Here is a 72,089-nt window from a genome sequence, read left to right as displayed (position 1 = left end):
ATAAGCTCATGACAATTTCATCAGATTCTGAGTTTTTAGGTTTTTTAATGCTGTTTCTTTCAGGCTTATATTAGAGTCAACAAAACTATCAGCAACTGAAGAACATCAAACAAATTTCCTTGGTTTAACCAACAAGAAGATGGCACTAACTTCCTTTTCCTTTTCTACTGCTCCTCAAGCAAGCATATGAAAGACAAGTGCCTGTTAGACATTTTTAAAGTGCAGCACTTTTGCTTCGAAATGGGAATAATGTAATAAAAAAATAAGGTTTTGGGGAATCTATTCAACTGCAAAATGTGCTGGCAAATGAGACTTGGAATGCAAAGTAGCTAGAGGTGCCCAGCTCCTGGCTGTCCAGCTATAATAGGGGAAAGTGAGAGGTTATGTAAACCCTCCATATCCTGTCACCCTGCAGTACATGGAGCAGCTGAATGGGAGTAAGGTAGGAACATGGGACTGAACAGCACCAGCTGGGACATCAGACCTAATCCCCAGAAATCAAGCATAGATGCACAGCTTGGAGAGGTCCACAAAATGTCTCTTCCCTTTCTATCCCTTTGACACATGCTGTAGGTCACAAAACACTTCCCAGCTTCCCCCAGTAAACTTCAGATCTACCGTAAAAGTCCAAAAGCCCCAGTTGTAAAATATGACAGGAAGAGCACAGGAGAGATCAAGGGCATTGCAAGTATAATGGTCTTTGAACATCCTCTGTCTGTTACACCCACATGGGTCAGCTCTAGCTCAGTCCTGGAGACAGTACAGATCAAACGTGATTTTTATTATATGCATCTGCTGTATTGCTGTTAGTGTTCTAGAATAGCACATGTATAATTTCTCTATAGTAGGTAAATCTACCATATAGGTTTTCAGTTTTGGAGTGTTTACTCAATTGATGTTTTCATAGTGCAGGTAACTGATATTAGCTATATCTATTGAACTAGCTTTATAGTAAGGACACAGTCATTAGAAATCATAGAAACTATATCTGCTATCTATGAAGCTTCTGACAAGACTGCAGTCTTCTGGTCTATATGCAAGCAGTGCAGGTGTAATGAATTTTTTGCTGTGACTGAAAGCATTTTGCAAAGTCACAATCCAATGACATGCTTTTTACCACATTTTAAATCTGAAAAGGGATGTGGTGTTAAGTATAATGCAAGGATACACATTAGGAAATTACATGCACACACATACATATATATGTGTATATACATACCTTTTCTTACAAGAAAAAAGTGATTGTTCATCGATGAAAGTGGCTGGCATGACTGCTGAACCAGTTATTTTATTTTGTCTGGTATTACTAGTGAAGATACCACTTTCATTTTTGCCAGCATTTGTAGTGTAAATGAGGAGCAACCTATCGTAAAATGATGCTACTGAGATCAAAGGAAGCAATCCTTACTACCAAGCTAAAATCATTCTGGGGAAATGTTTTTGATTATGGTTAATGATGTAATCAAGACAGTAAACTGCCTAGAAGTTGAAGTTGCAGCAGGCGTACAGCCTGCCCATTACAAAGCACCTAATTGACAATAATACAGAGGAAAAAAAAGGTGTGATGTAGCAAACAAGATGCCAGTTAAATGTTTACTCTAATGGCACACAAAACTGGACAGATTTGATTAGAATACTTATGCTTATCTTCTTAAGAGGAGAATACTGAATGGCTGAGGGTTTAGCACAGAAAAAAACCCAAAAGCGGAGAGAAAAGGACCAAAACAGGTCATTTTTTAACATCTTTGATTTCATTCTTAAAGACCAATTACTTTCCTGTCCCCTGTGGGAGAAAAACATTCGTCTTCTTAATAGCAGAATCATTCTAAGACTTCTCTGATTCATTTTATATTTAGCAGATTACAGTTTTGGAGTCATCAGTAGGAGAGAACCCAGCAAACTGACAGACCTGAAATCATGTCCTTTGATTGTAATTGACAGGGAAAGCGTTTAAGGTAAAGAAAAAAAATATTTTATTCATCTTTGATTACACTGTGATGTGATTTGGTGACATAATACAGCTGTGAACTGAGGCAAGAAAGGCAATAATTCCTACTTGAGGCTTTGACATGATGTAGCCCTTTAGTCTTCTTCAAACCAATGCCTCCAGCTACAATAGTCCCCTTGATGGAGTCTAGACAAATAGATATACAGACTGTTACAATTTAAAAGGCAAACAGCTTTAAAATAACATTTCTCTAGGCCATGTATTTTCCTATTAAATGGCTAAGCTGATACACATTTTTCTTTATCAAAATTAAATCCAGATAATCTATTTAAAAAAAAATCACACATTGGATAAAAATGATTCACTTCAGAAGGGTCTTAAAAGTCATATGAAAAGAAACTATTTTTCACACCTACAAAACAATTGAATCGAAAACACCTACTAGAAGTGAAAGGTGCATTTAGCTAATTCCCATGCAGAAGCTTATTTTAAGTCCTATATGTGTCTTGTGGATATCTTAACTTTTTTACTTTTTTCTTTGTATTTCATTCTCAAAATATCACTTTAATATTTCTAACAATTTCTTGTGTCAGGATCTTCAAAAATACTTAAGAACACCTGTTTACAAAACCCTTGGGCATCTCAGAGTTCAAAATTTCTGTAAGTAACAATATCAAGAAAAATATCAATAAAAAGAAAGTCAGTACAATAAAAATCATATCACCAAATTTTAGCTACCATAGGTGTGTCATTTCAGATAGCCTCGCTGTTTTGCTCCTGGAGGGTGAGTCTGGCTTACATCAGTCAGCTAACTTGGACTCACCTAGACAGGAACCTACCTTGGTGGGCTTAGACTGGGTGTCCAAAGTGAAGTATGAGAAGTCCCATGCACACAGTTATGCTCAAGTTTTTCACAATGCAATTCCAGGAGGTTTAAAATGTCTTACTCATTACTGAAATGTTTCCTTACAACTACAAGATGTGGGGAATAAATAAGTCATCATCCATTTCATCATTACAAAATGTGTTGCTCAATTCCAAAAGGAAAGTGCACTTTCATGATCATGATCAATTCTTGCTAATGATTGGGTTCCTGCTAGCACATTGGGTTTTTAGACATCAGCAGTTAATCTAAGGCAATAAAGAAAATGTTAGAAAGTTCTGTCATATCTTCAGGATGTGTGTTACAGACATTTGAAAAACAAGTGATTTGGTCGTCTTCACAAATACTTTGTGATGAAACTGCAAATTCAGTAGCCACTTCACAATTGTTTTTTAAAAGCTATCTTTCTAAAATACTTTGCAAAAGCCTTTCTGTTTTCTAATTTGAGCTACTATATGTGGTTATGAAAACAAGGTATCAGAAAGCATATATTCAACAGAATGGTTGCTCATTAGTAAAAAAACCAACGTTCATCATCAAAGTTAATAATAATCTTAATTTATTTTGAATGCATAAAGGACTGTTCTGTATCACTGTTCTTTTCCTTTTTGTAGTTATTATATGCAGAAAAAGCAATGCAGCAATAGCAGTTGCATAGACTGAGGTTCCCATTGCATGGAAGAGCTTCATCACACAGCAGCACCAGCTGAGCTGTCTTCCCCTTTTTTCTCCTTTTCATAATTGTCACTATGTCTAAACCACAGTGACCAGTTCTAGCAATAAAACCGTTCAGACTCCCTACTCTATCTACAGAGATTGCCAAAAATATTTGTTAGTTCAAATAGTGATGATGAAACTGAACAAGTACCACTAACTTAGACTTGATCCATCAAAAAGAAGCTGGATACTGTTAGGCATTGTAGCTAGATATCAATGGTTCCATGTCTGATGACCCAGTTATACAAAATACTGACATTTTTCCATGTATATTTTTCTATGACATGAGGGGCTCAGAACTTCACATACGTGATGTTAAGGCACCTAAAAAATAAAGAAAAAAGCAACAAACCCAATTAGAAAGCTTCAGGTGAGCTGAAAACAGTCATCATAACTACAAACATGTAATGATCCACCCAATTTAATCACAGTATTTAAGAATTACTAAAAGCAGGGTAATATCTGCATTGTGGAATTAACCCCTCAATGATTCCAGGTCTAGAAAAGGCAAAATAGTATAGAGGTTTGAATCTCTACTCAGCTATTTTATATCCCAAGTTAGAACTACCCATCCACTAGGATGATTGTCTGTGAGGGTACGCTGCTTTAGTTTATCCTAGTCTTGAATAATTCCCAGTGCACCATAGGAATGACATTCATGGCCTGCAAAACATTAGGAGGACAGGAAACTCTTCATCTGTCTAGTTGTACAAATCAAGTAAGAATTGGGGTTTTTTTTGTTTGTTTGTTTGTTGTTTTGTTTTTTTTTTCTCCCCTGTTTGGTCATTGATATTACAGTTTCAAAATTCTGAACCAAATCCCTGTGAGAGTGGACTTCAGGCTGAATACAAATATTAAGACAAAAAATTTTAATATCTAATAATAACAACATTTAATGACTACTACAGGTTTTATATTCACACAGAGCTGGGTGCTAATATTTTTTGCAATGCTACACTCTACCTATTTCTATGAATAGGCTTGGAGATTTCAGTTAGCACTCATGAAGGAAATTCCACTCAAAATGAGGTATCTCACTTTACTAACACTGTTGCAACATTTGGCAATTATATGTAAAAGTAAGAAATACTGATTAAACTACATCAACATATTTATTATCTGTTGCATTTTTCACAGTCCATTTTCTGTTTTCTTTGCAGTACCAAGTAAAGGAAAAAACCCCTAAAAATAAATTTCACATGAAATTTATAAAGTTATAGTTAAAGAAACATTATCCCTAAAATTACCATTTGAATGATAAGCAATTTTGGGAGTAATTATAGTGCACACTCTACATTCAATGCATTCTGATATATGGATAATTACTCCTGGTAATATGCGTTAGTTAGATTTTATAACAACAATAACAATTTATTGCAAAATTAATTCCTTGGCACAATTTAACATTTATTGATGTGAAGTCAAAGTGAATTGATTTTATTGCAGACCACTTGTGCTACGCTTTCCCTATGCTCCTGCCCTAATTGGTTATTATAGGTCATTTTGGTATTTAGTTTTAAAAATAAATTAATTTGGTACCAAGGTGCATTTAGTAAAATGGCAAGATATTTACAGCTCATGTGGTTTTATTTAAATAAAAAATGGTAAGGTAATGCAATCATCTTTGGTTATAAAGTGATGGATGAATTGAAAACATTTCTGAATCAGGTCAATGGTAGTGATGATTAGTGCATTGTTAATCAAGTTGCTGAGATTGCTATCAAAAGCTTTATCTCTTTCACTCAGACTGGTGAGAGGATCATGAATATTAAAGAGATTCAAATAGATCTGCACTCATGTAATATGGAGCACTACAAATGAAAAGGCTAAATGAACCCAGACTGTGACTTTATGCACTGATATATCTCTTAACTAAAGAGGAATGTCTAATCCATTTCTATACTTGTATTAGGCTACATACATTGCAAGCATACAAAGACAAAGTATTTCATGTACCATATTCATTTTATGGGCTAAGTACTTATTTACTGCCCTATCAATGTGAAGAAAAAATAGCTGTGGAGAAGGTTTTTTTCAAGATAGAAACAATAGCTACTATAGGGCAGATTTCAATTTCTACACCACCAGTAAAAATCCAAAGTAGTGCACTTGAAATCAGCAGCCTCATCTCAATTACATTGCTCTTATTTTGTGCTGACTTACCTGAAATTAGAATTTAGTCCAGTGTATAGTTTAATTATATGTCTGGAATGCACACTCACTTTAAATCTTAGAGGAAATATAACAAATAATGTATGTAATCACAAATGGATGGTGCAAATATGTGGACAGTGGTGGCCTGAAATCTGCAAACTGTGTGCTCCTGAGAAACTCCATGGATGTTCTACTGGATTAATCAGGGAGACAAGGCTAAGCAGGTTCAATTTTGAGGTTCAAGGCCTTCACTAAAACCAGTTCTTCATAATCAGATATAAAGAACATAAATCCCAGATGAACAAAACAGAATGAACCAAAATCTAATTTCATGCTTATGTCTATTTGACAATTAATATTTTAGAAAGCAGTCAAAATGGTTCAGATGCCAGCAGCTGTCCTGTCAGGGCAAGATACTGATTCTAGACTGAGTTCTTTTAAACCTGGTTTAAATAAATGTAGACACTACTTAATTTTATGTGTGTGTAGAGCTTGTAGAGGTACCTTTGCGCTACAGCAGTCTGTAGCGTAAACACACCTCAATTTGTCTCAGATGTGCTGCTTTTCCATGAGCAATGGAGTAGGAATTCAAACCTACTCATGACTGCTAACTATGAGAGGTAAATTCTTACAAAATTACCACTTTACAGAAAAAACATGGAACTAAGGCAGGAAATATCAGATCACAGCTTCTGAATCTGAAAACTTATCTTTTATCTGAGAGAGACAAAGAATGAAAAACTTCACTAGCCAAAGCCAGTCCTGCTAATTTGTGTAGACCACCCTGAGCACAGTGCAAGATGGAGACCACCAAAGTAATTTGTTACAGTTAAACTACAGTGAGACACAGTCCTTCATCCCTCTGTGCCTCACTCCTGTTTAGTCTTTTCCCAGCACAGAAGCATGCCATTAATGACCTCCCTGCCTGCTGAAGCAGTTTTGCCATGCTCCAATGTTGTGCTGTGTGAACACATTCCAGACTCTAAAAGTAAACACATTAAAAAGCCCCATAGCTCTCTCATCACCTCCTTGACATCAGGATTTTTTATCTTTTATTCTGAGGGAAGTCCATGTTAAGGGGTGGATTTTATACTTTGGTCTGAAAATACTGGGATTCCCAGAAGAGCTCATCTCTTCTGTGGGTGAGTGTTCAGGAGAGGTCTGTCTTCCATAGTCCTAACTTCAGTTTTTATCTTTGACTTTAGAGAGCTCAGTGGACTGGAGATCTCTTGGGAGGTCATCCATAGTAGCTTAGGCTTTGAAGATGAGAAGTAAGACCCTTAATATAACCAGATATTCAATGAAGAGGCAGGCAGACATTGTGGTAGCTTGTCTTATTAAGTGAGCTTCTGCATTTTAAGTAACAGAAACTCTTCAGGTAACTTCTTTACTGGCAAATCTGGTGTAACAACAGAGCCTTCAATGAATTTGCCCTTATGTTTACCAGGACTGGATGTAGCCCAAAGCACATGAGTTTTCTTTCCAGACATTTGAATTCTAGATCTGCTGACGTGCCCACCCCATCCAGTGTGGCCTTGCTTACCTGTATCACTTCCCTGTCATCTAGCAGACTCAGTTGTAATTGTGGCAAAGTTGTGTCACCATGCACCTGAACCTTGAAAACAACCAAAGACACTTAAAAATGAATCAATAAAAAGATGAAAAAAAATGCAGCAAGTTTTCTACACATAAGATGCATTTCAGAGAGTGATACAAATGCATTACACAACAAAAAGCAGACACAAGTGCAGGCTTTATCATTTTAAACTCCTGGGCTCAAACACTTTCCATCCTTACTGGTGGCATTTAGCTAGCTGTCCACTCACTAAAGTCAGACAATCCCTCAATCTTGTGTCATCTTTGTTTATGGAAAATACCACAACCATCCATGTAATTGGACATGAGGAACTAGCACTTAGCACTACTATATATAAAATAAATTGCTATCTTTTCACCTGATTTATCCTGGTGCCTCACTTAGGCTCTTATTCAGCAATTTAAATCAAGGTGAATTCTGCTAAAGTTGGCAGAATTAAAGCAGTGTAAAACTGATGTACATAAATGGGAGGAATTGTGTCCCAAGTCTAGAACACGCTAAATTAACATTTATGTGCTATTCTGCCTGAAGAACACTTCCGGCTCCTAAGTGCTAAGGTGTTTGAAGTCTTATTGCAAATCTGCAGAGCAAGAGATGGCTTACATTTAATCAAAGAGTGAAAATATTTAGTGACTACAGAAGCAGCAGTATGTAAGGGGAAAAGGGAAGGAAGGAGTCTGTATGATAGTTCCTCAAGGCAGCCATGACCATCTTGGGTGTTTCTGGTTAGAGCTGTGTTTTAGTGTATCATTATTTTAAATCAGCATGTTTCATATATTTGACTATGAAAAAGCTGAAAAAACCCTCTGTGTCCTGCAGAGGGATCCTTAAAAGATGAACAAAACACTCACAAATCTAACCTGAGAAGAAGGATTATTAGTAGATGCAGGAAGTTGATATTGTCAGTCACATTACAGCCCTATAGACATTCCAGGATGGCTTTGAAATCACTACATTCATAGAAAAATGAGAGTATCTTCATGTTGATAGTGCTGGATCAGCTCTGTATGTATTCAGTAATACATGCAACTGTTGGAAATTTGTAAAAAAATATAAATTATGTAATTGTACTTAGTCTATAGACCATTAAACTAAAGATATTTGCAGGAAAAGTGTTTCCTTTGCCAGTGACATTCCCTCCTTCTACAGAAAAGAAAAAGAGCTTTAAAAAAAAAGTCTAAGTCCAGCAGCAAGGTCATAGAATTAAAAACAACTATTCTACCACTCTCAAAGCAATGCCAATGTTGTTTAACAAAGTATTTCACAAGATGTATAATTATCATTGTATCTTACAAACTATCATTAAGCAACTTTTGACTAGAGGTATAAATTGGCATAAAATAACAAAACTCTATGGAAGGAATGGAACTTAACTGTTTGATACTGAGAACTGTAGTTATATATTTACTTTCTCGAATTGCATATCGCTTCAATAAACCAAATTCATTCAGCTTCTCAAGGATCAAGTTCTAGTCACTGTCGTTTTCCACAAAGAAACAAATGGCATAAATAAAGAAACTAACAGCATAACTAAGGAAATTAGTTAAGTCTTCTAAAGAGACTACAATTCTACAAATATACTGCTCTTGAATTTCAGAGGAGCACTTTCAGAGGAATTGGCTTCATGAAGGTGAAACTACCAAACTGCAGGAGTACATGCTTTTTTATGACATTATTATTCAAAAGACAAAAAACACATGTGAAAACCCTCAAATTCAGTGGCATATGCTAGTGGATCTTACTGAAAAGAGGTGTATCCAGCAGTGCAGCAAGACAAATAATTTTTGATAGTTCCTTTGGATAGAAATGTCAAAAGATTATTGCAGATAATGTAGTTCTCAAACACTGCTTAAAAATAGGCATTTAATAAGTTCAGGGCTTTATATAACCTATGATTTGGCCAAGTCATTGTCCTCTGAGAAAATGAATGACAGTTTTATTCTAGTTCAATATAAATGCTTTTCTAGTTGCACCAAAAGGAAGGAATTTGCTTAATTTGAAAGGAATTTTCAAAGAATAATCTTAAGAATGACACAATGTCAAAGGAAGTATGTTATTTTATTGTCCAGTGTTCAAAGGTTAGCAAGACCATAAAAGTTGTTTTTATCTGGTGTTCAGGCCCACAGTTTGTGAGTCAGCTTCAAGGCTGCCAGAGTTGTGGGTCGCAGCCATCTTAATCATTAATAGATCCCCCTGCCCCACCCCAAATTTTGTCATTTAGCAATAAAGCAGCATTTGCTGAAATTCCATTACTTGGCTTGCTTTGAGCACCACCATTTTATTACTAATTTCTATTTTTGAACATGTTCCTTATTTGTTCATCATTATCTGTATTTATAAACATCACATTGTGCTCTTGTTCCACTGATCCATGTACAGCTTTTTTTTTTTTCAATACTTCTAGTATGCTCTTCAGAGGAGCTAGTGTAAGTACATCTTTAATGGAAGTCTTAGTGACGTGGTAGTTGCAAAATAACTACTTGTGCCCTTGACTTGATCTCACTTCTACCTGTGCAATCTTGCAGAGGAGAAGCAGTCATACTATTTTGCCTCTTCAATTCCAAGCTGCCATGACATGCAGTGCCCAAAAGCTGTACAATAGCTCTTTTTGACAACTGCTTCACTGATTAAATTTTCAGCTCTGTGTTTCCATTAACTCTGCTGTTGCTGGCATTTCTAGTGATGCTGTGTGTGGCTGGCCCATAATGGTGGTCCCATGCAGCCTCCAGGCCTATGACCCAGGACACTATTTCAGTCCTCCCAGAGCCATCTGTCCTGGCCCCAGTGACACCGCAGCAGGGCTGGCCTCCAGCTCCCCACAGCCAGTCCCCCAGGGCTGACGATACTGGGGGCTGGGGCTGTCCCTGGTGCTCCCTGGCTAGGCCTGTGGGACAGACCCTGGCTGCAAGGCCCAGCCCTGGTTGTGAGGCCCTGCCCTGCCTCCCTGGGGACCCCCCAGCTGCTCCCAGCCCCTGGGGACTCCCGGACCTGCAGCACCTTGAGTGATTTGAATTTCAGGTCTTAAAGGAAAGCAGGATTTAGTCCCCAAACTTCACTCTTTCCAAGGTGTGAGATGTACTAGGAGTGAACAAAGTACCTACTAGTGTATGTAACTGAACAGTCGAAAATGCCACTGGTAGGTGGTGGATTTGCAGTAAAACACACTGGGATTGAAGGAAATAACATAACTCCTGCCGTCTCCAAGTCTGAGATCTAGAGTTAGGACTGTGTTAGTGGACACCTCTGCTCTGGCACTTCCAGGGCAGTGTTTGGAGAAGGCCTTCCAAGGCCTGTCTGCCTGTTGCAACTTTGTGAAGGAGGTCAGGAGCTCTTAAGGAGATTCTTTTCTTTGATTCTAAAACTATTTTTTCCTGTATGTTTTTTATGTATGTATGTTTTGTATGTATGTGTCCATTGCCTTCACTATTCTGTTGGCTCCAGAACAATAAAATACAGAAGTAGACAACAGTAGATAGATGAAAAGTATATGTACTTCCAAAGGATCCTTTGTGGATCTCCAAACAGGACAGCTAATGCTGACAAGGAGTTTTGTAAGCAGCAAACAGCAGCATTCCCCTCTGACTCCCAGCTATGCTGCAACTTTGCTATGGAGCAGACAGTAGAGAATTTTCATTCTTAAAGACAGACAAATAATCTTTACAGAGCATTTTGTTCCTTGCCAATCTTGTTTTGCACTGAGAAACCAGACAGACTGTAGATGAACAAGAACTGGAGGCAGCAGCCAGGAAACAGCAGTGTGACATAAGGGAAAGCATAATCTCCCAGTATGGACAATGCAGGTGTAATGGCATTGCTGACAAATAAAAAAACACTGTGATAGCTATCCCCAGCACTAAACCAGCTAATAATAAATGAGCAAAGAAGAAAATTTGAGCCTGTATTGAAATTCTGTGGAACACCACAGTGAAATTATTCCTCTGGGATCCAATTCCACTTGTGAAAGCAGTCAGGCCCCACAGAAAGAGTGTTCTTATTTGCAAGCAAGGACTATGACATTTCCTTGATCATGAAAATCCATTGCTGTTCTTTGTTTTTTGATTTTGTCTTTTTTTTTTTGGTCAAAACATGATTATTCCATATATTTTATGCAAAACCAGGGTTAAGCCTTTCAGCAATTATTTTCTTCAGCAGATGATGTCATCTAATCAATAGATATTTGTTGAGCATCAACAAGGTGAATAGTTTACAAAAGCTGGATTTCTTAGTTTAAAAACGTGTAAAACTGAGGGCTTTTTTTCCCCACAGCACTGGTGATACTTTAAAAAGTCTGTTTAATCCATTCTGTCAGCAGTCTCATGAGCTGATGTCTCTGCTTTAGGCTTGTGTTGATTCTTTGGCCAAACCTTAAAGCTTCATGTTTTTTGATACAGCACTGAAACAGAAGCTTTGGTGCTTGTGAATGATGACTGCATGAAGTAAATAATGTGAGGGGGGTTTAAACTTCTTCATTTTTTATTAAGCCTTCCAATCACATATAAAATTGAAGGCAAAGAAAAGTCACATGAAAAGGAAATAAAATCGTATAAACTGAGAATATACTTAATGTTTCTAATCCCCCTATCACACATCCAGAGTCTGTTTTCACTCCATGGGAATAGTTATCCTGACGTTCATACCTCACTATTTCTAAAAAATAAAATAATTCTGTGGCAATCAGTCTGCTGATATGGGGATACACATTCACCTTTTATTAGCAGATAGACATTGCAAAAGCTGAATACTTAGTTTATGGAAAGGGAAGAAAAAACATGGTGCTCATACTTCATGGAAAAACCAAGAGCTCCAAATTCAGTTTGGGAGGACTTGATATTTTAGGAAAGCTTAGTGTTCCTCTGCATCACAAAAGGTATATTTTTGCCTTACTGCATGTAGTTTACATGTGGAACTCACTGTCAAAGGACATAACTGAAGATGAAATTCAAAGTGGGATGGAGTATTTGGAGAGGAACAAGACTATCATGACATACAATGACAAAAATGTTTAAAAAACACATGAGAAACCTTATGCTTCACAAGTTGTTCTGACTACTGAGATCTCATAGGAGCAGCCTCCATGTCTTCAGACTGTATTCTCGGTCTTTGGTGTAATACTGGCAATTTCACAATTACTTTACCCAAAAAGACTCTGATGCACCCTAGCACCCTTCTGCCAATAAACACCTGGCAGAAACTCCACAAAGGATGTCTGATGGCTGTGTTATCAGGCTTTGGCCTTGGTCCTTCTGAGCCTAGGACGTTATCAACAAATAGCAAAAAGCAGCATCATGAACAAATCTTGGATAGCTTGTCTGGTAAGTACAAGAGTAAAAAAGTAGCCCTAACTTTTCCTGATAGGGAGTTAAAGATAGAAAGACTTAGAGACTCTCTGCCTTTGTAGAAAATGACTCAGATGGAACTTTGAGGGAGGAAAAGTAGAACATATTAAACAAACAAACAAAAAGGACATGTAGTAGTAGCCCTAACAATGGCAAAGGAGTCACCATATCTCTAGGGGTTTGAGAAGATGATGGTGATGACTGTTATAGACTATCTAGTAGTGCCTTCCCAAGTGAAGAGAATAGAAATGATGTTTTAAATATTTTTTGGTTTCTCTGCTTTCTTTTTTTAATTACCTCATCCATTTTTTTTTTTCCCCTGAAGGTTAAGGGTTTATTAGGAGGAGTGAATTGCAGAAAATAATTTGTTCATACGTAACTCTAGCTCTTGTTTTGGGTGCATAGGAGAAAATGATGGTTTTCCTGTGATGGACCATTTCTTTTCCTCCAGGTCTCTCAGAAAGCTGGAATTTTGTTTAACTAACAGTCTCTGCAGCTGGTGGTTCTGTTCTGACACATCTTTCTATTTCCACAGGCCTTTTCCAACAGTCCAAGGGGATAATAGAAATCTATTAAATGCCTTTAAAATACATTTCACGTGTTGTTGTGGCTGTTTCCTGGTGTGAATCTCTTATTATTTTACTGAACCTTTTAGACATCAGCTGCTCCCCTTGTACTGAGTGTTTGTAATCCCTCTGATTTGCCTGTGTCACTGGCACAGCAGTAAGAGTACTGAACCTTTGGGTTTGTGTCTGGTTTTATACATGACTTAAAAATTCCAGAAGTTAAATATTGCTGCTGGACCAAAATGGGTCTGATCTTGCTTTTGCTGGTGGCCAAGACCCATTCCCTGCAGTGACAGGAGACTCAAGAAGGAAGAAGAGAGTGTGGGTTCGCAGAGCTGGCATCCAGAGCTGATTGCTCAACAGAGGTGATTCACTAAAAATGTTTTTCTTATTTTATTTTGATTCCAGTTATTTTCTTTAGTTTATTTGCTTGAGGCTGTGTTCCCTTCTCTACACAACTACTCTTTCATGCCCTCTAATGGCATTCTGCTGAACTTCACAATGAATGTTAACTTTATTAAAGTAGACATATGCTTTGTATTGTTTCTCATTCACATGGAAAATAACATGCACACCAGTATACTATATTTTTACTTGATACAGATCTTAAAATATATTCTGAGAATCTTCTTCTGGCTAACACTTCATGGCTCTGATACAGCCTGGCTTTTGTCTGTTCTTTATGCATGGTCTGCATATCACAACAGGCACAAGGATTGTTTCACTTTGGTGGATGCTTAGGAGACAAAGTCATAGACCTTTAGGATGAAATGATACTTAGGATGTATGAAAGGGACAGGATGTAACCTATTAAGAGTAAGAAAACCAATATTTCTGACATGGAAGGCTCAAAGGTGTTTTCTACTGCTTTTTGGATGTCTCCATATTGCCCTGTTTCTGAGTTGAAGATATTAGATGTAATTTAACCTAAATCCCACTGTAAAATATATAGTTCGATACCTTCAGTGTACTTGGAAAAATTAAGTTTGAAAGCTTTCAGGTTTTTTGTGCTCAAGTCTCAGTTTATATGCCAGGTCAGGAAGAAAGCTTTAGGAACAGAATTTATTGTTTATTTGTTTGTTTTAAATCAGTAAATTACAGTAGTAACATTGGGAGGAAAGAGAAATAAAAGGGGCTGACAGCTGAGTGACCACATGGCCACTGAAATAGTAAAGGGTCCCAGGTCTGTCAGAGCACATCGCACCATGGAAAGTCAGGTGACATGATGGTTTCTGAGTGGTCAGGATATTCTGCTCCAGATGATCACAAAAGGTTTAACAAGCTATCTGAGTACCTTTGTTTACCATATTTCCATTGTTTTATTATTTTTGTTCTCTAGGTAGTTAGCACTGGAACCTGGGGCTTCTGTGTTATCATGGGAGAGAGAAAAGAAATACTCATTTCCACAGATTTTTTGATCAAACCCTTGCTCTCAATTAATTATTCTGCATCAGTGTAGCTCTAGAAAAGCTTCTACTCACTTTTTTGAGGGCAAGACAGTGTAGAAATACACAAATACTGTACACATAGACTGTAAGACTCTACTCACTAAAAATATACCGTTTCATTTATGCGTTGGTCCAGGTGTCTCAATTACACTCCGGAAGCCATAAAGTTTAGTGCCCTCAATACAGTTAGGCACTGTTTTTCTTATGGAGTTAGTGCTGCATAAACAAACAGCTTGCAAGGAGGGGCAAAAATACTCAGCCCATGTATCTTAATACATGTCTTTAGATAGCCCTGCTAAGCTTTGCAAATGCAAAAGGGCAATCTTACAAATAGGACATCCTGTAAAACAGTCATGTTGACTCCTCCTGTGCCCCCAGAATTCTTCATTCCTAGACACCTTGTCATAAGTTGATACTACTGTGCCACTGTGAGATGAATGCTGTAGCTCATTGTCTAGTTCCTCAAACATATGCTACAAATATACGGGTAATGTAAATAGTTTGATCACAGTGTTTTTTCTGCTATTACCACCTCTGTTTGCAGAACATCAAGATGTGGAGGACAAACTCAGCAGGTGTTTTGTCATTGACCTTAGTGGGGAAAAGATCTCACCCAGAGCATTTCACTCTCTTTTAGTCTATCTAAAGGATTCTGAGTGTGAGCTTGAGCTTCTGAGGCTAGACTGTGCTTTTCTGCTCCTCATGTTGTCTGTGGCTTTTACAGAGGGAATGCATCTGCTCTCTTTCCTGCATTTGAACAAGGTTTTCTTTACTTGTACTTTGCTCAAGAAAAAGGATGGTTAATTTTCTACCAGGGCAAAGGTCAAGATAGTCCGTCTTCTCCAATATCTGCAGAAGACTGGTACTTTCGTAAGGTTCCTAATCCTGATTATTCAAAGCATTTTCCTGATCTTAGTGCACTACTTTTAACAAGTTTTCTAAAGAGTATATTGTGCTGAGTAAGCAAGTTGCCTATAGTGTAACTTTTCCTCTATAGATACCACACTGCTTTATCTGATGCTTCCAACTTTTGCTGTCACATTTTCTGACTTTTAAAATAAGGAGGTAAGAGTTTAAAGCAGTAATTTTGTGTTCCAATTGCAAGGAGCAAACCAAAACATTTCACTAGAACCATGTTACTTTCAAGTTCAGCCTGTCTGAACCCATTAAATGAACAATATTTTGCACTGGAGGATGCACAGGAATAACACAGCAGTCCTCTTGTCCTGGCAGCCCCAGACTAAGTAGGATTTTGTAGTAAGGAAGGGAAATGTGTGTTCCTGGATCTGTCATGTGGTGGGAGGGGATGAAAGATGTCAATTCAACAAACTTTTCTGATTGCCAGGATATGCCAGATGGCCCAGTGACAATCACACCACTTTCCTAACTAACAGAGCATCTCAGTCTATGTTGACTGGTCAAAGTGCTGTCTTCGTATGCAAGTCTGAAGAGGTTGAACAGGAAACCTAAATGTCTGTATGTTTCACATACAACCCCAGACTTTCTACATGTTTATCTGTGCTACTGTCTTTCCAAAAACATAAGGACTCTCTTGATTTCCAGGACAACTCAGAGTCACAGAGAAGATAACATGTCAAATGTGGCTTTCCAAATTTAGCTGTAGACACCCCCACTCATTTCCACCATTTGTTTTGGTGTTTGTGTCCATGTGACCAGGACCACCTTCTAGTAGTTATTCCCTCCCAGTCATGCCTGAGCCATTGCTTGCCAATGTTCACTTAAAAAATCAACAAAAAGAAGCAGTAGTTGAACATGCCAACCTAATTTGGTGCCTCAAGGGAGCACTTTCGACCTTGTGGTAATTTAGATAGCATAGTGTGGGATGATGGTAGCAGAGAAGATGTCATATATAGCCAATCTTAAGTATGTTTGTGAGAGCAGAAGGAACATTCTTTCTCTCGTTAACTTTTCTTTGACTTTATAAATGAAGACTTGATAAAAAAATATTTTGACATGCAGTAGGCTCTTCAATTAAAGTCTGACAGAATCAATTGCTATTCTGTGCTAGAGTAATGAAAACAGGATTTTTATTTGAAATTCCTGATAAGGATGTGAAGGCACTGTTCTGAGTTTTTTCCCTGAAAGCCTTATTTTAGAAAACAATTAATAAAATCAAAGTCTGTCTTTTCCTTCAAATCCACTGAGGTTAAAATAGATTAGCATTCACTTAGTTCTCATTGTATACCAGAAAGCTGAAACACATTCTCTCTCAAACAGCAGGGGAAAAGTGAAGAAAACACAATTTAATTACAGTGTTAGTGTTAAACCCAAACTAGTTAGGAATGAATAAGTATTTCTGTTGAAATTGTCTGGGTTCAGAGATTTATAACTTGGTGATAAGATTCTCCTAGGACAGAATCCTGCTGCACAAACATAGCTTGGTAACAAAAGATAGATATTTTTCAGAAACGGAGATGTAATAACTGCTAAAAAAGCAAACGAAAATCATATTTATTTTATTACACTTTCATGATTTCAAATCCATTTTATTATCAGAGCAGGAATTTTAATTTCTCTACAGGCTTTCTGTGGCACTCAGTATTGACTCAGCTGCTGTAAATTGTATTGCTCCACTGAAGTCAGTAGACCAATAGTGTTCAAGTTGTAAATTTAATACAGATTTTCAGAGGTATCCCACTCCCAGAACTTCAACTGGCTTCTGAAAATCCCAGATATTGTAATCACCTACTGATGATGTGGCCTTCATATTTTGTCAAACAAGAACTCATTCGTGAGGATTCTTCAATGTGGAATTTCTCAAAAAGAGAAAGTTGTTTTCTCTTTTTTTTTTTTTTTTTTTTTTTTCCTCCCTGGGGCAGGGAGGACAACCTCAAACCCTACGTAGAATATCCTTGTTGCTGAGGAGACCTATCTAGCATGTGAAGGGTTTGACTACCCCCCAGCACAGGAGGGAGTGGAACACATTTATTACACTACTTTAGGAAGAGCTCAAGCCAGCCAAGCAATGTTTTTTGGGGTAATATCTTTCTCACTTTAGAAGCCAGATTCTGAAATAACATTTAGACAGAGAAGCAGTTAAACTGCATAGACTCTGAAATAGACAGGTCACTATTAACATTTATGTGTTCAAGTAAGTATAACATCAGATGCATACATGTGCTATTTTTGAATGGTGGGTCTATCCATTTCTCAAAACTTGCAAATTTTCAGTTTTGAATTATGTAAGTACCAAAACACCAGCATAAACCAAATGGCAGGATCCTTTGTTTGAGACATTATGGTTCTTCTACATAGGAAAGACATTTTTAAGCAGTCCTAATGCACTGTTACTCTGTGCCACTTTTGCATTCCCTAGCTAAATAAATAAATAAATAACCTGGAATAAATGAAATAAGTTTGGGCTCCCTGGACTCATCTAGTTGAGCTGTAGTGCAGAGAAATAAAGATTAGATGATTAGACTCTTATTATTTTAAGAGTTATTAACATTTTAAATAGTAACATCAGCATGGGTCATCAGGAGCTGATGAGCTAATTTTGGCTCTGGCAACTGCAGAGATAGAGCCAAAAGAAACAAGCCAAAGACTGTTCCCTTCAGCACCACAGTCTCTTTATCTAAGGGGGGCAGAAGGAGAAAGGGTAACCCATCACACCAATAAATTAATTCTACAGTCTCCTTCTTATCCAGGTAATTTTTGTGCAAAACTCTGCAAACTTTAAGAAGGCAGGGTAGGAAAGCAGTGACCTAAACAAGGTTCCCTCCTTTTAGGCTCCTGGAGAAGACTGGAAACCCTCCAAATAACTTTTAAGAGATTTGTTTCCTTCCTTGGAGGGCTGAGTGGGAGGGATGACACCCATTCCACTGTAAAATCAACTAGACTTGTCATTCCCTAACAAGTCTATTTAGGCTTGTCAGAAGTTGATGAGCTAATTATGGCTCATTAAATGCAGAGGAGACTATATTTAAGCACATTTGGGGTTGAGATGGGAAAGTTAATAACAGTTGGAAGTAGAGGGAAACTGCTAAGGCTGCAGAGGATCTCTTCCTAAATTCTGTGAGATTTCCAGGTGCTCCCTGAAACAGAGTAGGAATGCAAAATAAGGTGAACTTTCAGCAGAAAACTGGGAAAAAATGGTGTCACTTCCTCACAGAATCAGAATCACAGAATCATCTAGATTGGAAAAGACCCTGAAGATCATCAAGTCCAACCATTAACCTAGCACTGACAGTTCCCAACTACACCATATCCCTCAGCGCTATGTCAACTCGACTCTTAAACACCTCCAGGGATGGGGACTCCACCATTGCCCTGGGCAGCCCATTCCAACGCCTAATAACCCGTTCTGTAAAGAAATGCTTCCTAACACCCAGTCTAAATTCCTCAGTTCCCCCCTTTCCAGTACTTATGTGAGCAACAGTCTAGTAAAGGAGGACTCAAAGAGCATAGAACTAAGGCCATCCTCAGAACATATAATGCCAGTTATGTTTGGATTCACTTCAGGCTGGGGGAAAATGAGTAGGTCCTCTCAGAAACACCACGGTTATTAGAACTCTTCAGAGCTACAACAAAAACCCTCCCATTCAAAATACCAATATTCTGGGTTAGAAAAGCTTGAAGAAAATTAGAGGCTTGTATTACTGTATAACTTCACAGACATTTCATCTTATCAGTACCTACAACGAAAACAGTATTTTCATGTTTTACTTATAAAAGGGGTTGTGCTGAGTTTGGCCTTTTATGGTCTTTCCTCTTCCACGGAAAAAAACTCTCTCCTTTCTAATTTCCATACCAGGCCAGTTGTCTATTGAGCCAACCACATAACTATTTGATCTTGTGTTATTCTCAGAGTGTTCAGCATGTCTGCATTGCAAGTTCTCAACGCTTTTCTTAGAGCCACAGTCTTTGAGTTTTTAACAAAGACATCCCTCCTCCAAAATGCTCACTAAACATTAGCATTTAATAAGTATTATCAAAGACAAAGTGAAACAAAACTAAGACTAAGAAGTGATCTGGCTAAGCACTAGCATATCACACTATTTCTGAGTTGGTTGTAGTGGTTGAAACACAGGTCAATTCACTCAAGTAGTCAGGATGAGTTAATTTAAGAAGGGCCGTGATGATCTTCATTCTTTCAGAGTCCTTGTGCACCTAACCCATGGTACCCACTGCACCACCCCTCCAGGCTCCTCCACACAATGCTCAGAAACAGCATGCAGTTCCATTTTACCTCATCTTACAGAACGACTTCATACGATGCTACATCGACTGCACAAATGACAAAATCTGGAAAATTTAAAATAAGAATCTGGCCTTAATTTACACCGTATTCTTTTGTGTCCTTCTAGGGGTGTCTGAGTGTTAGCTCCTGAGTCGTTTTCATTTCAAGATGAATCATTTCAACAGATATATTTTATCAATTGATTCTTGAGTGAGATAGAACATCCTATAAGTACAACATATGTATAGACATTTGTGCTTCTGCTTTCCCCTGAGTACTGCACATTTAGGGGCTTTTTCTTTTTTTAGCAGCTCTGTTTTGACGATAACTGCTATACCACTGTATTTGATGATGTCCTCGAACAGATTCATTTAAACTGGTAGAAGTCTATAAGCATGAAAAGCAATATTACTTCATGAGTAATAATGCCACTGTGTCAGGGTTATTGCATCATTTCTGGTGGAATTGTTTTTCTTAATGCACAAGTTAAGAGAGTGCACTGTAGATGATTGTTGTTGCTTGCAACTTTAACCCTTTACAAAAGTGTATTAATTTAGAGCTATATAAGCAAGATTCAGAGGTTTGTAGAGAATTATATTTAATGTTTTTTCTCTGTTTGTATTTGTGGTTTTGTTACATATTTATTCACAGTTTCTCAAAGACAAGTGAGGAAGATATAAAGTTGAATTAGCTCACAAATCCACCATCGCACTGCAATTTCATAGGAACTTTAATAAATATCTCAAGTGATAAACTTAGTTTCCTCTGTCAGCCTGCATGAAACAAAAAAAAGAAATCAAATCATATCCCTACAGCTATGAAAATATGTAATTTTTTGTATTAAGCATGCTTGGCATACATAACAAATAAAGTATCTATCCATTCAGACTTATTTCCAATTACTTTCTTATAAATCTGTACATCATCGATAGCATTGCAAATAGTTTCCCTAAATTTACAAAATAAACTAAAATAGTGATATCAAAACATGAGTGCTTTTCCCGAATCAATGATTTTTGCTGCGAAAAAATTCAGCAATGTATTTCATTTAATCATGTATTTTTCACTCTTCCCACAAGTATGATCAAATTGGTATGTGAGTAAATTAACAGTGATATTGGTGGCTTTCTATTCTATTTCTGAATTTCTATTTCTGAATTTTGAAAGAAAGGTTTTCTTAATTTATTATGTTGTTGTGGATATGCTGTAATCTGGTAGATGTATAAATTATATAATAAGGAGCTCAGTATTTTGAAGGTGTCTTATGATATGAAAAATGACCATCTTTTGAAATTATGGGATGTATTATCACAATGCCAGACTCTAATCTGCTACCAATTTGTGTCAGCTTTCTGCATTTGAAAAGGACTCAAATCCTCTCTAAAAGTAGGAATCAGCTGAAGGTTTGTCTTGGCTTCATGAGCCCACTGCAATTAGGCAGCATGTGAATGTGTGCCATATGCATTTATTGCTCTTCTAAGCATGTGTTACTTTGATGTGTTAGGTTAGAAATCTAACTCTTTTTCTTGGGCAGCCTTCCTCCTGGGTCTTTATACTGCTTAGCAGTTGAGTCCAGACTTTGAAACACAGCCTAATTTAGAGGCGGATGCTGCAGCTGCTGCTGTCATTTCAGCTGATTTTTTTTCCGCTTTGATGTCAGCTTAGAGTCTCAGTCGCTGCATCGGTCCCACAGCCGCCGCAATTCGCCTAACGGACACCACATCATTTTAAGCGTGTCTCTTCGCCTTTAAATCTAATTTGGGGAGCTCAACGCATTCACAACACACATTGGTTTAGTGAAATGTTGAGTTCTCGTAGAATATATCCTTCCTGATCTGGAGGAGACACTGAAATAGCTTTGAGTTGTTACGTTTAATGCCTGATTAAATGCTGATGATACAAGAAGATGGATTTTTTTTTTTTGACAGAAGGAGGATGGGATGCCTTGCCAGTCCTGCCCCATCCTTTGCATTAGCAGCTGTACACTACAAAATGAGCTTTTTCCTCTGAAAGCTGCCCTGTTCCTTTTTAAGGCCTTATATTAACTGTATTTTTCCTGCTTTTCATTTCATTTCTGCAACAATGGTATGTGAAAAGACATTCCACCTCAATTCCTCTAGTACTTGGGCCATCCTTTGCTTTTCTTTCCGCTCTCTTTTTCTGTGGCTGACATGAACTCAAGGATTGCAGGAGCCTTGATCCTTCCTGATGCCTTTGCAGAACGGTTTGTCTCAGTGAGGTTCCCTTGCTCAGGCCGAACCCTGCCTTCAGATGTGCGTGCATTTTCCCATTGATTTCAATGAGACTCACAGCCTTCTGAGACCCCTATTTGGCTTTTAATCTTCTCTGTCTTAAAGAATATAGACAGATAGTAGTTGTCTGACCCTTTTTAATAACTGAGGTCCTTGTGTCCTCTACTGTTTTGACTACTTTTTCTATAGTACAATAGTGTTCCATATCACACCATAAAAAGAAAAAAAAACCCATCCAGATATACTCCTTTAGACATTAATTCTATGCATTTATTTCCTGGTTTTACTTCCATTGCAGATACATTTGCAGTATTTTTCTCTATACTAATTACCTTTTCTCAAAGGTACAACGGTGTAGAGTATATTATTTTTTCCAGTGCTTTCCTTATTATTACCATATTTTATCAAAACACATTTTTGTCAAAACGCCATTTTGGGTAAACGATTTTTTTCAAGTAGTAACATTCTTTTACTTTTGTAATAATGGGAGGAATTATTTTTCCAGTTTAGATACTATTAGCAAATATGAGAGACACAATGGGCTAGAATGACACAATTTTGAAGGAGCAGGAGGTATAAAATTTAGTAAAGTGAAAGTATTGAATATTTGAGTTCAGAAATTTCAAGCATTCTTGAGAATACCATGTGATACTAAGCAAAGGCAATAAAATCACAATGATTTTCAATAAAGTACAATTTTTACAGCAGTAAATTCACTCATCAATATTGGTATTGACACTACTGCAGATTATTTACAAATATTAGAAAAAACAAAAAAAATCTCCTGGTCTGACATCACATAATTACAGCTATGAAAGACTTTATGCATACAAACAGTCTTATTAAACTCTGGGAACTACACCTTTGTTTAGGAGCTTTTCAGGCAGCATCCTTAGGTTGCTGACTCTCTTTTTTTTAATGTGGGCTTGACAGTAGAGCAGGGGATTGGGAATGTTTTCTTTGTAGTGACAGAAGCTCCTTGCTGCTCAGTCTGTTAAAGAGAGAATTATGTGGATGTCAAGAAGAAATCCTCAGTCAAAACTTCAGAAAACATCTTTCAAAAGTTGAGAAATAAAACAAAAAGTCTTCACTGCAGGTCAAAAGCCAATCTGATCTGATTTAATTTTAAAAAGAAATCTACTCTTTTTAACTTCACAATCAGAAGACTGTTCACACCAATGTCTGAGAAAAGAAGGACTGTCTGTAACGCTTCTGGAAGAGCAGCTATATTATTAATTTCAATAAATGCTACCACAATGATGAGAAACTGAGCAGCTGATATGTGCTGTAGCTATAAATGGGTTGTTTGAGGTCTGGACAAATTGTGAGTGTGATGGTAGGTAAAACTTTCACCCTATTGCACAGTCTGTTGCAACAAGACTGATGAGAAATAAAAACATATGCAGAGATTGCTCAAGCTTCTTTTGTTACACTTGCTTTAAAACAGCTGGTTGTTTCTGAGATATTCTGTTTTCATAAAAGACACCATGAAGAGGGAGGAAGGCTCTGGCACAGGATGAGCACTGTGAATTTGGAGGTGTGTCAAATGATGCTCTCCTTAACAGTCTGACTTGAGGAGGGGGTAAAATTATATTACACTGTGGCAATACCCAAATGACTCTTTTTTGAGAGAGAAAATGGTGAAAAAGTGTTCCTGTGCTGCTGCTGGAGCCTGGGCTCTGAGCAGACTCACGAAACATGCTAGGAAACAGTGGACTTTTTTGTAGTGTTGGGTGCTCAGGAACATGTGATATGCAGAGATAGTGTGCTGTTGAGTAACAAAAGGGCAGAGGGAGTGCCCAGAGTAGAAAAGCATCATTGCAATACTGATGTTAGCTCCAGAAAAACTAAACAATAAACAACCACCGATGCATGACAAGTAAAACTTATTAGAAAAATGACAATAGAATTTTGTTTCTTCAGAATCTGCTGTTTCATTGATAATGAAATGCCTTACAATAAGTCTGTTTTCAACATATTTAGAGTGTAATTACTTTGGGTTTAAAAATATACATGATGATTAAGATTAAGTGTACAAATAATGAGTAGGAGTCAAGACAAAATATATTTCTGGGAAAAAATCCAAATGTTCATGTTCTGAAATCCTATATGAAATGAAATGTCTATGTTCTGTTCTGCTGCAATCTCAGGGAAAATTGCCTGTTTTTCATGAAAATGGAACATAAAACACATCAGGAATTGGTCTCGGCAAGGTGTGGAATAATTTCCATTCTTGATGATGTCCCAGGAGTCACCCAGAGCCTTGAGAGATCAGCCCTAATGAGAGGGAATATGACCGTACCATATCAGGGCTTCAGAACAGTCAAAATCTAGCTTGACCTTCAACAGTAAAGCATGTCCCTCAGGCTAAATCCTAACAAGTCTTGCCTTCAAACCAAGGCAAAAGGCCAAAAATGCTTATCCAGGGAGCAGCAATAGAGTGGGAAAATGAGAGGATCTTTTTTGGTTGGCAAACATCATAGTTTGACCTCTGTGTTCTCTCTGTGCCAAGCCATCTAATCTCCAGGAGGCAGTCCTTTTTAATCTGCCAAGTGGCAAGCTGGCTCAGTACCTGTCAAGACCAGTATACACTGCCAGGCATTTGGATTAAGGTTTAGATGTGTGAGATGACATACCTCTCTCCTAAAGCAGGACTGATTTCAGTGAGTCACAACCAATGGTCTGATGCTCCAAGACCCTTGGGACTCACCCTGCTTCGTACCCGCTCATTGAGCTCAGGTGCAGCAGGTTTTCAATTTCCCAGTCCACGGGTGTATTGAGGGATGCTGGGAAGGTATGTTCTATGTAATAAACAACAATGAAAGGAAATATAACTAACATTACCATCATCCAATATTAAGCAAAAAATTTTAAAAAAATCATAAAGCAGTTTCTTGTAATAGTAGGAACTTACAATTTAATTTTTTTCATTTTGCTTAGTAGATGCCTGTTTTTGTTAGATTTTTGATTTTTTTAGACAAAGTAAGATTTTGAAGAACTGTTTGATAATGTAAAAACTCATTAACAAGTGATTTTAGGAAGGTTGCACTAAGAAGGAAAGCTTTTTGTTCAGTCAGAAATTCTTCAATCAGAAATTCTTAAAAACTAATAAATTCATTGTAATTAATTAAAAACAATCTTTGCTAGCCACTGATGGCAGAAATGTTACTTGGAACTTACTGTTGATAGACACTGCTTCTTTCTGAAGAATATGTCTTTTCTCTGGACTTTTTTTTTTTTTTTTTATATTCAGGTAGTTATTTAAATTTTCTGTTTCACTAGAAAAAGTGGATTTTTCCATGGGTTCACCAAAAAAATACTGTTAACTTAAAGAATTAATTCTTCTGTGAAAAAAACTAAATTTATTAAAATGTGTCTATATTTTGTAGAAAATTGAAGTATACTGTCTTTTTTTCTCAGTATTATTCTCCCTTGAGAGCTGCCATTAACCTGTTTTGTAAAAATAAGACCACATCTCTTTGTGAAAAATAAAAGGTTTGCTTTGTCTTTACACCGGTTGGAATGAGCCATCCAGTCTCTATTTCTCATTTGCCTTCCTTTACTTTTTACTAAGGTTGCCTTCAGTGTGGTTAATAAGCAGCAAGATCATCAGTCACTTCAAAGTGCTTTCGCATTCCATAGTTTGTTTTTTCTGCAGTGAGCAAATGGAGAGATGATCTGGTAGAAATCAGTTACATTATGACTCATCTTTTATGTGACCTCCTTAAGAGGCCTTTGGGTAGCACATGGGCTTTCCATACAATTACATGTAACAGTTGGCTAGCAAAATATCCTTTCCTGAACCATTCCTTGGCAATGCTGAAAAGTCATTAAAGGCTTTGTGTAAAGAATGTTTCAAACCCAGAGAAGTAAAATTTCTCCTGATCAATGCTTTCTTTTTCATTTGGGTTAAAGGCAGACTATTTTGCATCTAGACTGATGTCCTCATGAGGGATAGCTGAAGTGACTTCAAATATGGTCTTGATATGATGAAGCCTTTGCTTTTTTCTGACAACCAAAAAAGGTCTGAACCACAAAGTTAAGGCCAGACAACTAAAAGGTATGGGACTTCCTCGCTGATGTTACACATCACATCTTCTTTCAGTGACCCCCAAACTACACAGCCATTGTGTTTCACTGGTGGCAATTAAGCAAATACTGATCAAGACTTGCACATTTAGGGTTATTAAAAGAAGAAGCAAGCCCATGGTAAAGAACCCAAAGTGTACTGATCCTGGTAGGCAGAATTACCAACATATTCCCTGAAAAGTGCAATTTCTTCTTAAAGATAACGCTCCTTGATTGACTTTGGTCAATGAGCATAGACTTGTTTGCTTCTTGGTAAGTATAAAGAGTACTCCCTTGCTCCCTCACAAGGAGGACAAAATATTTTTCCCTTCAGACTCACAAGATGCTGGATTTTCTTGAAAGTACCGACAACATTTCCTTGTCATTCTAACAAGATGCTATGTCCAACACTGCTTGTGTATTCCCTTCTGTTCCCACCTCTTCCCTGAAGCACTAGTGGTGGTCTTGCTGCATGTTTCACAGATGTTTCTTCCACTCAACTCCTTGGTTGTTTTTCAAGTGGCTTCTTACAGCAAATGTTTCCATGTGTGTACGCTCCTTCCTTTCTGCTGACACCTTTTCTTTCTATAAAAACAATCTGCTGCTGTCTTTCAGATCTAGAGAGAGACCATCCCATAGCACAGATGCTGGTTTTTTTAGCTTCTTTGGCAATGGTACACATGGTCAGCAGGCAATACCTCCCTCCTGTCTGTTCCTCATGACTAACAATGTTGATGTTTTGTTCTTTCAATCATATTTCCCTCTGTTACCCTTACACACTCTGGTTTTTTTTTTCCTTTTCCTGTTACTCTCTGCTTTCTTTGTACTAGTGGCCCATATGGGATCTCTTCATCTCTTGCTAGAGCTTGGAAGAAGAAAACCTCACACATTAACTGTTTTACCCCAGTAACCACAGGCAACTTGTATGCCAACTTTTTCTTGTGCTCAGGAACTGAAAAAAATTTCAGCTTTACATTTTCTTTATGCACACACACACACACACACACACACACAAGCAAAATTAAATTCACTTTCTACAGCTGCTCACAGTACCGGTTACTGACTGACTCCAAAGAGACATGCAGAGATCAGACGCTACCGTTGAGTTGGTTGCCTTTTGAGTTTGCATGTGATAAAAGTTAGCTAAGGTTTTCTAGTCATTTCCATTCTGAAGGTTATTCTTATTTGCCTACAATAATTTTTACAATCAAAATTTTTCATATCCAGTTATGACCATGGTCACCAAAAGGTGACTGATCCATCTTGCTTCAGCAATTTTTTGATATAAAGGCAAATGAAAAAAACACAAAAAGACAAAACATCTCCTTCCCTCCTTGTAATTGCATTATTTGGTACCAGATTTATTTGAAATTGCCATAGTATAACTGAATAAATCTGTTCAGTGTTTTGCTGAATAAACTCAAGGCCTTGCAAAAAAAAAATATGAAAAATAGTACACACTACAGAATGCATCGATGTCTTTATATAGACAAACATTTGTGCATATATATAGGTACATTACACACAGACATATATGTATATATCAATGCTGTTTAATGAGTATGGCAGCATTCACCTAGATAATTCCTTTTTCAATTTTAACTTCTTTTTTTAATATGTAATAATATTTTAATATTTCCCCCAAGTAGTAACATGTCATATAGACAGAACATTTTCAGGATTAATACTGGAAAATACCATGCTTTTTCATTCTACAAAAAAATTAAAACACATTATCCACTTAGCTTTTCTTTATTTTCCTAAAAATATCAGGTATATTCTGAGAGAAAACTGAGAAGATCTTTGTCACTTGAAGTAGATTTAGGTTTGGAAGTAGATCAGTGATGGTACTTGACAGTCTTACCTCTAAATGTAGGACAATTTTCATTCTTTTCAGGTATATGTATCTCCACGGAGATGCATGAATACTGCCAACTGCATTAACACATTTGCATTTCTCACCCCTCTTATTCTCTCTCCAGGAACATTTGGTTGAGCACATTTTCACACAAAAGTGTTCTTTGACAATCTTAAAGCTCTCTTTTTGATGTGGATAATGGAAACAATATTATATGATTTCGGTAAGTCACAAAAGGCAAAGAGTCAATTATAGGTACAGACTGTATTCAAATTTGTGTTCTTCACTTTCAGACATATGGACCAAAAAGGCCTAACAGCAGGACCAAATCACATGACGTGATAATATTAACATAGGGTGTCTTCACTTTATGCTGTAGGACTATTTAGGATTCATGTATATCTTCTCAGCTTCAGCAGGATGCATGATTGCTGAGTAGCTACGAGCTACAGCTGATAGCACTTTAGGAATGGCATAGAAGGTGCAGGAATCATTCTGTCTTAGCCTAAAGCTTAGGGAAGTCTAAATGTTGCAGAATGTTTCGATATTTATATGGGAAAACCATAATTTAAAATAATTATGAGGAAAAGTATATTTCTGCTTTTAATGGAGGAGAGGGTGTGACACATGGTTGATGGCTGAATCAACACTTTCATTGTTCCCAGCCCACTTTCAAGTGTAGCATGGGTGTTTCTTACATTATGCTGGAAACATGTCCAGATGCAGGGGAAACATTACCTCAGTGCTTTTATTTTTCTTTTCTGATTCTGCTTTTGTCAATGCTGGGCCACAGTCTTCAGTGGATAGAAGACCAGGGAGTCCTGGGTGCTCTTCCAGTGCCCTTATTAATAAATGCATCACTTCACATTAGCCTTAGATCTTCATTTGTCTAGAATCTCTTGAAAGTATTCAAAACAGCAGTATCCAAATTTGGGATCTGGATGGTGGCCATTTCTATTCTAAAACTGCTTAGACTAAAAGCGTGTAATTTTCTTACACCTAGTTTAATTACATATGCATAAAAAGATATAGCTCTACGTATTTATCCTTACCTTAACCACTATTATCTCCGTGATTATGATAACTTTTAGGAGTCTCTTAAAAAAACCACTTATGAAAAGCTGTGTAGAAATGTTGTACAACAAACAGCCTCATCTGTCAAGAGCCCAGTAGTAAAACATTGTCCATCTTAAAGCTAGCTGTAAAACCTCGACTGATTTCACCAGGCAAAGGATTTCCCTTGAGGTGATGAGTACAATGAGCCAGGTGGGTAATGCAACGGATGTATGTGCTTTCAGAAGACTGGAATAACAATAGCAATGAAAATAAACAGTTTCAGCAAAGTAAAAAATAGCAATGAAAAGAAACAGGGGTTCAGCAAAATGAACAGAACTGACAGCATATTACTTGCTTAGCCAAAGATATTTGCCTCAATATATAAAATATGTAAATGTGAATCTACGAGTCCTAGGCAAACATTTGCAGCTGTGGAGAATGTTAAGATTTGTGTTTTATTCAATGGGATGAGAGAACAATGTGCTGAGAATAAAAACAACTGAGTTTCAAGAAGTGCCTTGGCAGCATTTAAACACTAGCTGTTGTTATCATCATCATAAGATAGAGAGAAAACATTTTTTAATTTTTTTTTTTTTACAGTGGGAAGAACTGTTGTTATATAAATGCATATTTTTCTACTAGTATCTTTCAAATAAAAAATGATGTTTCACAACATATGTAGATTCGTATTTTTATGGGTAATATAGTTTTCCTAATAACCTTTCCAAGCGGAGAGATTCTGCCTGATTCAGGGAAACAGGCTCTTTTTTTTAAATTTGACTAGACACCTAAACTCATCAGTCCATCTCTGAGCCATGTACCTGATTACACACAGGTATATGCAATACGTTACATGAAAGCAGTTTAGCTTGGATCGTATTGTGGCTGTAACCAAAGTGGATTTAGAGATAATGAGCTTGCATCGCTGAATACTTAGGATCGCAGTCTACTCTCTAAACTGATGATGCAGCAGCTGCATAATGCAACAATGTAATTTATTCATGTAATATGTACAATATTGCTGTAATAAAAAGCCCATTGGCGGTTCCTTTAATTCTCTCTATGAGCACGCTGTTATTAGTAGCTGTGTAAGTCAGTATTTTAGCATCTTCAGATTCTGGCTATTTATAAATATCAAGTCACAATATTTTAAAAAGAAAAAAACTCAAAACAACCCCAAGCAGGTTTATACAGTGTGAATTGTGAATCTGCTCGCACTGAACTGAAGCCTGCAGCTTTTTTGAACGATACAATCTGTAAACAGAGCAGAAAAAAACTAAACATGTCAAAGAGAACCTAGTTACTGAACTTTCTTTTTTTGGCCACAAAGGCATGTCATGATGTAAATTGCATTTCCAGAAATGGAACAATTTAAAAAACAACTATCCTGGGTCTTCCTGAGAAAAGCTGGAAGTCCACTGATCTTGCCAGCTTTCATTCAGTAGTGAGTGTTGTTTATCATATGAGTGTTTATATTAAATGTAGATTTCTCTGAAGTAAATTTTAATGGGAACATATTAACTTTCAACAGGAGCCTACATGTAAAAACAGTGATGAAGAGCATTACAACAGAATGCTTGGAAATTAATCTGCCAGTTTAACCCAGTAACCGACATGCATACTAAAACACTGATGTGAATTGAAAATAAAATAACCACGCTTGACAGATATAATAGTTTAAGTGATTTCAAATTAACCACATCCCACTGACCGCAAGTGAAGAATGTGTTCATTCTCCCGCAATGAAACATGCTCTAGGGACTCATTATACAGAGTGGAGTAAGTAAAACCAGAGTGGAGTAATTGATGCTGAGGAGGAAGGAAGAGTGACAGCTATTTAATGATTCTCAAACTTATACATAAAGATATCACAAGCACTTAATATATTATTTTTCTCTCTCCAATCTAGAAATATTATAGGCTTAGATCTGTATTGTGCAGTAATTGCAACACTTGATATAGCTGTTAGGAATAATGAATCATGACAAAGATGCATCAGGCAGTACATGAAAAGAGTGAATAACAAACAACCCTGTGCCAATGTGTGTGGATGTATTATGGGTGCTGTATTTCAGTAGAACAGGTGAGATGAAGTCAGGGCATACCTATTGTCCTAATTCCTCTGCCTATAATTACTTTTCAAATGGTAAAGATTCCTTAAACAGTTTGAACATTATGAAATCCAGATTTACCTGATTTGGGCACTTCTTTTCCCATACACTGAGGTCTTTATTTTCAGACAATCTGCAGAATAGAAGATGTACATGAACACAGTGATTCCTATCCCTTGCTGTTTCACAGGGGAGAGGACCAGTCGCATATTCTATGTATCATCTTTATGCTGTATGGCAATTTTGGTTTAGCTCTCTAATCTTCTGTATCTATGAGCAATGTCTCACAGGCAACACGATGCCCACAAGTCACAAGTTAAGAACACCTAATTAATAGCTATGCAGTTAGCTGGTCATTAGTGTTCAATAGTACTGCTGTGGTTGCTGTCACTAAAGGACGTAGTATCTTCTGCTAAAAAGCCAACAGAAACAGAAACACATACAAATTGCCATCCAGAAGTTCCTCCCAACCTGAATTATTCTATGATTTTATGTATATCAGGAAGTGATTTGCATTACACATAAAAAGAACAGGAAGTCCAGGAGGAGCCACAACACAGGTGTTACAAAATTTTCAGCATATCTCACTTTGGGGTCATAGACAAACTGTAAAACTTCATTAATATGCCTTTGCCACTGGCTAACTCTACCCTTTTTACTTATTTTGGCCACATTGGCTGTGTGTTGTACAAGGCAATCTCTTCAGCAACACAGTGGTGTTTACAAAGATGGTGATTATATGGTATTTTATATCTGATCACAGAAAGAATGTGAATGGTGTGGGAATCATTAAAAGAAGTTTTATCAGTATGCACAGAAGCTGTCCTAACTGACCCCTAAAAGAGGAAGAAGAAGGCATTTGTACTGTAGGCTTGTGGTGTGCTTGGCTGTGACACACACATGCAGTCTGCTGAGGTCTCCTGGCTTTAGAAAGGGTGACATTTGTGATTGGAGCTGGATTGGTCTGCACGAGGATCTGACTGGCTTGGATTCTGGATTTTGATCAAACAAGACGACTAACTCCTGCTGATACCTCCAAAGTTGAGTGCAGATTGCCAGCTGAGATCCACTTCTGACAAGTGAGTCCTCTTCCTTTCCCGGCCACAATGAGGATGATAATGGTCAGGAATGGAGAGGCAGAAGAAACCTGTGTCACACTGACTCCAACGACCCTTGAGGGTTTTGAGAACTACCTAAGAAGGTCGATAACCAGGAGATAACATATTTTCCAACTGTAGCAGGACATAGATTCCAGATGATTAAGGCTTTGATTTTTCCATTGTTTGAATATCACACAATGCTTCCTTGTTGTCAGGTTATTTCCTTATCCAAAGATAGCATCACCATAATGGTATCTCACTCTACATCAAGCTTAACATTTATTCAGTGACTGATTCAGAGGGAATACTGCCAGTCATTTTAGGCATTGTCTATTCTGGGATATAAGCAAGTGAAATAATCTTGGGCAATGCAATATATAATGGGAAATTTATACCTTCTCTGATTTAGATGAGTTGCCTAAATGGATTAAACTATCATTGTAAAAGGACCAAGTCTCCAACTGCCACTTTGTCTCCCTCCCATGTTCCTAATCAGCAAAGTTCAGACAGGAATTCTCCTTTTGAAAGAATCACTTGTTGCGGTGTTTATCCATAAGTTGGACATCTTTCATGGGAGTGCTTATGAGACCTGGGCATATGTGTGCTGCTGTGAACTGACAAAGTAATAAGACTGATCACTAACTTTCATTATTAACAAGGACTTACATCTCTCTTGGCTAACAAAAAAATAAAAAAAAGAAGAAAAAGAAGACAAAAAAGTTTGTGCATGTGGGAATTGTGCTTGTTCCTGAAATTCCCAGAATAGACCAAAATTACACTGGATGATGGTTTCTTCTGCTGGGTTTCTTCCCAGCTGTGATGTTCTGCAAGTTTCTTGCCTTAAATCTCTTTTATGACTTGCTTCAACTTATCAAGAGACAACACAAACATGTATTTAAGCATATTCCTGATGGTGATGAACTTACACTGGTGTATTGATAATTAATTTTGTGCTGAAGTAGCTTTCCTAAATCTCACAAAGATGGGACGGTTTTGTTTACCTTTAGGAATCACAATGATTTTTTTCTGATTAGAGGCATAAACCTGATTTTCTGATTAGAGTCATAAAGGTAGACACAGCTATGACTGCTCAGCAAGGAAAGGCTTTCAGAAAGATAACTTCAAACTAGTCAAAGCAAAGCAACATGAGAGCAAACTTAGTTGGTACTAGTAAATCTCTTTACTTAAAACCTCAGTACCAGGGTGTGGGTTTTGTTCTCTCGCAGCCTCTAGCCTTGTTTAGCAGTCTTTTTGCAGGGGAATCAAGAAGGGAAATGAAGCCAGAATTAATGGATTGTGTAACTCTTACCAGTATCCCTGTCTGTGAAATGCAGCTTTCTCATGCATATTTTCAACCCTTTCATAAAGTCTATTCATTCAGCAATTATTTTATTATCCAGCCACATGCCTAGCTGGGGAAGGGGGCTGAGAACACAGATGCTGCACCTGCCAGAGAGGCTACGGGCAAATTTCTTCATTATACACAAAGGAGACACTCATCTTCTCTCCATTTGACCCAATCCTGAGTGACGCTATAGAACACCCAATACATTTGGACATGAATTTGGACATGAATGCAACACTGCAAACAAATCAGTCTATTATAACAGCATATTATAGGAGCACCATCTGTGCCAGTGTCTGCAGGTAAAACAAATGCAATTTTCAAATTTACCCCCCCCCCCTCCACCAAACCACAACAAAACCCCCTCCTTAGTTAGAATTAAGGCTGCACTCCTGTCCCCTCTCATTATTTGCCCATTCCACCAGTGATGCGCACCTTTAGGCCAAACATGAGTTGTGATAGGCTGTCATGTGGTTCGCGTATTATAGATGAAATCCTTCCAGAAGCAGCATCTGGCTCGTTTTGTAAGCTCTGCAGTCATTTGTAGTGATGGGGTTACATGTGCCCTAGGCTTTGTCAGATGGCTTGGCTGCTTTTCTCCAGGTTTTTTTTTTAATTGTTATTATTAGTTGTTGATTGTGAGGAATTCATACTCTGCAATATATGCTTAATTCACCAGCAATTTGCATGTTTAAATAAAAAGACACTTTATTTATAATTAAGGCATTTTGAGACCTGACCACTAACATGTTTTGGTTAGACATGTTAAGCATAAAACTACTTATTTCTCTCCAGTGGTTTGCTTCTGAGAAAGGTGTTGCCTGGTTGCCTAAAAGTTAGTGATGTAAATGACCTACTGGGCTACCTTAGTCTGTACCTGTAATGCAGGGAAATTTCCAGAAGACTGTAGAGATGATCAACATATTCCCAAGAGTTTTGTCTGATCTAGTTTGACGTGATTTATGTTTTTACCATTGCCTTCAGAAATTCTATTTAGCATCTCTTTTAAAACAATACCAATGTTTCTCAGTTTTCCTTTTCCCTCTATCATCTTATCTTGATTATTAATCTTCTTATTTTTGAAAAAACACATTTGATCCTGAAAGTAAATAAGGTAAATTCCCAAACAGGATTTAATGCATTAGACCAAATGCTTAATTAGAGTAAGTCTGTTCCATTTTTACTTGGGAATCTCAGTGTTATAAATGTACTTGACTACCTTGTTGAAAACCCTACTTTTGATAGTTATTATAACTCACTTCGATATCAGCATCCCACATTGTGTTAATCATCCAAATAGATTACAGTCACTGTTACTAAATATGAAAATAAAAATGCAAGGTACAGTATGAAGTTTGTGAAGCATGATAAAGTACAGTGATTCCTAGGAGTTTGTTTTAAATATTATTTTCAACATTTACAGGCAATCAGAGCAAAAGAATTCAAGAACTGTTGGACTAATGTAACTGTGTGAAATTGAAATATGTACTAGTACCTGGAGAAATAATCCAGGTACTGCAAACTATGCTTATATACTGTTCTTCAAATTCCTAATATATCCTTCACTGCATCTTTTCCCCTCATTTGTGCTAATTTTGTGCTCTGAAAAGATGTTCACATATGAATTAGGCTATTTGTGAATAAACAAGAATTGCTGCTAATGACATACTTCTTGTTCTTCTTTCTGCTGTCATTATGTCAGGTGACAAGAAGACTATAATGAAATTTAGTTGACATACAGCACAAAATAAAAAGTATCAACATGAAGTGAAACTTTGAGGAATAAAAACCCTACATCACATGACATTTGTTCGCAAAAGCTATTTATTTCTGAACACTAGTGAAAGGAGAACAAATTAAAACAATTCAAACTTGATTGCTGAACCATACAAAGAAAAGGGTTAATGTCAGACTATTTACTGCTTAGCATTCAGCCATATCCATTGCTGATTAAAAAGTTATCCTGTAATGAGTGTTACTTATGTACAGTTTTTTGCAGGCAATGACTCCAAGAAGAAGCCTATTCAGAAGGCTGCTTTAAACAAGTTGCCAATTGATTTTGATACGGGTAATCAACTCATTGAATTTTGCTTCTCTTCCTTCCTTCCTTCCCTTCCTAGTGTTTGGAATTCTATCCAAAAGTGGTGTTGGAGGCCGCTTGAAGAAGGAAGAAAACTTTGGGATGTCTTGGGACGAACAACAGATTGAAATAAATTTCCATAATTAGTTTGTTCAATATTTACAAATAAACTCAATTAAAAAAAATAGTTTGTGAGTAATTTACAATCAGAAATCAGAATTTACAATCAGACTGAATCTTTTGAAAAGCATTATCTGTTACAACCATCTCATTCAACTGCAATCTTATGTCATGTCATTTAACTACTGCAACTTCTTTTCCAAGAGTTTCTCTAAGATTTGAACTTCAAACTCATGTGTAAGTATCTACGTTCAAATTAGGTCCAATTCATCCTTGCAGTAAAATCATTTTATCATGAAATGTGAATTTTCACTGGATCTGAATGTGATGAGTTTTGAAATCTGAGGTTTTGATCACTTTCTCATCATCAGCACTCATCTGAAAGTATTCTTTCAAATCTGTGCCTCTGAATCCTTTGACCTTACATTTTCTTTTGAAATGCTTTCATTTAATACATGCAAACTCACTACATCCTGCTCTCTTTTATTCTCTACCTGTTTCAACTATTTTAGGGTTTGCTAGATTTAAAATCAAACTTGCACTGTACCATGCCACTTCTCTCCTTTAGTCTGGCTTAGCATCTCACATCAGTTCTGTACTTTAAGAAAAGAAAGGCATAACAAGGAGATTTAAAGTTTGCTTCATTTAGTTGTATGACTTGCTGTAGCGATAGCTTTGGATCACTTCTGATTACTGTTTTCATTTCAATATATATTCAGTAAATAGTGTCAGAACTCTGTCTTCTGTTACTTCATCTGCATTTGTACATTGCAAATGGTCTCAAACCATAAGTCTTCTTGAAGAGACAAACCCAACCCTGCAAATCTAGGAATATCAAACTTTTTTTGCCATTTAAGGTTTGATTTTTCTGAAGTTAAAATGGTCTCAAGTTGTGGTCTGGAGTTGCCCAGATATTTACTGCTTATGTGTATCCACGTGGCCTGTTCACATAACCAAAATACTTATTTGTGCCTACACAAATAGAACTCATAAAAATATCTGCTTGTGAAGTCAGGCCTTTTTATAAGTGAACTAATGTGTTATTCTCATCAAGTAATAATTTACTGGAGTTAGGCAGATATAAAGGGAGATAGCTCAGATAGCTCTGGAATAGGAAAGGAAATGACAGCAGAAGGTTTAGTTGGGTAGTTTTTTAACTTTACTAAAAAGTAATGAGATGGATGGACAGGAAAGTTGAGGGAGAAAGAGAGGACTGAAGGCAGGGAAAAGCTAATGAGAACCAATATCAAAGAAATAGACTTGGTATTACCCCGGTGTTAGGGAGAGAACACTTTGGTGCCCCACCAAGGACAGTCGCTGCTTAAACCCCCAGCGGGGATGAACTAAGGGAGATGGCTTATTGGGCTTTTATCACAGAGGATAAAAATCCCATGGGACAACTCTGCTCTTGCTTATATCCTAGTACTCCCTGGGTTCATTTTAGCTAAGTGATGGTATATGATTAACAAGAGGGAAAGAGGACAGAGAGTCCGGTGTTTAAACACAGCTTTTATCCTTTATTTTGCTATAAGTAAGTGAGTTATAAATGGATGTCTTCGACTTTTCTGCAACTTGTTCCATGTGGGAAAGAATCATGGCTGAACAGAATTTTATTTTTTCTATGAAGAAAATGATCAGGAAAGTTGAACATAATGATTTCATGCCGTGACTGTAATGCAAACACGTACTTAACCATCATTGTCTCCTCTTCATATAATAACTGAAAACATCTGTATTGTGCACTGAAACATTACATGCTGCATTACAATTAGAAATGTGCTGAAGTGTTGGATTGGGTGTTTATTTATGGGCCATGAAAAGTGAGATTTTCTGCGCTTCTCATGTACAGCTAAATAGCCATAGGTAGAGTACTGAAAATTTTGGAACCCAGCAGTCACTGTGGGAATGACTTCATTATTCACCGAAGGAGATTTTTCCAGCAGAGCTGAGTTGCTGACAAACAATAATAAACATTACTGAAAGTTGGAAACAAGAACTCAGGCATGTTGATTTTGACTGTAAAAAATGCTCACGGGCCATGGAGGGCAAGGTGCTCTTGAAATGACAAGGTACTACAATAGAGGGATCCCTATTAAAGTTATGCACATATATTTTCTCTATTGACACAAAAGCATTCTGACAGGCTCAGCAAACAAGCAGCTCCTCCTAGCCATAAATGTCTTCACCTGTTGCCACAAGTAGTCTAGAAACAGAAATGTATTTTTAATAGGCACACAAATGTCTCAATGATGAAATACACTCAGGTGGGGACATAGCAAATGTCTTGTGTAGCTTCTGAGAGCTTTTGTAGCACAAAAGGTATCACTATGTCTTTTTGATGAAACGCTTGACAGTTCATGACCATAGCACAATGTTATTCAAGATCAGAACCGATATTTTGCTCATATGGAACAATATGGTCATTTGAAAGAGTTTACTCTATGGTTAATTAATTTGTAAATAACTACTAAGTTTTCTCCAAACTGAGCAAATACACAATGCTCAGTAAGGTTTTCTCTGGAGTTTTCTTCTTTCTCTTCCCACTGACTCTGGCTCCAAGTTTAAAACCAAGGAAGCGTAAAGTCCTGGCCTGTGCTTCTGATGGCCATATTCACAAAGAAGGACACAAACAAAGAGTTCATGGAGCCAGTTTCTCAGTGAGCAGCAGAATGAAGACAACTTATACCAACTGGGGATTGAGGCTGTGATTGTTACATGATCCCGGCTGATTTATTCACAAGAAAGAATGAATTTTACCAGTCAATAATTGAACTAAATGTAATTTATTTTTTTCTTTGTCATAGCTTTACAGGAGCTGAAGCAATTTGAATGGCTCACATTTTCTCTGGCCATTGAGTATGTCACTTATTTACTATCACAGGTTTGTGTGTCTTTGGCCCTGCCAGAAATTGTTGGTTGATTTTCAAAGTGGACTCAGATTTCTCCCAGAGAGGTCCACAGATATGCAGGATTCCTGATAGTGCCCCAATTAAACATGCATCATTTGCACTGATTTTCCACATGATTATCTCAAATAACCATGGAAAAGCACAGTTATCAATCAGGAGACTGAAGGATTCAGGTTTGTACAATAGAGAAAGATGAGGACAGGAAGAGAAAGCTCATTTTTCTTTGCTTTCCAAGTGTTTACTGGGATACGTAGCTACAATGGTAAGCCAGGTGCAGCTGTGAAGTAAGGCTGACTGTACCTATCTTTACAGTGAGGACACCAAAATGGCTTTCAGCCTCTAATGCTAGATTTTTTTGAACACACAGTAAAGGAAAGGAACTTTTAAAACAGAGGAATTCAGATCAGCTCTCTGAAGTTAAAACGTCTGAAAACCAACTGTTTGTCCTGCCCACAATGTCTTTGCAATTTGGATCCTTTTCTCTAATCTAGCTCTCGGTCCAAAAGTTTTCAGTGGCTTTGGGAGATAAAATAAACATGTCACAGCCCCCTCTAGGCCCTGGAGAAAATGAATCTCCTCTATGGTCTGCCTATGTATCAGATCCCTTCCTATGGCTTCTTGGTGTGGATCTATATGAGATCCCAGTTCCTCATGTGCCTGCTGGTTCCTTCCAGGCAGCCCTGTTCCCCGCTGTGAGTGTTCATTAGCTTTAGTGAGCTTGCTTCTCCCTCACTTGCACGTGGATCATCCCGGTATTATAATTAATGTTTCTACCCCCTCTTCCCTAAGAGAAAGCTGAAAAAAGTTCACAATCCAGGAACAGTAAACACAGCTGAACCTGGACAGCCAACATGTGATCATCCTTCAGTATTTGCACTGCTGACCTCAGTGTTGATGGTTGCTGTGAACCAGAGGAGGTGTCTATGAGCAATTTTATTCCAAAAGATATATTGCTCATATTTGTTTTTGCTTGTCTACATGTAATGAAAAGTGTAAGTCAGAAGCATAGTTTTAGCAGTAGGTGAAGACCTGAAGGGAGTTATGCTTCTTTCTTTATCTTGGATAGCCTGGAAAACCAATTCCAGCCTGAAGTGCAGACCTGCATGATTGTAATATTGGTGCCTCATTAACAGTGCAGCCCTACAGCTACAGGATATTCATTACTGCTAATTCAGTTCTAGCTGGCTTATACTCTGTCCAGAGGCACAATGGTTGTATGGCTTGGTCTGGAAGTCCACTCTGTAGCAGATATGTTGGTGGTGGAAGTTCCTGGTTTCAGCTAACCCTTTCTGTGGTGGCTTAAAATATTTGGAGGGGGTTTTGTGGAAGGCGAGAAGATGGTGCATACATGTTTTCTTGAAGGCAATGCTGAGTGACATTTTAATCTGCTGTTCTTTCTGTCAGGGCCTCAATGAAGATCCAACAGATTGCTGTGAGCAGCAGTTTCTCTAAAGGTACTTCCTTTCCCTATAGATGTCGACCTAGCTTCCTATCTATAAACTATATAGATATCCATCAAGCTCAGGTTCTGTTCTCCAGGACTTCTTTTTCATCCCCTTCCATAGCAGAGAAGAGGTCTTACTTCCTGGTTGTGCAACAAGAAAGATGTATATGAAATTGCTGAGAACTGACCAGAAAATTGTTGTTTTACTTTATATTTAGTTATTTAGTATTTGAGATATTTAGTAATATCTCAAATACTTCATCTAGAGCTGGAAAATAGAATTTTCATGTCAGTAAAGGACTACTGATTTAACTGAGTCTGAATACTATTTGATTTATAGCATGAGACGCACAAATGTTAAAGATGGAGATGTCCTCTTTGAGGGTGTTGTCACCTCTTAAGAAACATTCTTCCCATTACTGCAAAGAATCAAGGTCTTATTTGCCTCTCCAGATATTATAATACAAAATATAAAATTAAACTCTGATCATGTATATTCAACCCATATATTCACAGGAATCAGATCATACACAACTCATTGCTTAGTTGGTAGTCCTAATTATCTAGTACACATCGGTCTAATTTATCTAACAAAACCAAGATGCTCCATAATTCCCTGCTAGTGTGGGCTAGAATAGCTCCACTGAACTCAACAGACCTACGTCAGTTTATGCCAGCAGGGAATTTAGCCTCACTATTCCAAAGAGCAATATGGCACATGATTCACTTTGGTTCACATTTTTCCCAAGCTTTTATGTAAAATAATTTTATTTTTAGTTCAGAAGAAGAGAAATGTTTGTACAGACAGAATTGCATATTTATACAGACATTCCCACAATGTAGATATTAGATCCGAAAAGTATCTTTTTGTCTTCATAAAAGTAAAATACAAAACAAACATCCTCAAAAGAGAAGACAGAAGGGCAATTGCTGTACTTGATCCAGCATTATATTGGATGCTTTTGTGTTGTTGCAGCTGGTCCAGTATCTTCAGCTACTGGTGATGGACGAGAATGAAATAGAACTCAGTGGCCAGATTTTGGTTATTCTGTGTTACAATCTCATTTTAGTGTACAGAAGAAAAAGAATTTTGAAGATAGCAAATTCAAAGACTTTGGTTAAGACAGATTTTTATATAGAAGACTTTTACCACTCCAAAGTTACTCAGTTTTGTATTAAATTGAGGAGTCTCTTACTCAGCCAGTTTTTAGACAAAGCTTTCATTGATCCAGTGAATGTGGGATTTACAGAAGCAAACAGTTAGTAAACATTAAAGATTATTGCTTGTCACAGTTTTCTTGAGTGGGACTTTAGAAATTCTGTCAAATAATATGAGCTATAGATTAGTACACAAATATGTTCCTGAAATTGCAGTGTCAGAGGAGGTCTTCAGAAAATGTTCAAGACCATAATATTTCTTAAGTAATCATTATTGATACAGCTAATGATCCTGAAATGAAAAAGTGTCAATGGTGGAAGCCATGAGCTCAAGCTTGCAAAAGAAACGTCCATGTAATCCCAAGGTCAAACTCTACAAAACCATTTTTAAAATATATCCATGGTTTTCTCCCTTTAGCTCAACATAAAGGTTCAATTTTAATTTTGTTTTGGCTTTACTTTTAAAGCTCATTCTTTAAAAACAAAGTCATTTTCAGCAAAGAAATTTAAAGGGTAATGAAAATTGTGGACTGAAATTATTGGATACAAACTTGTAATGAATTGCTATAGTGTTGCGGATAACTAGTTTTATAATTCTTGGAAGTGCAGGACAGATTCCAATTTTTTATTATCATGAAAATATATATACACTGTTACTAGTTATGAACTTGTTTAGAACAGTGTTTTTAATTTCTATAAGTCTATGCAAACTTCAATTCTCATTTTTCTTTTTATTGTAACTAATTTTAGAGAAACTTTGTACTACAGTTTGTGAAGAAAAGAAACAAAGAAAAGAAATTTATACTGTTACCTATGGTCAGCATTTCATTATGCTGGTCAGATACAAATGCTGGGTATCATGAAAAACAGCAAACAATACTTTCTTTGAAGTCTAGCAAAGAGAAATAACATTCAAGGCTTAGAATGCTCCAGCTGTAAACATACTGCATACCCGCAGGCAATTACTGTACATTTTCTGTGGCAGTATAGCTTTCTGTATTATTAAATAACTTCCTGAAAACCTAATTTGCAGGGCAGTTTTATGATATGAAATGGAGAAGAAGATTAAGACAGGACACAGCTTCATTCAACACTGACGGCTGTAGCTTTCAATATCCATAAATATCTCAACAAATGTCTTTCTCCCCTGCACACGTACAAAGATAATGTGCACAACGTCACGATGATCACGATGCTGAACTCCAGCTCATTAGGATACTAATTTGATCTCTAGTATAGCCTTATTATAAAACATCATAATAAGTATTCCTCTGACAGGAAGCTACTACACCTTATTCCCCATCTGATGTGAAGCTCAGCAAGAATACCTTAAAAACATTCATTAATCTATTGCATATAATACAGATTGTAATACAAATATAAGCCCCCAAACTACTGCTAACTTTGTAATGCTTGTTAGTGCTAAGAAAACCATGTTAACTCCAGCAAGGTGTTATGAAATAAAATGAGTAAGTATATCTGTATTGTTATCTATTGAAGATCACTTAAGTATTCTTAGTATTATCATAAATGTGCATAGCACAATTATGGGCATAATAATAGATCAGGAGAAAGGAAGGAAGACCCAGAAATGTTCATTAAAATGAAATAAGAAAAATTAAAAATAGAGAGTGGGTGCAGAGGGAAGAAACACAGTACAGAAACCTGCTGTCTCCCCTTCCTGGCAAGACCCAAAAAGCTACATTCAAGGAACATTATTTCCCTTAGATAACTATGGAGGAACCAAAAGAAAATAAGTCCCAGGGAAAGCTGGATGTAAGATGTGGAGATAAAGACTGCAGGATTTTCAGTCAAAACTTCTTGTTCTGTCAAAAGTGTCTTTATTTTTATTATTAAGTGGTACAATCTGCCAAGCAACAGGAGATCTGGCAAGCTGCAGAGGGCTGGGAAATCTACCTCCTACTAGCCACTGCTTCCTTCTAAAATGGCATCAGACCTACAGAAAGAGCAGTTGTAGGAATATACTGGGAAGGAATCTAAAAGCAGAGAGAAGAGACATTCTACTCAACACCAGTGTTTGAGAGCTGGGTGGGAAAAGAGGTAGTTCATATGAGAAAAAAAAGAAAACCAGACAAAATATATGAAAAAGGACTGAAGGAAGCAAAACATGTTATTTATTATGCTTCCCCAAATATTGCTTGTACATAGATGACTGGTCCTAGAAAATATATTATATTACACCCACCCAGAATACACACCAGAGATTATTTCAAAAGGAAAATTTGGTGGATGTGGCATCATGTGGCTGATAAAGCCAGAAAATTATCATCATGGGAGAGCCAAAAATTCCCAAGAGATGTGTTCACTAGTATTGCGTCTCAGCTTTCCTTATAGTAGTGCAGGTTGATGACAACCCAAATGAACAGCTCTGGCATAATGCCACAATTCAGAGGAAAGCCTGATACTTGGAGGCACGCTAAAAACACTCTGGGCTTGATTCCATGTGCTGTCAGAGTGCCGCTCGGACGGATGGAGGCATGGGTCTCCCAAGGCTGGTTATAGATCCCAGATTCTGTGCTCTCTAGTCCTCATGCATGCAGCTTAAATTTACAGTATTGGCGTGAGATCCTGCAATGACCTCATGGCTGTAAAATACCTGTCATAACAGAGTAGCTCTTTCACAGCTTCCCCCTTCCCAGATTGCCCCGGCAGCCTCTTTTCCTCATAATATCAGGGATGAGGGACAGGGCAGCAGCTGACCACCTCTATGCAGGAGAAATCCCCAGCTAGTGTTAACCTTTGCTATACAGTGGTCAGAGTCAATCATATGGTGAAAAATTTCCACAGCAAAGCAGAAGATGTTCTCCTTAGTACCATATAGAGGACTCTTCTCCTATTATGTATTTACTTACATATCTGTTATATATCATTTTGCATGTATATTCATGCATGAAAAAAATTGCAAGGTTTATATTCCACACAAATAAATATTAACTGCTTTAGCATCATGCCCCCTCCCTGTCCCCCATCTACCTTTGACTGAGAATAAAGTCATTTTATGCATTCTCTCCTATCCTGGGCATGAAAAAGTAAATGCTGTATTACCCCAACTTAGGTAACCCTTAGGATAATTTTTTAAGCAGCAGGAAACTAGGCTATCTGGCTGGGTAGATAATGATATCAGCTGCTTCCTTCCAAAACAACAGGTGCTTTGGCATAAAAATGTATATCATCATACTGAGATGATGACATCAGTTCATACTTCAGCTTAATTATAAACTACCTCCATTAATCCTCAAATAATTAAACATTTTGTGTATGGTGCAAGGTGAAATATAAAAGCAAAAGGTGTCTAGCTGTTCATCACAGGGTTAAAATGGCAGTTTCTGAGTCGTTTGTACTTGTGTCTGCCTATTTAAATGTAAACTTCAAGCTGATTTTAAACATTTGTTTATATCTTATTCCAGGCATGCCGTGGTAAAAATAAATACTGCTAAAATTCAGTGAAAACTTGATAACTAAGATACATGGATTGAAGTCACATGGACTATATATGTGCATAAATATCATGAAGAAATAACAAAGATGCGCAGGATCGGGCTTTGTATGTACAAAAATAATTAGGGACAAGTCATGGTTCATGGTTTAATAGCAGAATAAACATTGCAGCATTCAGTGTTTGTACATTTTATGCAAGAAGATCTTAGACTCACATTCATAAGAAGTACATCTGAATAAAACAAACTCTGGGCACACAAGCACCATTTATTGAAACAGATAGACTGAGTAACCTTTGTAGAAAAGAAGTATTAATGAAAAAGTGGTATCAACATAATTGAATTTAATTCCTTTTTTAAGTAGTTCAGTTCATACGGTACGCAGTCACTTGAAACCTATACATTCTCTCCTTGCATTCTTTGATTGTTAGCACAGTGTGTATGTACATGTTTATCACTGTTTCAAAAGTGAACAACAGATTACTTTAATTTTTGATTTGATATAAAAATCAGTAGACAGAATTGAGTGAGAGCTGAATTTTCAGGCTAACAGAGTAGAGGAGCACAGCAGATAAAAGATTATGTTCTTCTGCCTTTAACTTTAAAATATAGCACTGACCTTCTTTAAAACAGATGCTATCTTCAGGAGCCAGATGTGACTCCAAGCAAATTAGTTATAAGAAATACATCCAAGGACATAGCCATTTAAGAATCAATAAATTATGCATTTGTCATTTGTTATTGTGTGAGGCTTATGCTGACATCTTTGACATGAATGAAAGAGTCTCTGTCCACAGTAATAGCATTAACAATTTAACAGAGGTGGTTTTATACCAAAAGGGAAGTGGTTTGAAGAAATTACTGTTTATCACCATGTACATATACACATCTTAATTATTCATCGCATGTCCACTTACCAGCCTACTTCTTGTTACGTAAGTTGTGCTAGATTAAAAAGTTAGAGGTCAGGCACGTGTCCTGTACTGCTGCTATTTCTATCCACTTGAACTTGAAACAAAGAGAATGACTCTAACAATGAATTTCTTTTCAGACAACCAAATCAAGAAAGTTTTGTTTATCAGTGGCACTTCATGAAAAATTCCTACAAAGAAGTTTTATTTTTCTAAAAGCAAAAGCCATGGTGGAATTTTTTTGTGGGTTTAGCTGAAACATTTGGATGACCATATGGAACTCTTAGTGGTGCCATGGGACCATGCAGCTATGAAATCTGATCACTATCTCCCTAGTGACAGCTGGAGCCTTTACACCATCAGAAAATTTTCAGACTTCTAATTTGTCATAACTACCTCCTGTGGAAAGAAAATATGTTATGCAGTTAGATACAAAAATCTGAGGCTACAGAACTACACATATCGGCTTCTTTTCCTTTTAGCTTTCAAGCTTCAAATTAATTCCTTGACTGCATCTTATGAGTCATTGATGCAAGAAATAAAACATATACACAAAAAGAATACAAAAAACATACGGGGTCTTGTGAAATCAAGGTTAGCTCTTCTGTATAGTTATTGTGGAGGATGACTTATTTTGAAAAACCTACTTAAGTAACAAATGTCGATCCACGCAGTTATATTTGAGCTTTCTCTTCAGTTTTTCTCTCTCCCTCGTTGAATATTGATATAAAAAAAATCTTTGTTTAGCAATTTAAAGTTTAATTTTGCAATAGTTTCCATAATTTTTAAAATTTTAACATGTGTATTCTTTCATCACCACATCAGGCCTGAAAGGGCACAAAATTCAGAGTCACTTTTTATTAGGGGAGCTCAAGGGAGAAGGGGATGAGAGCTCCCTGCCCACTGCAATCACACACCATGACTGTAGAGAAAGAAGCACTCAGCCGTTCCCAGAAAACAAGAATCCTTCTGGCACTCAGAAATATAGGCATCCACCAGGCAGTCACTTTTGAAAATCATGGAGCATGTGCTTATGTATCTCTGTATACCTCTCTATGGGGACAGATAATCTAGCAGAGCTGAGAATCACCCATCTCCATGTTTATTTGTTGTGTAGCCTTGGCTGGGTTTCTGGTTTCCCAGAGCATTTTCAGAAGTTTCTGAGGCATAGCTCAGTGACTGTAAGCGGGACAAAATGTAAATGTGTTATAATTTGCTTTTATACAGCCACTCTGGTATTCTAGCTAGCTAGGCATCAAAAAGGTAACCTTATGTTTTGGGCGTGGATACCACTGCTGTTGATTCATGTTTGTGATAGGCATAGACAAGAAGTTGAGTGTTATGTAATCTTGTGGACAAGAAGATGACTGCTGGGTTAGGATCCTAATCCTAGTGCTGTTTATGACACTTAAGCTTCCAGCTCAACTCAGTATTTCACATAGCAATTTGGCATCAAAGTATATAAAACTTAAATCTCCTGTGTATATTGGGAAGTTTATCATACAAATAAGTTAAAAAAATGTGGCTGAAGGCCACTATCTTGTAGAGGACAGTGTACAGGAGGTCGGATTGGATTAACACATCAATCTCTTATTGTTTGGCAGTGTAGGACACCAGAACAAAATTGCCTTGCTAGTTAATAAGCAAAAATAACACTATGCTTCTAATAAAGGATCCAACTGAATCTTTTTCCCAAATCTTATAAACATCAGTCTCCACTAAAATATTTAATCATTTGGGACAGTATGCAAGAAACCTAGGAGTACGGAGCAGATGTAAAGAAATGTAAATGTAAAGAAATACTGAGATTCTTTATGATTGTTGATTACAGTCAGAAAGCAAAACTAAGTAGATCCTAATTAAATCCAGACTCATTTGCTGTAAAGGAGAACTGGAACAAGAGAGATTGTGCAGCCCATGTGACAAAAAAGGCAACACTGAATAAAAGGCACTTACTGTTTCAGTACAAATAGTACAAGAGTGTTAGGAAGATATTTGCTTACATTACCAGAAATGATAAAAGACTTTCCATTAAAAAACGATGAGGAAAAACTGTGCATAACCCTAGGAGAAAGGAAAGAGACGGCAGGGATAGCATCATGCTATGTAACAACCTGCCACCAACTTAGAAATGGACAATAATGACAAATGGACACAGGGGATAAAACCCCAAACACACTGTGAAGTGTTATCTTGGGCAGATGCATGATGTGTTGTATCTATTGCTGACAGTTACCCAAGGTTTCTGCTTTTTTACACATTGACAGTGTTTGTACAGCATGGCATCCCAATAAAATATTTTGATTTGAAGCTGAGCACTGTCATTGTTTTCTTCTTTCCTTAGGAAACCAACTGTGACATCTAGGTTGACTTGGAAGCTCATGTTTCATTACATCTTGTGCCTCTGTATCCTGTTGCAAAGCTTTCTTTTAGCACCAGTGCTATTCCTAGCCACCCTGGACCCCTGATGCATATAATCTATGCCAACTTTTAAGGCATATCATGTACCAAGAGAGGAAGGGTTTGTAAAAAGAAGAGACTATGCAGAACATGGACACTTACAGCTAAACATTCATAATTCCCATATCTGCAGCTATAGCTAAGCATTTGGAAGATTTAATCCACGCTTTATTAAAGGATTCTTAGGTCCAAACTGACCTTAACTTGGATCTGAAACACAGCTCTTGTGGTCTCCTGAAGTCCTTATGTGTTAATCACACAACTGTTTTGCCTTAACTGGCTAGTTATTTGAGGTGTACTCTGCTTGTTCAGCTAACCAGGATGCTACGCAGCGGCACCTCCAGGGCTGAGTCCACATGAAGATACTTCAGGTGGAAATCCTATGGTGTTTGCTTTTAACTTTTTCATCCCAGATGAATCACTTACCCCACTTGCCTGCATGGCATTCCTGGCATAGTGCCTTGTGGATAGTCGAAGGAATGAGCATCCCCATATAAAATCAGTCTGTTGATTCTCTCTTGGTTTGCACCATCTCCCATTGTCTCAGGCCTGGTCCTAAGTAGACAGAGTTTAATAATATATTTAATAATATCTTTTGCCACATTATATGTTGATATTTTGGTTGCAAAACAAGATCAAACAAGGGCTCATTTTATCATGTTGAGTTCTTTCCCATCTTTAGTATGCTGTTTTTTTTCATAATCAAAATTTTTGTTACGTTTTTTAAAATGCTTTATAGGATTTTTATCTTAGCCTTATGCATATTTACATCCCCAGAGCCAAATTTTAAGGTGCTGTGACCTGGTGCTGTGTCCCAAGGTAGACTTTGGTCAGTTTATTGAAGCTGAGGATTTGATCTTTCTCTCTTTTACCCAAACCTGTTTCACAAGAATATGAAAACCTGTTGGACCCCAGTTTACCTCTGTTTTTTCCAGCTACAGACAAGCCAAAGTTTAAAATAGGACCGTGTTTAAATGTTATAGAGTGTAAAGAATCATTGAAGAGCAGTACTGCTGCATCTGCTTTTAAGAATTAGTTTCCTTAATCCCAAATGGAATGACCTACACTAATTTGTAGCATCTTTATATACTGTCTGTGTCACCTTTTCTTTAAGTACCTATGTAATTGCTGAAAGCCACAAAGATGGACTGAGTTCTTTTTTCTTAATCATTATTAAAAGGCGGAATCATCCAAATGAGTATGAACGTTCACTGTTCTTCATTTTACAACAATGAAAGGGGGTTGAATTTTGTGGTTACAAAGGGGGTTTAATTACATGGAGCAAAACATTTCTGGAAAAGTAGTTAAAATCTATGATATCCATTCTGGCTAAATTCCTGGTGCACTCAGTGAGCTGAATGAAAACTGTTATAATATTGTTTAATTAATGCTGAATTGCATGATGATTTGCCTTAGCTCTCTAATTACTATTGGTAGTAGCTCTTCAAATTCTGATTAGTGGAGAGGTGAATCACTATCTTTGATGTGGTGAGGTAGCTTCTGTCACAAATTAAAACTGGGTAGTGAGGCTATAGATTAATTGTGGGTATGTGGAGCAATTAGGGCAGTCTACCTCACCCTGTCTTCTGTCTGAAGTTTATTGCCTGTGGTAAAGGTCATAGAAATCAAACCTGAATTGTATCATTTTTGGATGAGACCTGTATATATTTAAATGCACTATTTTGGGGAAAATCTTCAGTCATTTTAATTCAAAACATGTTAGACGTAATTTTCTTCCTTACCATCAGAAAGAGCAAGTACCAGAAAGCAATCTGCTGCTGGGGAGGGGCTGGGGAGTCTCCTTGGGCCACACAGCAAATAGTAGCATCCATCTGGATAGCAGTTGCTGTGGGCTGTCGTGAGGCGATGTTAGTTTTGACTAACTTTTTATTCTTGCAAATGTGTAAAGCTGCTTGATAGGAAGTTAACCAATGACTTCCAGAAACTGCACTCCCTGAAGCAGTTGCCGCAGGACTCGGCAAGCACTTTGCTGGACGGGGAGACCCCAGTCACTCTCCCAAAGCTGCAAGGTGCTACTGGCACAGACTGCATCTGGGAGGTGCTCTGCAAAGTTTTTATCTTGTTTAGATATGAATCTGAACCAAAACATAAGAAGAAATACAGTGCATTACTGTCAGATTTTAGTAACTTTTGTTATGACAAGTGATTTTTCCTAATCAAGTCAGTGCCTGGGTTAGAGTATTGTGCCTTTCTTTTTTTGTACTTTTCTCTCTATGCTGTGTTACCATGTACTGGATGAATAATCTGGAATAATGGAAAAAAAGCTAATTTAAAGAAAATATATTACTGCCATTACTTTCTGTTCCTCTAATAGGATTATGAATGAAAACAATCTGATTTAAAGAGATTGTAATGCATTAATTTTCTTTATGCTCTACCATCTCATTGTATTCTCTGTATATGCTGTTCAGATTTCATCTGCTGCCTGAATTTAGGGTTTGGGCTTGGTTTTTTTCCCCTGTTTATCTCATCCTCCTTTATCAATTCTGATTTACTTCTTTCTCTGCGTACTTTGCTCCTATCATGTGACTTACTGTCATCTCTTGCCCTGATTTGTTAGTGGGAGCATGAGAAAATAGTTTCTACTGAAGCTGCTAAATATGTCTCTCATTTATTCAGCTGGTGGGAGAGAGAGAAGAAGGAATGAGGTTCAGCAAAGTAGCCTTTGTAACCACAAGATTGTTTGCACTTTACTGCCGGAACATGCTGAGACTTGAAGCCTTTGTATGATTTTTATAAGTAGAGAGGCTGTAATTGAACTTTCTTGCTAGACATTAAGAAAATATAAAAGATTAAAATATTTATTTTCTTCTTTTTTATACATGCAGACAAAAACCAGTTTTTGAAATCATGTGAGTGGGTGCAATTATATAAAGCTCTGTGCAAATAATGAGACCCCTGTGAACAATTTTAAAGAGAAAGCAAAAGCAGCCTTTTGAGTGTTCATTTCAGGGAAAAGCACTCTGGCTGAAACTTTTTACTGGAGAGCTTCACTCACCTACTGTCAAAACTGCCTTCTCGATGCTCATTTCTGATGGGCGTATAAAGCTGAAACTCAGGTCTAAATAGCACAAGACAGGCAAAAATGAGACACCCTTCTTCTGTGTCTTGAGTTGGTCTCTTTCTTTTAGTGAATAAACAGTATAGATAACCATTCAGAAAAATGGATATCCTCAAGTGCTTTTTCAAATAAAGCTATCTTCTTTAAATCAGAAAAAAGGAAATTATCTACTTCATCACTTATGTTCAAGCACTTGCTTTTGTAAATAAAAGTGAGAACTTCATAAATGCAACACCACCAATATAACCAGTGCACACAGCTTCGCCTGAAACAAACTACCAGCACAAAAATAACTGGAAAAGAGCCCAAACTATATGATAGAAGCCATTACCATCTCAGTGGTCCTAGAAATGGAAAGGAATGAAAGCAGGTGAAAATAATTGAAAATGACAATATGAAGAAACTTATAGGGTTTTATATTTATATATAAAATACATTTATACATAAAAGTATATTTATATAAATATAAGTAGAAAACACTATATGGTGGTAGGAAATGTGCCATCAAAGAAGTGGAAAGAGAGAAAAACTAGGACCCCTCATTTCTGGATAGTTCTACAAGGGTACAATGACCAGTGCCTGCAGGTTAGCACAGGGAAGAGAAACTCCAGTCTGTACCCATGAAGACCCTTGTTTTCTGTTGAAATAATATATGACAGAAGAGAGGCCAGTTATAACCATTAATCTGGTTCAATTTTATTACAATTTATAGCCCATGAGAACAAAATAAGTCTATTGAAGTACATGACAGCAGCAGTACATGAGTTCGTGCTTAAAAATATTATTCTCAATGTTGGGACATCTGGGCAGCCAGATCCAATCGTATTTCTTTACTCTGCCAGAACTAGAGCATCTGACATTGGAGTTATTTGTTCAGATATTTCTAAATAGATAGTGCCAGATAACTAACTGTAATCAAAACCTTTCCTCTTTCTGACACTATTTGGATGTGTCTCCTGTCCTAAAAATCCTGTCATTCAGAAAAAAAAAAAAAAGAAAAAAAAGAAAGAAAGAAAAAGAAATGTTAAGCATGAACAAGAGCCCTGCAGTCAGATTTCCTGCCCCACTTTTGATCCCTTTGTGTTGTCTGAGAGGTACAAAGAAGCTGGCATCAGTTTACAGCTGTTTGGTGGAGGATCCTCCAGAGACAGGGAGGTCTCAGCAATGGTGAAGAGTTGGAGCCAGGTCCTGCTCCCAGCCTGCTCCCAGCTCCACACCCGCTTCCAAACAACAAAGGTCATAGCATGGGCAAGGCAGATTTCTGCTGACTAAAGCCTCATCTTGACTTCTCTCACTGCCTGAAATATCTGGTGAATCAGCAATGTGTAACTGCACACCTTTCTTTGGTCCTGTGTGGAGTGGGCTGTCCCGTAAATGCTGATGGGTTTCACAGGCTGCCCATTTGCTGTACCATTTACCCTTAGTCACTTTCTGCTTTTAGACCATTTTCTTCAGTCTTATCAGACTTCGTATTTTCCTGAGAGAATTTAATGGAGTGTGGGAGTTTTCATAATAATCTCCCTGGTTCCACATTTATTTTCCTTAGTTTACAGGAATGTTAAGGCCAACAGAGAGAGAACAGAAGTTGATCTATTTAAATAATGCTTAGTATAGAACAAGTTTTGATGCATGTGGAAAGGAAAGAGTAAAAAGACATGTGAAAACCAAGAAAAATAAAACCTCACAGAGCACTGCCTGCACCTGAGCCTCACCACATGGAGCCGATTGACAGATTTCACTGATACTTTATGGCCAGTTGTCCAACTCCACTTTTCACTTTTAGAAGGCCCATAAATGAGTTCATTCTGTTGCATTTACCCTACTCTTCGAAGTTAATTGCCTTACCAGAGTGGCATACAGGTTTAGTGTGATTTTCACTTGTTAACATTATTTGAAATAGTTTTGGATTTATAGTATTCCAGGATGGACTATTCAGACATATGTGAGTTAGCTCTTTAAAATCATTTTGTAATGTCATCCAAGATAGACTGACAAATTTTGGACTTAATTTTTTCAAAGTTTGAATAGTGAAAAACTTTTTTTAAAGTTTCTTAGTAAGATATGCTCATTTTTCAATCCTTTCTAGTATTTATTCACATTCAAAATATCCATCTGTTTTGAAGAAAAATGTAAAGTGAAAATGCAATGTTTTCCTTTTTTGAAAAGCTCCATTACCCTAACTGTTTTTATTACTGGTGAGAATTTTTCATTCAGCTTCCTACACTTTGGGTTGGACCCATGCCAGAGCCCACTTCTACATGCAATACATATCGTGAGTATGCAGGATAGCCTGCTAATTAATCAAGAATCCGGGAGATGTTGCAGTTGGACTTCCTTCATGGAAAAGGAGTTGGCAGCAGAGACATCTCCTGAAGCTGGATCAAAGGAGGATTCTGGACTATGGAACTGGAGGGAGAAAGAGGCACCTTCATAGCTTTCATACTGAACAGAAGGTCTTGTGATATATGGAGCTGTGTGTGATGGTGATGTTCCCTGTGGCTTGTTTTCTGGTTACAGATTAATTTGCTTTATGTTCATCTGTCTGGCATGTGACAGTTAATTCATTTTCTCCTCAAACAGAGGCTAAAATTCTGCCATATGACCTAGGGTGAAATCCTGAACCAACTGAAGTGAAGAAGAGCTTTGCCATTAACTTCAGTGAGATCAGGATTTAATCCTTATTCTTCATCTCTTTGGGATCAAGCTTCATCTTTACTGACTCACAAATACACCCCCCTCAATTTTAGTGGGATACAGAGTAAAAGTCAGCTTAGAATTCAGTGTGCAATTATTTGTAGTCTACACTCACTTAATAATGGCTACATGAAAATTATAGTCAGTTCCCAGACATTTTGCAAAAGTCTATATTTATTGCTTTAGTATGTAAATATATTATTCAATGATATTTTCTCTTTTGGAGGGGGAAAACCAAGATAAAATTTATTTTTAAAGTAGTATGTTAGGGTACAAAAAGAAGTGGAGGGTAGGGAGAAAGATAAAAACTCTGTTAACAAAACCGATACTTTACAAGATATTTTAATTTGGCCCAAGGATTTTAGACTAATCACATCACAACTAGGCCCTTTTCTATGAATAGACTTTTTAGGTTAATTATGATCAAATCTCTCTGGTTTATTATAATTGAGGAGATAGCCCATTCTGTAAATGAAGGTGGTAGGGTAATATAAATTTTTTTGGCATTAAGTAACCATGCCTATCTTAATTACAATATAATCTTTTTGCAGCTGAAGGCAGGTTGGCTTAACTAACAAGCAATTAAAACAGGTGAAACTATCTTACAGAGGTGACACTTGGCCATCAGACAAATGTAATAAACCTGTGAGATCCTTCCATCCTTTTTTTCAGAAAACTTGAGACACGGGGTGGATGTAATGACTAAGTAAATGGTATGTGGCTTTTTCTTTATATAACACAACAATTCTAGATTTTTGTTTCTGATGGAGGTGAGAGGGAGTGATGTTATACTACAGGATCAGCATTGTGTTTTCATCTTTAGTAATGACAAGGAAGATTAAGCATCTCACCTTTTAATGAAATTTGCAGGTAAGGCTGCAACAACTTGAGACTCTTTTTAAAAAAAAAAGAAAGTTATCTGAAACAGCTATGGAGTACTTGGGGAGGGGGGGAATCCCAAGGAGCGCTTTTTCTGAAAGTGATGTGGGCTTTGAGGGAACACATGAGGCCAAAGTTTGTAGCTGATGTGGCAGTGAAGATCTGGAGACACAGGACAGTGGAGCTTCTCTTGCTGTGGTCCTGTATGTGCTGCTGGAGTGGGTCTGCACTCTTGGAGATATACTTTACTGAAAGGGGTGGTTCAGGGAGTTAGTGCAGCTGGCTTTAAATCTGCTAGTAAAGTTCAAATAAAGTGTAAAGCTCAGTGCTTGCAGCATTTGGTTAATGCTAGGCCATTCCAGCATTTTACAAATAAAGTATGCCTTGTTCAGGATTTCCAACACAAAGCAACACAGCATGAACCAGAGCAGGGAATACATTCCAGATGATTTAAAAAAAATGAAAAATAGCATGGTAAGCAAAGATGAGGCTATGACTAATCAAATTGGCTAGTGGAGACTCTCTTATACTGCATTAAGTATTGAAATATTATGTACCAAAAGAAAGCTGGCAGGGCTGAATTAGTAAGAATGAGTCATTTATTAAAACTCTCAGGATGAAGAGGTAAGTCAAAGGGATATAGGGTGAATGGAGCATAAAAATCTTTATGAAAATGCAATTAATCTTAAGACTGGGAAAGGACAGCTGAGCTTTCTGTTTTTAACTTCTGTTTTGCTACTGTGGATCAACACTTTATCCTGTTATTTTTTTCTAAATCAGTAGGAGAAAAATGAACAAGGTCTCCCAAAATTATAACAGTGGCTTTAAAATCTTGAAGTATAAATAAGTGCTATTTGATTCTCTGGGTATTTTTATGTTTTCTGATTTTAGACTTTACAAATATAATCTTCAAAGTGGTTATTAATCCTGTCATTGTGAACTGGTGGGTGAATCAAATAAACTGAAGCCAGAAAGCTGCATACAGACAATACTGAAGCAGTGGTGAACAAGCTATCAACTAATTAACTCCTCTGCTCTGCCTCTTAATTGTGATAATAATGGGTTCACAGTGAAAGACTAATAAGTAAGCAATAAAGAAATTTACAGTAACATAAATAGGAGAGTGACACATGAGGATGAGAACTTATACAGTGCCCCTGGCGGCCTGTGCAGATGGAAAAGCTGGTTGTGCTGGTGCTTCCTTTCTGTTGGTGCTCCTCTGGAGTCTGCAGGTGCTAGTCCAAAGTAGCCCCCTCTAAAACCTGTACAATGTTGAGACTGGGAGCCTTTCACTAACTGATGTGGTCTACAGGTGTGATTTTAAAGTGTTTTATGTTTGGTAGTTCAGACATAGCTACTGTGAGCTAACAGGGTTTAGTATTACCAAACTTATGGGGCTTTGGGCTGTTCTGTAGCTGTAGTATTTCTGCAAGTACTGCTGCACAATATATTTCAGATTATTCTGACTTGTATACTTGTACAGAAGGAATTGAGATATTGATAACTGGATGAGGCTTGCTATCTGTGTAATAATAGTACAGCATCCCACCTTTTAAAAGCCAGTAAGACTAAGTAATTTTGAAGAGGGCAACCTGCATTAGACAGTGATGGATCATTCTCTGGATTTTTTTGTTTCAAATCTCTCTAAGGGTTTTTTATTGCATATGATGAAAAGATATGAGTAGCACATACTTTTGATCTGCAGGTAAACGGATTGGAGTTTTGAAGGAAACCAGCTAAAGCACTAGGACCCTACACTGTAGGATGCTGTTCTTTGATTCTCAGCCTGTTTTTAGTGTTTAGGGAAGCAAAAAATGAAAGGATTGAACTGCAGCCCTAGAGAGAATATACTAGTTTGTCCATTCTATTCTGTGCAATTTGATTAACAATATATTTCACCTGTCAGAAATGTTGATCATCTTACTAATTAGAAAATCAAGACCATGTTTTGAAAGGAATTGTAGCTCAAAAATATTTGCATCCACAGATGCCCTGTGCAGATTGCGTCACTTAGTCTTGTTGGGAGATGGGTTAAATGTCGGACAAGGGAACATGATAACGTTGCTTTCTCTCCTCTTCTGCACTCATTACCTCCCTCGCTGCAGTCTTTCTTTTGTTTCCAGTTGCTGGAAATTTGAGAGGGTAGAGGGAACTGCTGCAGTAGGCCTTGCCCTTATCCTCTTTGTTTCTGCTAGCCTTAATTAACCTCTCCCTAGGTTCACCAAATTTGTGATTACAATTTTTTTTTTTAAGTTGGTCTTATGCTCACTAAGCAGGTTTTCTCATAGCTCTACTTGAAACCCCATTATTACCATTTTGAATGCTGCACTGTTTGTTCTAGAAACCCATCTTAGTAATTTATCCCATATCTCTATTTTCCCCTCATGGAAAATACAATTATTTTAATTCTTCTAATTGTTTTTCATTTCCTACACTCCAAATTTGTCTCTTTCCCCCAGGCATCTCTTCATCTTAGATCATTGACTGGAAAGGCCTTTTTGGCTCTTTAGTTCCTTATCTCTATTCCAAATGGACTAATATTGTACAGTGTTCAATAAAAAAAATAATTTAATTTGTTATTTCTTTCATCATGCAGTTGTGAAATTGGCAGGCATTTAAGATGATTCTTTAGTTTTGGGGGTGCTAAGTGTATCTCAAATTGAGATGTCAATTTTAATGGAAAGTTATGTGAAACTTTGGGTAAGAATGAACATTTGAATAGTAACACAGGTATAAACCTGCACTGTTGTTCAGTCCCACATACAGCAGAAAATGTAGAGCCTTCCTTGCTTTGTATGGGGATAATTATCATGTTGTTTCACAGCTTCTGTGGAGAGAGATGCACAGTGAATCAGAGCATTATATTCTCTCTTTCTGTATTTTTTTAGTTATTTTTCTTAATCTCATGTAATAGCCAATTAACTTGATTTGCCTTCAGAGCTGGGGAAAAGTATAAATAAACCTGGCGGAAGAGTGAGGTGGGAAGAAGCACAGAGGCTGGAGTCACAGAGATGCCTTGTGTGAGCAACAGGAAATCAGTTGCCATATGGTTGGTTATAAATAGGGCCATCACACAGCCTTGTCGCCTTTGACATGTCCAGGTTCTCTGCCCAAGATTTCTATTTGCAGATTTTCTTACCTTTGCTCATCCCAGCTAGCTTTTTTAGGCAGAGCAGGCAAAAGTTTTGTTGGAGGTTCTGGAACCAACTGCTCTCCTCCTGTGGCTGGGAGAAAGAGTGAGCTGCTTACAGTGGGGAGTGACGTTAGTCTGGTGGTGGGACAGGGCAGGATAGGGCCATCACCTGAAAAAAGCATGGAGGCCTTAGGGTACAGTGTCCCAGAAAGGCCATGTTTCCTTAGAAATGTCATCTTTATACTTCTGGGAATCTTCTCTTCTTGGAACTTTTTGTTCATGGTTGCCAAAGCAGGGTTTTAGCAGTCCAGTTGGACTGTTGTGTCTGCAGGTGTGTTTCTGTCTGGAAAAAATACAATTGCACTTGGGCAAGTGCTTTGGAGGGAGATCGTGTGAGTCACATCCTCACACAGACCTGGGGACCCAGAGACCTGGCTAGTGATGATGTGCAAGATGATGCTCTGAGCCAGGGAGCTCTGCTCCTGGCAACTACATCTTCTGCATGCTTTCCCTGTCATTTTCTTTGTTTCTTTTCAAGGTAGAGTAGTCCTGCTTAAAATGGAGAGATGAGATATTGTGAGTCAAAGCAAAAGAAAAAAGAAGGATAATGGTAAACACAAAGGCCAGAAGTTATGATCTTGTTTTTGTCGTTAGAAACCCTCAATGCTGTGAGACAACCAAGCAGAGGTTTTCAAGATTACAGCACAAATTGAGTTAACCATATTTGCTTGGGTCATTTGTGTATGTGCTGTTTGATTTGGCACCTGTGAGCACAGCTAAGTGGCTAGCTTAATGGGCAGGGCATTTAGGTGTGGTTCTAGGTCATAGAAAAATGTCAGGCCTAAGTACACCTTAGAGTTTTTTTGTGCATTCTCTTTATTTTCTACCTAGCCATGATTTCAGTATTTTTTTTCTTTGACTCATGCATAACTTTTGCCAGTTGATTAACTGAGTATCTAGATGTCGGAGAGGCTTTTGAGTGCCCTTACACAAATGGTCAGAGTCCTACTTTCTATCTGCCTGCAGACAAGACAAGCTCTGGCTTTGATCTTGTTGAGTATCTTGAAATGCAATCCCTGCTCAGAGACTTGAAATGGGATTACACCCACTATATCATCCAAATTTGTCATATATAAATATAGATGTTGAGATGATTAAACACATTAGCAATTTTCAGTGGTTCTTTAATGCTATCATTCATTATTTTTATTTGATGAACCTCTTTCATAAGAAACTTATTAAAATGTTGGTATAAATCTATTCCAAATTCCCTTGATGACTATGTTTATACAAAATGATATACATAATGATCTGCTTTTGATACTGCATTAGAAATGTGCATTGGCTTTTCAGTCTGTAAGAGGCTGTGTATCACTCCCATAAGAAATAATGACTAAGATTTTCTTTTTACATTAGGGAGCTGCAGGCACTCAGGCACGGACTCTACCTCAGTCTGAGTCTCACCCAGCGCTTCCTAAAGACTCCTATGGTGTTATTAAGAGTTGGGTCAGATCCTGCAGCAGTATCTGCAGGCAGCCCTCCCTTAACCGGATCAGAGAGCACTAGACATGAAAGGAGACATAATGGGCAGGATCTATTCACTGAATTCTTGTAGTCCAGAAGTTGTAACTTTAACTGAAGCCATCGTTTAAGCACCTGTGTAATCAGTGGACAGGTACTTTCAGCAGCTGATCTTTTAGCTGTCTTTCAGTACAAGTTCCTTCTGAGGTTGCCTTGCTCCCTCCCTCCAAGAGAGCCTAGATAACTATTTGAAATTAAACACCTAAGTAATTAGACAATTAAAGTAAAATTAGTTGAATCCCCCCCTGAAGGATTTTGCAGCTCTGCTGACCTTCACCAGTTAGAGTGCTGACCTTCACACTAGTTAGAGATATGGACTCTATGCTGTCTTTTGGTTTACATATTTACCCTTGAAAAAAAAAGTATTTGGCTTCTCTTACACCTTTACAGTCTCATGAAAGGCACTTGGCTTTCAGATATTTGCTGAGCAATATGGTGAAGTGTGTAATTAAATCTCAGATTGAATTTAAATATTAAATAATAAAAATTTATATCAATGGGTAAATGCTTCAGGTCCTATTTTATTTACTTATAATCAAACCCTCATCTTTCTGAAAACAAACACACAGCTGCCTAAAAGCTTCCTCTAAAGTGGAAGATCACAGAAAGTATGTATATTTTTTTTCTTTTCTCCACAGTCTTCAGAGATCTGATGACCTAAAAGTTTTATCTTTGTCTTTAATGGTACTTTAGGCTGGAGCGATGGGCTAAGGCCAACTGTATGAGTTTCAATAAGGCCAAATGCCGGGTGCTGCACTTGGGCCACAACAACCCCCAGCAGAGCTACAGGCTTGGGGAGGAGTGGCTGGAGAGCTGCCAGTCAGAGAGGGACCTGGGGGTGTTGATTGACAGCCGGCTGAACATGAGCCAGCAGTGTGCCCAGGTGGCCAAGAAAGCCAATGGCATCCTGGCTTGTATCAGCAATAGCGTGGCCAGCAGGGACAGGGAAGGGATCTTACCCCTGTACTCGGCACTGGTGAGGCCGCACCTGGATTACTGTGTCCAGTTTTGGGCCCCTCACTACAAAAGGGACATTGAATTACTCGAGCGTGTCCAGAGAAGGGCAATGAAGCTGGTGAAGGGTCTGGAGCACATGTCGTATGAGGAGCGGCTGAGGGAAGTGGGGTTGTTTAGTCTGGAGAAGAGGAGGCTGAGGGGAGACCTCATCGCCCTCTACAACTACCTGAAAGGAGGTTGCAGAGAGCTGGGGATGAGTCTCTTTAACCAAGTAACAAGCGATAGGACAAGAGGTAATGGCCTCAAGTTGCACCAGGGAAGGTTTAGACTAGATGTCAGGAAGTATTTCTTTACAGAATGGGTTATTAGGCAGTGGAATGGATTGCCCAGGGAGGTGGTGGAATCCCCATCCCTGGAGGTGTTTAAGAGTAGGGTCGACATAGCGCTGAGAGATATGGTATAGTTGGGAACTGTCAGTGTTGGGTTAACGGTTGGACTAGATGATCTTCAAGGTCCTTTCCAACCTAGTTGATTCTGTGATTCTTTATTAATTTTTCTTCCATTAATTTTGTCTAAATTCCTTCTTAGAGCCATAAAAACTTCTGTCACCTGCAGCACAGTGTGGCATGAAATTGTGTAATTTAATCTAATCCCAAAATAAATTATTCATAACTTTCTTTGGCAATCCCATTTTGACAAAGTCTATCAGAAAGCTGGTCCTGTATAATTCTCAAGACAGAAATGTCAGTCAAAATGGACCCATTATACAGCAAAGGTACAAAGCTGGTGGTATGTCTTTCTGATTTTTGACACTGAACTGTTTGTTTTACAGTTGATGAGGCATTCTTCACCAAATTTCTAAGATTTACTGTGGGACAATATGCTTTGATTCAAGTACATTTGATTTGCACAACAAAAGTAATTTTTATTTTGACTCTTAACAAAATATTTATGAATGTCTTCATTAGAAGAATCATTTAGTAATCCTGCAAATAAGATACTTATCTTTTAGATCATCAGGATTTTAAAGCAGAAGAGTGATGTCTTTTGTTTTGCTATTACATCACCTATTATGCCATCATGTTAATCATGCTGAAAGCTCATATGGCCTGGCTAACCACGTATCCTTAAGAAAAAGGATATTTTGTTGTAAATTTTTTTGCTACTAATGTCTTGCTGCTGTAAAGTTACTGATGACTATCCAGGAAAGAATTTCTTTTCCCAGTAATAAAGTATTTTTTTTATCTACTTATGCTAATCCTTTCTTTCCCTCTCTCCTCCGTCCTTCCTTCTGGCCATAAAATAGGCAATTCCCGGTTGCAATGTCTAAGTTCTGTATAGAGTTGTGTGGGGCTTTTTTTGTTTGGTTTCTTTCCTGTCTCATAAGGAAGTGTAGATGAGGAGGCAAATCATTCATAACAAACTCAAAGGAGTAAGCTAAATCTCTACTAACACCATTATATTAATATAGCTGAAAAAATGTGAAGGTTCTGTTTTAATAATATCTTTCTTAAATCCATGTAATGAAAATGGAGCAAAAGCTGTATGTTTCCTTGAGGCCACAAGTGGTATATAGGAATTCAGAAAAAGAAATGTCAATCAGACTTTTACTAAATCCTTTATGGTTTTGTTATTTTACTATTTGGATTTTAGTGTAACTGATTCCTAGGTGGGAATATACATATATTTATATATTTCTTTCTTGACTTCAAATGTCTTGTGTGCTGTTTTATGTTGTCCTTCCACACAGGCATTTACAAACACCCCCAACCTTTGGGTGAGAATGGATTGAATGAAGGTTATTTAGTGGGTCATAAAAAAAAAAAGAATGTTCTTAAAATATTCACCTTGAGAAAACAAAAGCTTTCTCCTGGGAGTATCCTCTCTAATTATTCATAATTAATAAATAAACAAAGAACTGTGCAGTTCTACAGCAAGTAGTCATTAAAAGGCTCTTAGAACTAAAAAGAATTCCTGGTCAGAAAGCAGATACCCAGCTGTGCTAAAAGAATGTAGGACTGAATCCAGAGAAATGTCAACGGAGCTTTTTTTTGGTGTTTCTGAGTTCAAGATAGATCATTTAAGACTGAAACATCACTTTTTAAATGCTTTGAAGCACACACAGTTTCACCCAAGCAATCCAACTTGATCCAAAACTCTTAGGGTGAAGCTCCTGATTTTAAGGCATCAAGTGGAAGATGTCTTGGCATAAGCTTTGATTAATAACAGTCCTCATGGTTTGGGGAAGAAGAGATCATGTATCGCTGGGGTTATGGATAGCAGTGTAGGCTGGAGGAATTCACTGGGTATTTATGCAGTTAGATTTTCAGAGGACTTGACGAAATGCAGATAAAGGTGGCTAGAGACCACATGCCAACATGCGCAGAGTGTGTGCCGTGTTGCTTGGCACTGCTGGACAAATGCAGCCTCCATGGGAGGCAGGAGAGCAAACTTATTTTTCCTTCTGTTGATGGGTTGTAATGCCAAGAAAAAGCCTTCTTCTGTACTTTGGCTGGAAGTGTGTCACAGCAATACATGGAAAATGGTTTTGTGCTCTCCCTGTGAGAGGCTGCCTGTTCCTGGGGCATCCCTGTTGCAGTATAGCTCACGTGTTCCCCTTCTTTCTGGGGCTGTGGCTGGCATGGGCTGCCCTGTCTTCTTTCAAAGGACTCTGGGGAGCCCAAATTTTCTGTGTATTATCATAGTTTGATGCAAGTGTGCCCTGTTTTTTTTATAGTTTCCTCAGCTTGCAGAACCACTCCTCAGCTGTAATCAACTCACTGTTGCCAAACAACTGGAATAAGGGATTATTCAGACTCCTGTCCCTGCAGAATAATAACTATGAAGTTATTTGCTTCTGTACTGGACCTTCCAACCCCTACACAGTGTGGTGGAAGACACAGTTTTTCTTTATTGATTCAGACACTACTGGGTTTTTTTGGATTGTTATATTGAACACTCCCTTGATATTCTTTGCTCTGTTATTTCTTATTTCCACAATAAATAACCCTTTGGGATTTCTGTAAAAATAGCCCATATAGTAGGCAAAGAAAAGCCCTTGTAGACATTAAAAGGCATAGGAACAATTTAGTTAAGCAACATACCTTTTGGCCTGAAGGTCTTGTTTTCTTTAGAGCATCTTTATCCTCTTTCACCCGGATTGTGCTCAAATCAGAACACTGAACTCTGAAGTGTCATTTTCAGTTCAGGTGCCAAGAAAAGTTTGTCCCAGCATTGCATTGTTACTAAGAACATTAAGAATGTCAAACAAAGAATGTAAAGATTTAACACCCAGAAAGGAAAATACAGGTTGTCTACTCTGAAGGGAGAGCCTTGGTAGACTGCAGAGTTAGGCCCCTCTCTTGTGTTTTTCCTTTCCCTTGTCCTAGATTTTACACCCCCTCCCCAAGTAGTCACTTAGGCAGAGTGGAGACTGATGCACTTTTGAGAGTCATCAGCAATTAAATAGAGCCTTCTTGTAGGAATAAGGATAGGTGTCCACTGAATGCAAGAAACAATTGAATTTTTGTGTTAGTTAAGATGGAGGTTTAGAATATGCTAGACAAGAATCTGTAGTAAATCCAGAAAAGACTTTTCCTGGACAAGTGTGTGGTACTTCTTCTGGTCTGATACCCATAAACAGTCATGACATGACAAATATACATGAAAAGACAATAGTAGAGGAAGTCAGCGATGACATTTGAAACATTGGAAGTGTTTTCTTTTTCTTTTCAGAGATCTTTAACATAGAACCACTAGTCCTTTGCTTGTGAACAATGTAATTATACATCCTAGACCCACACCTGTTGAGAGGAATTTATTAGTACTTATGGAAAGAAAAATGAGGAGCTGAAGGTGTTGACCTCTTATTAAAATTGACTTACTGGTGTTTGCACCACCTGTTGCTGCAGTGTTTAATCAGTCTTTTTAGATTGGAGTAGGTATTAGATTAGTACCAGATGTTTCCAAACCTTGCAGTTATTCCAGTCTTTAAATCAAGACTTTAGAAATCATTAAACAACATAGCTCAGTACCTTCAACTCTGCTAAGTTTTGAGGAGGAGAAAATTTACAAGTTGCTGTCTTTTCATACAATCAAGGAAGACAAATTGTCAAATAGATCAGAAGGATCTTCTTTTGAGCTTGACTATTTATATACTATAGTCCTCCTCAGGAAAGCAGTGACACGGTAGGATGATGAGTCTAAAAACTCAACAGAGGAAATGCATGTAAGCACAAAAGGTCAACTTCTCTTAATAGTTTCAAAGAGAAAAACCTTGTCACAGATGGCGAAGAAAGATGGACAAGATTTAAGAGTGTGGTTTAACCAGGCTGCATATGTGTTAACTTAACATCTCTAAGAATTGAACTCGTTCATTCAAGATAAGCGTACTTCCACAGTCTGTTCTGCATGAGGGAGGTCCCTCTTTTCAGTCCTTAACTGGTCCCAGAGTCACTGCTGTGAGTCCAAGTGCCTTCTCCTGTGAAAACAGGAGCATAGGAGGACAGTGTGACTGACACAGACAGGCACCTCTTCCTCACCATCCTCAGCTGGTTTTGACAGTGATTACAAATCAAGTGCAGTACGACAGTATTCAGGCGGTCCTACCACTACACGTGGTGGATGGTGTTTGGAGATGCTTCTGGAAGGAAGGAAAGGAAAGAGGAAAAAGGTTCCACAAGGACATGTCTGACAGGAAAGCAAAATTTGCCTCTCTCTCCCCTAAAGCAGCTAAACCACAACTGCATGCTGCAATTCAGTCAGCTTAGGTTCCCTCATCATCCACAGCACTCCTAACAAAGGTTGGCAAGAAAGGAGGAAGGCAGAAGGAGGCTATGGCAAATCCTTGTGACTTTGTAGGGCCACTGGCCCAAAGTCAACCTTCTTTGTCCCACAGCTGCTTTGAAGTGTGAAGGGCTGGAGTGGGCCCTGCAGTCTGTCATATATGGGAACAGTATTTGGTCCAGTCTTTGATCCTAGGTTCCCTAAAGGTAGTTATTAATAACGAATAATTAGTAACAGCTCCTGTGAGATGCAGGTGACTGCAGGCTCTGAATGCTCCCCATGTGTGTAACACAAAGGACAGGAGCAGTTACTCCTCTGTTTTAGTGGGAGGCATGCCTATTTTATTTTAAATGCCTGTCAGATAGCACTGGCAAGACTCACCTGTGATGTGGTGTGGTATAGATTATGTTTAACAAGCTTTGCAGAATGAATTTTTTTTCTTTAAAGGTTGAGAGGCACTTGGGATGTTATTTTCTTTCAAATTAAGATACCTTCACATTGCGAGGGAAACAAAAGAAATACTTGTGCCTAAAACTCTTTTATATTTTGGGTGTTGATGCTTGTTCTTTAGTTGGGCCACAGTATGCTGAAATAAGAAAGAAATATATGGTCATGGAAAAAGTTTTATTTTTAACCATGACAAACACTCGTTTTATGACTTACCCATGTGAAGTATTTTCCCTCTCCCACAGCTTTTAGAGCGGACTTGAATTTCCATTTCTACACATACATTAGCAAAACAATATAATACTACAATGATATTACAATGTGTCAGGATTAAAATAGGAAGTAGTATACCTTCATTGTTTCGATTTTTAGGGAAACTAGAGACACAAATGTAAAATGCCGGAATAAATGTGCAAAATAGAAGAATAATTATTTTCCCTTGCGTGTTAAAACAAAAAAAGAAACTACTTTGTTCATTACCATGCAAGACTAACTGGGAGTGGGAAGGAATGTATTCTGCAGGGGAGCACTGCCAGAGATTTATACTGTGTAGGAAACTGCTTGTATCTTCATGTTTTACAAACACATTCTGAAAATATCTTTTTGTTGAAAAGCAGTATTTTAAAGACAAATATATATATATATGAAATCAGATTCTTTGTGATATATCCCCTTAGGTTTTTTCAGACACTGTTGTTTTACCTTTTCCCTGGTAAAGGTTGAAACATTAGAGGTAATGTCACAGAAGGGTGTCATGCAACTTTGAAAAATATATTCCACCATGGCAATTCTTGTTTAGAACCTAAGTCAAAGCTGACTGAAGTTACTAGGAAAATTTCATGCTGTCAGTGTACATGAATTCATGATAGTCACAAGGAAGACTTCTGTTTGCATAAAGCAGCTGTGGATTCTTTTTGACTGTAACTGGGCAGATTATTCACAACAAAGAATTAATTTGGTTTTGGATTTAGTATACAGTATCGTCTGGGTCATTTTATGACTTGTATTTTTCCTGAATGCAGGATTTGATGTTTTTTCTTGTGGATTAGCTCCTCTTGTAGCTAAACAACATGTACGTGAGTGAAATTTTATTTTACTTTGAGAAAATTTTCTGCCTGAATATATTTTTCATTGATATGCCCTTAATCAAAACTTTCTTCAGGCAAACTTTTCTAATATGCTAATGGAGATAATATATGAACTGAAGAGACTCATCTGGAACTTACTTTGAAATTGTTCAGTCTTCCCCACCATTCCCCACTAAGCATTTCTGCTTGGTTTGTTGAGGGTACTGGTGTATAGAAGTCAGTAACAGAATTTTCCAGACACTAAACTTTGTCTTTTAGTATATTTATATAACTACTTAACAAATCTTCTAAATTCAATTACATTGGTTTTGTTAAAGACAGACAGAGGTGCTTCTCACTAAGAATTTAGCTAGAGCTGATAGACACTGACAAACTTGTAAGAGTATATTTTGAGAGACTTTGGTGTGCTAAATTATATATTTCCACTTAGGGAATTGTTCAAGAGAGCAGTAATAGTGTAAGCCCATAGGTGTTATGGTAAGTACATCCATCGTGTCAGAACAGTTGTATTTTATAAAGTTTTATTCCCAACTACAGAGAGCTTTTAAGATGTTTTCCACTTGGGTAACCGTTTTGTTTTGTGAGTTTTAAAGATTCAGGTATTGGTTTAGGGAATTTAAAACTAATGTTAAACCCCAAACTGTAAAATATTGTATCAAATATTTAGATTGTCTGAGCTGAATTACATGGAGACATGTAGTAATATTTCTTACACAACACAGAACAACTGTTACAGCATCACTGTTAAATGGAAGGTCACAATATTTCACACAAAATAAGGATTTTTTAGGAGCATGTTTAACTTTGGGTGATACAATTGTGCAATGCTTTTTATTATACATTGCCTAATTTTAGCAAAGCCTGATTCCATGCTATGTAACTATGTCCTTTACAATATAAGAGAAATACAGTGTTTTAATAAATAGATGCAATTTTTATTCAAAACTGAATTTATTGGAAATGCAGAAATATCTCTTCAGTGACTCAATAGGAAGCTGGTCATCATTCAGCTCCAATGATTCATGTATAGAAATATAAACCTCGTTCTACTCTTCCCCTTCAGTATACCACAAAAGTGGTAATAAATGTGAAAGCAGGAATCTTAATATAAATGACAGAAATATTTGGGCGCTGATCTTTTTCCTAATAAACTACTACTAATCAGAATTGTTGAGTTTGTTTTTTTGACAAGCAACATCAACATCTCAAGTTATTTATGCCTGAGAATAAATTACTGAGATTACAGTATAATGGTAGCTGCAGATTTGACTATTTGGCTTTTAGTGACCATAACTATTTTGGTGTCTGTGAATTGGTTATAGCAGAGAGCATGCTGTTTGTTGCTACCAGTAAGTAATTTTTGACCCATGTTGCTGGTCTTCACAGTCTAAAGTCAACTATCTAAATTCCGAAGTTTCTATGGTGTCGTGGTTTAACCCCAACTGATAACTGAGCCCCACAGAGGCATCTGCTCACTCACCTGTGGTGGTATGGGGAATAGAATTAGAAGTGTAAAACCCAGAAAACTCATGGGTTGAAAGACAGTTTAATAGGTGAAGCAAAAGCCATGCATGCAAGCAAAGCAAAACAAGGAATTAATTCATGACTTCCCATCAGCAGACAAGTGCTCAGCCATCTCCAGGACAGCTGGGCTTCATCACGCATAACAGTTACTTGGGAAGACAAACGTCATCACTCTGAATGTCCCCCTCTTCCTCCTTCCTCCAGCTTTCTATGTTGAGCATGGTGCCGCATGGTGCCACATGGTCTGGGATATCCCTGGGGTCAGCTGTCCTGGCTGTGTCCCCTCCCAGCTTCTTGTGCACCCCCAGACTCCTTGCTGGTGGGGTGGGATGAGGAGCAGAAAAGGCCTCGACTCTGTAAGTGCTGCTCAGCAATAACTAAAACATCCCTGTGGTATCAACACTGTTTCCAGCACAAATCTGCAATATAGCCCCTTACTGGCTACTATGAAGAAAATTAACTATTCCAGCCAAAGCCAGCACATATGGAAAATCATCTTGTTGGGTGGCACCTCTTGGAGGTTTAGGGTCCGTTAGGGGTGAATACACCATGCAGGTACTGTAGGCCATCTGAACAGGAATGGTATGCTCTGGCCACGCCAGGTTGGGGCCTCCCTTTGCTGTAGGGCAGATCATAATCCCAGGAAACCAATTTTCTGCAATGTCTTCAGTGGGCTGTTAGGTTTCTGTGAACATTTTATTTAACCAAGTAGGAAGCTTCTGCAAGGGAAATACCTCTGGTGGACAACACCTCAGTGTGTCCTTGTTGTCCTCTTGCCTTGGAGCTAACACTCCTCTGTGTCAACACATCTTGAGACTTATATAGCTTCTGTGAGTTGGGTATTGTGAAAGAAAATGTGTAGCAAAGGTCCTTGTTTTTATCCCATTCCCTGATTTGAGTTGCCATCATCATTTTAGGTCTAAGTGACATTGGACCAAAGGTTACTCTGTTTTCTCAAGATCTCTGGCATGAGGCACAACAGAAAAGGGCAGCCATACTACAACTCACTTTCACTGCTTCAAAAGTTTTCTTAATTTGACTGTGGCCAGAAGTATTAAGAGAGACTACATTTATAGTGAGCTTTAATTCTCTTTCTCTACACAAAAGCAGCACATAAAATTTTCATCTATCAGGCCTTTTATAAAGCAAACAACAAACAAAATATCTACATAATAATCTGGTTTAGAAACAAGGATTTTTTCTTCTCTCGTTCTAGTTCACATTTGTCAGATAGGCTTATTTGTGTTTTATGATTTGTTTGGTTGTTTTATTTTTTATAAATGCTTTTTTTAAATTATTAAAGCCATGAATAAAATGAGGACTAAGTAATTGGGTACTTTTTAGGGGGGAAAAAAATAATCAAAGGAATAAGAAATAGAATATGTTTATGGCATTTTTCTCTGATGTGCCAAACAATATAATCTTTCATTATAGAAGAGGAAAGAGAGTAAAATGCTTTTTGCATTGTTTTGGGTAAAAGCAAATTTAAGACTTTAAAATGTGGTTATCAGGAAGTGAATTCAGCTTCCTTTAGGCAATGGCATCTTATTTCAGTACTGAATGTAGATTTTTATCTGAAATTAATAAAGGTTAAATCTCTTAAAAGCTTTCCTCTCCACATCAAAGTATAAACCTAGTTAATTCTGTGAGATTCTGCGAGCACAATGAAAATATATTTGTTAGCTGATGCTATAGCTCAGTATCTATAAAATACTTTCAGAGGTTTCATGACACCAGATAAGACTGGAACCACAAATAAAATAGGTCTGCAGATATCACAAATAACTTTGAGATTTCACAAAATTTGTTCACTGAATGGGTATAAAGTTAGTGCTCTAGAAATCTGGTTGTGAAAAATCTCAGGCAGGTTCACGTCTCCAGAATTTCAGGTTATAGCAGTCAGTATGTGGGATAACTACATTCAAGTCCCTCCCATCTTGGATATCTGAGGTCAGAATGTCTAACCACTAGGCTACTGCCTAATCCTTCCAAATATCTTCTGTTCTGTATCCCAAACAATCTGCTATTCAATGGAGGAGGAACCTGAAATCAATTGTTCTGCTATTGAGCCATTCTTCTGCTCCCATGAACAGAAATAAATCAAACATGGTAGAAAATAAAGAGAAGAGTTGAGTGATAGAGGCTGGCTATGTAGACTGCAGATTTGGACACTCTCCTGAAATTCAGAAAAGCTATTCAGTTCCCTTCTATATGAAGTCCTGTTCTGCACCCCAGGTGAGTCCTTGTTGTGGTTTAACCCCAGCCAGCAATGAAGCCCCACAGAGCTGCTTGCTCACTCCCCCCACAGTGGGGTGAGGGAGAGAATTGGAAGGGTAAAAATGAGAAAACTCGTGGGTTGAAAGAAAGCTTAATAGGTGAAGCAAAATCTGCATGCCCAAGCAAAGCAAAACAAGGAATTCATTCACCGCTTCCCATTGCAGACAGGTGCTCAGCCATCTCCAGGACAGTTGGGCTCCATCATGCATAATGGTTATTTAGGAAGACAAATGTTATCACTCTGAATGTCCCCCTCTTCCTCCTTCTTCCCCCAGCTTTCTATGCTGAGCATGATGCCACACGGTCTGGGATACCCCTGGGGTCAGTTGGGGTCAGGTGTCCTGGCTGTGTCCCCTCCCACCTTCTTGTGCACCCCCAGCCTCCTCACTAGTGGGGTGAGAAGCAGAAAAGGTCTTGACTCTGTGTAAGCCCTGCTCAGCATTAACTAAAACATCCCTGTGGTATCAACACTGTTTCCAGCACAAATCCAAAACTTACTCCTGTACAAGTTAATATGGAAAAAAGTAACTATCCCAATCAAAACCATCACAGCCCTGTTTACCAGCCTATATTTTATACAAGGGACATGTATTACATGTTATCTCATTTTATTCATCTTCCTTACCAGATATCCTTTTGCCTGAATTTAATTAAAACTTCTGAGTGTTCTAGTGCTGAGAAATAGCATTTTTCAACAAGCGCAGTATTTTTGGGAGCTCTGTTCTGGATGGCTTTTCTACCAAATTAAAAAACTTTCACTCCAATGAAAATTCTTTCATCTAGTTCACTAGCAGAATAATTCTGGGGAATAGAAAAGTTGCTTCTAACCCTCTCCTCCTACTGTGTATCAAAAAGGATAACATTAAAGAATCACCCACAAATAGATCCACCATAAAAGGACTTTATATTGATTTGCTAGGTTACTATGTAATTTTTTTTTGCATTAGAGAGAAAAGGTTGTTCTGGATGCATTAAAATAAATTCATTCTTTTGCTGTTTGATTTGCAAGAATTTGAAAGCATTTCATACTCTATCATTACATTTTTTAAAAAATAAAAATAATTTAAAATTGTCTTATTTCCAACCTCTTTTGTTTGATTGTGTTTGCAAAAACCTTCTTACAATGAAACAAATTTGGATGAAAAGAAAACAATTTTCTCCCCCCAAAATCAATCTACCGTCTTTTATTGCCTTCTGAAACACAGTATTCTTGAAAGCAGTAGTCTCAAAGGGGAGTTCAAAAAGCCTGATTTTTGGTAATTAAGTTAGCTGACTTGACTTTTGGAGCTATCTTGAGAGGCATTTAAGGGAGGCAAGTTCTTGGTGAGAGAGAATAAGATGATCTTGCTCTGAGTTGTCATCCAGAAGATCCTACCTTTTTCAGAGACTATGGAGGAGCAATAGGAAAACTAATTTCCTAATTCACACCCTATGATTTCAGGCACCTAAATTGTGTGGGTGAA

The sequence above is a fragment of the Strix aluco genome, chromosome 9, assembly GCF_031877795.1.
Source record: "Strix aluco isolate bStrAlu1 chromosome 9, bStrAlu1.hap1, whole genome shotgun sequence".
Classification (NCBI taxonomy): domain Eukaryota; kingdom Metazoa; phylum Chordata; class Aves; order Strigiformes; family Strigidae; genus Strix; species Strix aluco.
The sequence above is the reverse complement of the archived record's forward strand: the minus strand, read 5'-3'. Positions refer to the sequence as shown.